The sequence below is a fragment of the Triticum aestivum genome, chromosome 6B (assembly GCF_018294505.1).
Source record: "Triticum aestivum cultivar Chinese Spring chromosome 6B, IWGSC CS RefSeq v2.1, whole genome shotgun sequence".
NCBI lineage: Eukaryota > Viridiplantae > Streptophyta > Magnoliopsida > Poales > Poaceae > Triticum > Triticum aestivum.
Genome location: NC_057810.1, coordinates 294,374,915 through 294,447,003, shown reverse-complemented (window position 1 = coordinate 294,447,003; position 72,089 = coordinate 294,374,915). Strand labels below are relative to the sequence as shown.

Genomic DNA, 72,089 nt, shown 5'->3' with positions numbered 1-72,089 from the left:
GGAGCGAGGAAGAAGGAGTGGAGCAAGAAGAGATGGACTGTGGGGGCTCACGCCTCTCCGTACTTATAGTCCAGAGGAGGCCAACCGTTCGCCTCCACTACCGTAGGTAATCATGATTCATTTTTGCATGCAGGGTCTCGTCAAATTGAGCAATTGCCGAGGCAGCGTGGGGAAGCGGAGAGGCCCACGTCCAATCAACCGCCACGCGACGACCAAGGCCGTAGGCTATTGGGGCCCGCGGCGCTCTGCACTTGCCCCTTCGCTTCGCTGCTAAGCCAAGTCCATGCGCGCCTTGGGCTCGGGGGCTACTGTCGGCGTTCTAGGAACGGGGGTCCCCAGACTTGCCTGCCTGTGGCCTGCGGCGTGGCTCAAGTGTTAGCCCAGTACGGCCCATCTTCATCAACTCAAGCTCAAGACCATCGTGAGGGGCCAAGCCTCACGGGGCGGACGATGCAAGGCTTCCTCAGGCACGGCCCCACCAGGCCGGCTCGTGAGGAGGCGGAGAGATCAAGGCAAGGGTACCTTGCGAGGTGCTCATGACGCAAGCCATGACGATCGAGGCCAGGCGGGCGCCAGGCGGGCGATGGCCTGCGCAGTGTCCTTGTTTCCTCTTTGGTGCAAAGGGGATAAGCGCAGGCGTGGAGTACCGAGGCATCAAGCAAAGGTTACCGTTTCAGTGCAACGAGACCAAGGCCAGCAGAGCGGCAGGGTGGAGGTCACCGTGGAGCCCAAGACGGCATCATCGCCAGTGCCTTTGGCAGCCGAAGTCCAAATTTAGTCAGAATAACTTGTACTAGATGTTCCCCTTCAAAATGGCCGTTGTTAGCGCCCTTCCCGCTCAATATTTGGGAAGAGGACCAGGGCCTTTATATATAAAGTTAGCCACCATAGTAGAGGGCATCGAGTTCTCATCAGATCCAGAGGCGATCGAACTCACCCAAGTAGTTCACCGCACCAGCCCAAGAACACCTCTCGCGAGGTTGTTCTTCCTTTGTACTGTTCATCATCAGCCCCTGAGGCAATCCACCACACCACACACTGGATTAGGGTATTACACCACAACGGTGGCCCGAACCATTATAAACCATGTGTCCCTTGTGTTGTTCATCGTTTAGCTTAGATTCTCAGCGAGGCGTTGGGACATGGATCGGTAGGGGGAAGATCTTTGCGTGCACCCCAGAGTTTGAACCTTAAGGGTTTTGCCGGAACCCGATATCCGACACATTCCCTAGAAGAGCCTTGATCTTGGCCAAAGTGGGGGCGAGTGATTTGCGTTCGGCGGCTGTAATCTTGTCAGGCAAATGATGGTTGGGCCCAAGACGAAGAGCAGGAAAGTGGGGCAGAGGGTTTTCACCAGCCAGAGAGGTGTCTTGGCAGTAAAACCACGTCATATTCCAATCTTTGGGGTGGCTCGGCAGTTTGGCGTAAGGAAATATCACATCCCTACGGCGCTGGATTGAGACGCCGCCAAGCTGTAAGCTCTGACCGCTGGCACACTCATTCTGGCGGTTCAAATAAAACAGTTCACTTAAGAGTAGCATATTGGGTTCTTCTCCAAGGTATACTTCACTGAATACTTGGAACTTGCAGATATTAGACACGGAATTGGGTCCAATGTCTTGTGGGTGAAGATCAAAGAAATGCAACACATCTCTGAAGAATTTCGATCCAGGTGGAGTGAAACCCCGGTTCATATGATCTGTGAAAACAACAACTTCTCCATCTTTGGGTTGAGAAAATTCCTCCTCCGGGTCAGGAGCATGATAAGGCATGACTTCTTTTTTCAGCAGATAGCCGGTCTTCACAAAGTCATCCAAAGTGCTGTCAGTGACAATGGATTTAACCCAGTTGCAGGAAGTAGGTGCCTTTGGTGCCATTCTGATTGAAAGCCTAAGACAAAGTAAAAGTGCCGGTTCAAATTTAAGCCGGGCAGGAAAAAATATTACTGTGCATATCCAAGATGGCGCGGCTTACGAAGGGGCCTAATGGTATAAGGATAATTATGTCATGGTTATTTAAGCCGCCATAGGTTCTGTAAGCCGTCAGGATTATTTAAAACCGCCATGGGTGATCAGAATTATCAATTGAGCATGGTCTCTTTAAAGTCGGTAATTAGAGTCGCCCTGGCTAGATGAATCTAACAGGTGCCGATTTTGCCTAAGTGTTTCTTAAACATGTTTCACAAACTGAAGCTATTATTTTGGATCAAACAGACGTTCAGAAAAAGGAAAAATTCTAGACCTAAAAATATGGTGCAGGGAAGTTCATGCATTCTAGTGAGGTTTCTTAGAAAGAAAGAAGATCTGCTAGTACTAAAAATGGATGCGGAGAAACTACCGCACGAGATCTACGCTATCATTGGATCAAACAAGCTACAACAGAAGCAAATGCGAAGAACTAGGATGAACGAGGAACTGTACAGAAGAACATACTAGCCCTAGCACGGATCTATGGCGCAGAAAGGGGAAAACTTATTGCGGAAGATCTGCAGTGGAGGGGCGCCGCCATTCTCTGGTCAAGTTCAGGTCAATGCATCGGCCAAGGTCGACGGAGACGAGATGCGCTGTGGCAGCGGTGGCGGAGCTCCAGTGACAGATGGGGGCGAGAAGAAGAAGATGCGGAACGGGAAGAATGAGGAAGACCTACTCGGGTCTATTTATAAGGAAGGGCCACTAAAAGAGCGCGAAAAATGAGGAGGCCGAAAATATAAGTTATCCAACTACAGGGCGCCTAGATTTTCGGGATGGTCATCGAGACAAAGATCCGTTGGGATACATTGAAGAAAATGTGCTTTTATGGCAGGTGACATCATGGCGGGTTATGAAAGTGCGTTATATCGACTAGTGGGGGGTGAAAAGGCGATTTAAATGAATTCTTCACTGAGGAATTTGCTGGTGAGGAAATTCCTTAGCGAAGAACTACTTGCAGCGGAATAAGTACTCAAAAGTAAACATAACAGAACACAAGCATAGTCATCATGATGAAATGAAGACAAGCACAGAGTACAGAAAGCGTAAACACAGGATAACACGGGATGAAGACGGACAGACTGAAGAAATTGAACTGAGGAAATTGAGAAAGTCTTCAGTCAAAGTCTTCAAACAGATATGAACAAGCACACAACAACTGAAATGAGGAAATGAAAGAGTTGAGGAAATAGAACCAGTAAGCTTGGTGAAGACAATGATTTGGTAGACCAGTTCCAACTGCTGTCTCAGTTGTACGTCTGGTTGGAGCGGCTAGGTATTTAAACCTGAGGACACACAGTCCTGGACACACAGTCCTCACCGTATTCTCCTTGAGCTAAGGTCACACAGACCTCGCCCAATCACTCATGGTAAGTCTTCAGGTGACTTCCAAACCTTCACAGACTAGGTCACTCGGCGATCCACAATTCCTCTTGGATGCTCTAGACCATGACGCCTAACCGTCTGGAAGAAGCACAATCTTCAAAGGTAACAAGCGTCGGATCCACGCAGGATCAATCTCTTCAGTGATGCTCAATCACTTTGGGTTTGTAGGTGTGTTGGGTTTGGGTTTTCCTCACTTGATGATTTTCGCTCAAAGTCCTCGGAGGATGGGATGCTCTCAAATGACAAGTGTCAGTTTCTCTCGGAGCAGCCAACCAGCTAGTGGTTGTAGGGGGCGGCTATTTATTGACTAGGGAGCAGCCCGACATGATAAGACATAAATGCCCTTCAATGATATGACCGTTAGGTGGGTAGATATTTTGGGACAGCTGGCGCATAGCACAACAACGGTCGGAATTTTGACTCTCAAATTCCTCAGGGCTATCATGTTCCTCACTGTGTAGGCAATCCGCACTGGCGAATTCCTAACTCCTCAGTTAGAACAAATTCCTCAGAGGTCATAAGAACTTCGTCTCTGTCACTGAAGAAATTGACTGAACTGTATGAGATTTCCAATGGCTTCACTCGAAGGGATTGGTAGGTGTAGGATTTTGAGTTGAGCATCACATGGAAATTTTTCCTTAGTATTTCCTCGACCCCCTTTAACAGTACGGTGTTTCCTATGACTCAAGAAAGAGAAAATGAAACTACGAAAACAAAAGTCTTCACGCTTCATGTTCCTCGAATGATTGCCAAGTCTTCAAGGTCACACCAATTTCTTCACTTTCAAAGTCTTCAGAAAGTCTTCAGAAATCCAAAGTCTTCAGTTGAAGAACTTCATTTTTAGGGGTCGACTTTCTCTGTAAATATCAAACTCCTCATAGACTTATAGACCTGTGTACACTCACAAACGCATCAGTCCTTAACCTATAAGTCTTCGTTCAATACACGAAAATCACTAAGGGGCACTAGATGCACTTACAATCTCCCCCTTTTTGGTGATTGATGACAATATAGGTTAAGTTTTCAACGGGGATAAACATATGAAGTGTAAATACTAATATTGAGGAATTTGTTTGCAAGATATAGAAGAACTCCCCCTGAAGATGTGCATAGTGAGGAATTTGCTTTTGAAGCAATGCACACTTGAAGAGTATAATCATGGAGATCTCCCCCTATATCTTGTAATTCATACACGCATTTGACATATAATATGAAGAATTTGAAATGCATGATGAAATATGGTGACTGATGTAATTCAGCATGCGTGCATTAACATTAATGAGGAATAAGCATGCAGAAGAACTCAGCAAAAGTATCAGGCCACCATAGAGTTTAAGATTACAACTCGATCCAGCAAAGTCATCAAAAGAACGAGAGTTGTAACTTAGCAAAAAAAACGCCCATATAAGATAGACCCGCTTGAAGACTAACTCAAATTTCTCCCCCTTTGTCATCGAATGACCAAAAGGGTTGAAAATGAGGACTAACGCCCCTGAAGAATATCATGATGATGGAGGAGCGCCAGCGTTGTTGGGGTCTTGAGTAGATGTAGGGCCTGCCGCAGTGTCGTCCAAGTCTTCATACTCGTCCGTGTCGCGTGATGAAGAAAATGAACTGGCCACCAAGGAAGGAACCTTGACCTTCTTGTATTTCTTCGGTGGAGGAGCAGACCAGTCAAAATCTTCCTTGAAACCCATTTTCTTCAGATCTTCTTCACCATAGAGATGTGACAGAATAGCCCAGGTGCGATCGAAGACTTCATGGAGGTAGTAATGGTTTTTCTTCACTGCATTATGTGTAGCAGTCATGTTGTGAAGAATAGAGCCAAACTGACGCTTAACCCATTTGTGGTTTCGATCCACCTTCTGGTGAAGACTAAGAAGCAGCTCACGGTCAGTCATCACACGAGGAGTAGTGGTTTGAGGATTTGGCTTGGATGCATTGGCAGCAGAATCATGAGTGGCAGAGTCATCATTGGTGGAATAAGATGCAGCTTTGCGGAACTGACCATCCAATGGACGAATACCTTCAACAATAACAGCTGGTGCCTTGCCCTTCTCATCAGCTGAGGAATATGTCCGCTTGAGGACTTCAATCAGGGGCAAGTAGCTGAGGTGATTCTGAAAATCAGCTTTGTAGTTCTGTGAAGACCTTGTTCTGAGGAATCTCATAATCCAAGGAGCATAATGCTTCAGCTCAAACGGAGAAAGTGCAACATTTGCCAGAGTCCTCGTGAAGAAATCATGATAATTGACAGGGATGCCATGCATGATGTTGAATAGCAGATTCTTCATGATGCCAACAATTTCCTCATCAGATGAGTCGTGGCCTTTGATAGGACTCATAGTCTTTGTCAGAATGCGATAGACAGTTCTTGGCACATACAAAAATTCCTTCACGAGGAATTTGGTCCTTGGGCCTTGACCGGGCTTCAGAGGCTTCATCAGCACTTGCATGTAATGAGCAGTGAGTTCAGGCTCTTGGTACAGACAACGAGCACCTTCAGGTGGAGGACTGATTGGCAGGGCATGAAGCAATTCAGAGGCCGGTGCCTTATAATGAGTGTTTTCGGTCATCCAGTCCAACACCCAAGTGTTGATATTATCAGCATCACCTGTGATGTGCAGCGTTGCGTAGAACTGAAGAATAAGCTCTTCATTCCAACCAACAATGTCAGAGCACAAATTGAACAATCCTGCATCATGAAGCACACTGATGACTTGAGCGAAGCAAGGCATTGATTCCATATCGACGTGAGGAATATGCTCATGGTCGAAGACTTTGCCTTATTGAAAAGCAGTGAAGAATAGAAATTGGCCTGGCTGGCAGTCCAGAAGCGCTTCCTTCTAAGTCGAGCATTGTCATAAGGACTGAATTCAGTGAAGAAAACATGCTCGCCAAAGAAGTCATCAGCCTTAAATTTCTACTTCTTCAAGAAGGGATCCTTTGGCTTGGGCTGAGGAGTGCCAGTCAATGGCATCACCACCTCAGGAATCACAATCTCAGGATCCATAGACTGAGGAATTGGAGGTTCTTCTTCAGCTGCAGCCCGTGTCTTCAATTCTTCATTTACATTTTCATCAGCACTAGTGTCTAGAATTTCTTCATGGATAGATGGGGTTGCATGAGGTTCTTCAGATCCCATTTGTACTTCAGTAGCAACAGGGGACTCAGGAATTGCTTGAAGTGGAGTGAACATTGGAGAGTTGGGGTGCTGACTTTCCCAAAAGTCATCATTCAGCACAGGTGTGGTACAGCCAATGTCCACATCCTCATCTTCCATTTCTTCAACGCTGGCCTCTTCAGAAGTGAACTGAGGCATAGGCGAGGAGACCACTGGTCTTGAAGGAAATATATCCACTTCAATTTCTTCATCCAACTGCTCTGACAAAGCAGCAGAAGGATTCTCTTCATCGGATTCACTTGGAATCACATAATCTTCACCAAAAGGAACAAGGTCCTTTGATGGCATGAATGAGACAGGAACAACATCAATTGGGTTGTCAATTGAGCTTGTCAAAGCCTTCATATTCTTTGGAGCTGAAGAATCTGATGAAGTTGATGCCTTCCTTTTCTTCACAGCTGCATGCTCTGCAGCCTTGGTCTTCTTCGCATCTGATGCAAATGGAAGGATCGGAGTTGGTGTAGGCGCAGGAGCAGCAGAGGAATTTGGTTTAGTTTCTTCAGGCACAACTGATGCAGTTGCCACAACTTCTTCATTTTCTTCAGGCGCGCCACTAGTGGATGCCCTGGCAATTTATTTAGCGGTTGGAATGTAGTCATCAGCCCTGGTACTTTCATTTTCTTCAGCAGCCTGATTGTCATCAGCGGTGCTCGCATGTTCTTCAATAGGCTGAGCTGATGCTTCAGCCTGAGGAATTTCTTGTTGCATTGGGGCTGCAACATTTGAAGTGATTTTGTCAGTAATCTTCACAAATCTGACTTTGGCTCCAAGCCAGTCATCATAGTAGCGATCAAATTCATCACTCAGTTGCTTGATCTCAGCTTGCAAGGCAATGAGTTGTTCAGGGGTAAGAGTGAGGACATTGTCCTTTAGGTAGCGCTGCTTCTTGTACTACGCTTTCTTCACTCTTTTTCCTTCTTCAAATTCCCACTTCTCTTCTTCAATGAAGGCAATCAAAACATGACTTTGACCAGGAGTGAGGTTCATCTCCGGCAAAGGCGTGTTTGGGTCCTTGTGCCATAGATGAATGAAATCTAGGATCAACTTTGGATCCAATAACAGTGGCACATTGCTGCCTTTGGCTCTAGCGGCCCTGGCCTGCCGGTCTCTGATGATTTCGGCAAGTTCTTCATCATCAGCCTCATCATCAGACGACACTTGAAAAGTGACCTGCTTCTTATGAGGACTTGGTCGAGAGCCTCATCCAGCTGTGGCCTTTTTATTCAACAGAGAGGGGCCAGTTGAGGAATTTGGTGCAGCTGAGGAACTCGTAGAAGCTCCTGAGGCAATTGAGATGCCTGTAGTCCTTTGGCACGTGGCGAGATGCACAGGTGCAGAGGATTTAGTGGGATAATTTGAGGAGTTTGTCGGAGGAGCTGATGACTTTGAAGGAGGAGCAGATTGAGGAATTGGCCGTGAGGTCTTTGAAGAATCTAGCCGTGAGGGCATTGAGGGAGAAGCACTTGGATTGTGCGCAGGCTTCTTAGGCAACGCCTTCTTCGGCTTGCTTGCAGAGGCCTCAGCAGTGGTAGCAGCAGTAGCAGAGTCTTCATTAAATTTCCTCACTGCTTCCTTCGCTTGTTTTGCCAGTTTGGCCTGGCGCTTTGCCCATTCATCAGGATAATCCTCACCGTGCTTGAGGCTGGCGGGATCTGCCAATTGGCCAGGTGCCAACGGAGGTCTTGGGCATGGAGGGTTGAGAGTGAATTTCTTCATATACTTGGGAGTAACATATATGTACTCCCTCCATTCCCATGCCCATCTGCTCTCAATCTTTTGAATGCGCACCTTGCACTGATTTCTATCCTCCTCAGGGGGTGTGCAATACCCAGCATAAATGTCATCAGGGATTTCAAAAGCAGTATTGACCTCAAGCCTCTTTCCACCCTTCTGTGGTTTCTTTCCATCAGCCATTTTCTTCAGATGAGGAATATGAACAACTGAAGTTTCTGAAGAGGTATGCAACTTTTCTTCGAGGAACGCTGCAAATGAGTTAAGTTGATGAGAACCTAGTGATTCAGCAGCGAACATGAGTACCTATGAACAGAGTATAGTTGCGAGGAATTTGGAGAGGTCATATGCATTCTCATAAGGTTTTTTAAAAAGAATAAGTTTGAGGAATTTGACCAGATGAGTCTTGAAGAATTTCACTAAGCGTTCTTTGTCTTAGGTTCCAGAGTTGTATAGGTTGAAAATCCACACAATTGAGGAATCTTGAAGAAAATCATTGCTTAGAGAAACGAATCAAGAGCAGATAACATGTGAGGTGTTCAGTGTGTGAAGATTTGAAGAATAAACACCTTTGAAGATTTTCAAGAAAACATTTGAATCAAAGAGGGCAATAGAAGTAACTTTTAATTACCCTTGATGAAGAACATGACGAACTGGGAAGTGTAGATGTGAAGTTCGTCAGTTCAGATCTTTCACACCCTAACTTGGCAGAGGAAGGCAGCTACGGCGGCGGCGAAGTGAAGAAATCCGCAACCGGCGCGAGTACGACGGCGACGAGGTCGATGCAGTGTATCTCTTCCTCACCGGCGACGATGAAGTAGCGGCGGTGCTAGGGTTTTGAGAAAAGCTCGAGCGGGAGTGAGAACGAGCGGAGTAAAAAACAAAGTGAGGAAGGGGAGGGGGTATTTATAGTCGGAGTGAAATAGCTGCACGCCCGAAGAAATTGGACGAACGCGCCCCTGACCCTTCTCACTCGCTTGGCATGTGTCACCCATGTACTGAGAGGTGGCGATCGTGTAATATCGTGGGTGAATAGATAAGTATTGACGTGGGATTTGGGGCTATTTGAGCGGCAAAGCCAAAAATTTAGATAAGATAAGTTAAAAGTTCCGTTCGCAATTTCTTCAGCTGACAAGGACACAATGAAGATTTCGAACGAGTTTCAAATAGAACGCACATGAAGAATTTGTGAACAGACTAGGTTGAGTTTAGCATAGAGGGGGAAGGGTCCGATCACATTCACTTAGCAGAAAAAACAACTTGAAGAATTAGCAATAAGTGAATGCTGTAGAGGACATAAACTCATATATATATATATATATATATATATATATATATATATATATATATATATATATATATATATATATATTCAATTGAAGAACAATGCCGGAAAGAGTGAAGACAATGCAAAGTTGAAGAATTTGAAAAAATGAGGAATTTCAAAAACGAAGAAAAAATCAAATTGAAGATTTTCAACTTTGGTTGGTGGCGCTAACCCACCGTATAAGAAGGCTGATTTCAGATACCGCGTACAATTGTCGTAGGGCTCTGAGAATCAATTTCTTCATTAATTTCTTCACACTTAGAGGGTTAGTGTTCATTGATTGAAGGAAAATGTTACTTTGTGTGTTGCGCATTTAAGTCATCAATTTTGCATTAGAGTTAGGATGTGTGTCCTTTTCAAAGAACATTCGAAGATTCTAGGATATTTAGCTCACATCGCAACTTGCTAAATCTCTTCTCATCCAAGGGCTTAGTGAAGATATAGGCCAGCTGGTCTTCAGTGCTTGCATGGTCGATGGAGATGTCTCCCTTCAACACATGATCATGAAGAAAATGATGACGAATCTGGATGTGCTTTGTCTTTGAGTGCTGAACTGGGTTATGAGCAATCTTGATAGCGCTCTCATTATCGCAGTAGAGAGGCACATTCTTCACGTTGATGCCATAGTCCTTGAGGGTTTGCTTCATGCATAGTAATTGAGCACAGCACGATCCAGCAGCAATGTACTCAGCTTCTGCAGTGGAGAGTGATACGCAGTTCTGTTTCTTCGAGGACCAACAGACCAAAGATCACCCGAGGAAATGGCATGTGCCTGACGTTGACTTGCGGTCCACACGATCACCAGCATAGTCAGAGTCTGAATATCCAATGAGATCAAATGAAGAGCCCTTGGGATACCATAATCCAAGTGTTGGTGTGTGAGCTAGATATCAAAGAATATGCTTCACAGCCTTCTAGTGTGATTCCTTCGGTGTTGCTAGAAATCGGGCACACATGCAAACACTAAGCATAATATCCGGCCTAGATGCACATAGGTACAATAAAGAGCCAATCATGGAGCAGTATACCTTTTGATCGAAGTCTTTACCATTTTCATCAGTGCATAGATGGCCATTTGTGGGCATTGGAATTTTGACCCCTTTGCAATTTTGCATGCCGGATTTCCTCAATACATCTTTGAGGTATTTCTCATGAGATATGAATATGCCATTGCGTTGTTGATGAATTTGAAGACCTAAAAAGAATTTCAATTCTCCCATCATAGACATTTGATATTCTTCACTCATCATATAGGTAAATTCATCACTGTAACGTTTGTCAGTACAGCCAAAAAAGATATCATCAACATAAATTTGGCACCCAAACAATTCACCATCATAAGATTTAGTGAAAAGAGTTGGGTCGAGTGAACCGGGTTTGAAGCCTTTCTTCATGAGGAATTCCTTCAAAGTATCATACCACGCCCAAGGGGCCTGCTTGAGGCCATACAGGGCCTTATTGAGTCTGAAGACTTTGTCAGGATGCTTTGGATCTTCAAAACCTGGGGGTTGAGCAACATATACTTCTTCCTCAAGCTTACCATTGAGGAATGCACTTTTCACATCCATTTGTTGTAAGATAATATCATGATGGTTAGCATAAGCAAGTAATATGCGAATAGCCTCAAGTCTAGCAACAGGTGCAAAAGTTTCATCGAAATCAATTCCTTCAACCTGTGTGTAGCCTTGAGCTACAAGCCGTGCCTTATTCCTCACCACAAGGCCATTTTCATCTTGCTTGTTGCGGTATATCCACTTTGTGACAATGATGTTGTGCTTGCAAGGATCTAGACATTTGACCAGTTCCTCACCACAAGGCCATTTTCATCTTGCTTGTTGCGGTATATCCACTTTGTGACAATGATGTTGTGCTTGCAAGGATCTAGACATTTGACCAGTTCCCAGATGTTGTTGAGCTCGAACTGATGTAATTCTTCTTGCATAGCTTGAATCCACTCAGGCTCCAGAAATGCTTCATCTACCTTAGTGGGCTCTGTGATAGAGACAAAAGCAAAGTGCCCACAAAGTTAGACAAATGTGAAGCTTTTGAGCGTGTGAGAGGACCTGGTTTCAATGTCATCGATGATCTTCTCGACTTGCACTTCGTTTGCAATGCAAGGATGAGCGGGTTGTCTTCGAGGAATTTGATCCGCATTTTCTCCAGGAGCATTTTCCTCAGCACCATTTTCTTCAGGTGCCCCAACTCGACGTTCTTCATGTTTTGGAATGAATTCTTTAGCAGATTCTTCGGTAGGAATGACACCCTCAGTAGCCTTGAACTTTATAGATTCCCTAGGTGCTGGTTCATCTAACACAGAAGGTAGGTGCTCTCTTTGCGAGCCATTAGTTTCATCAAACCGCACATCTACAGTTTCAACAACTTTGTGAAGAATGTTGTTGAAGACTCTATAGGTGTGCGAGTCCTTTCCGTAACCAAGCATAAAACTCTCATGTGCTTTCGGTGCGAATTTAGAATTGTGATGAGGATCTCTAATCCAACATTTAGCACCGAAGACTTTGAAGTAACTCACATTGGGTTTCTTGTCAGTGAGGAGTTCATAAGCAGTCTTCTTGAAGAATTTGTGAAGATATACTCTGTTGATGATGTGGCACGCAGTATCAATTGCCTCAATTCAGAAGTGATGAGGCATCTTGTATTCATCAAGCATAGTACGAGCCATCTCAACAAGAGTTCTGTTCTTGCGCTCCACGACACCATTCTGCTGAGGAGTATAAGGAGCAGATAACTCATGAGTAATACCAAGTTCATAAAGATAGTCATCAAGCCGGAATTCTTGAAGTCGGTCCCATTGTCACTTCTGATGTGCTTGATCTTCACACCAAAGTTGGTTGAAGCCCTCGAGGAAAATTGTTTGAAGACTTCCTGCACCTCATGTTTGTAAGTGATAATGTGCACCCATGTGTAACGAGAATAATCATCAACAATAACAAATCCATATAGAGATGCATCATTAGTAACTGCAGAATAATGATTAGGACCAAAGAGATCCATGTGAAGCAATTCAAATGGTCGAGTGGTAGTCATGATAGTCTTTGCTGGATGCTTGGCCTTTGCCATCTTTCCAGCTTCATAAGCTCCACATAAGTGATCCTTGAGGAATTTGACATTCTCAATGCCAATGGCATGCTTCTTCTTTGCAAGCGTGTGAAAATTCCTCATGCCAGCATGACCAAGTCATCGATGCCATAGCCAGCCTTCTGAAGCTTTTGCAAGTAGGCATACGGCCGGTTGTGGTCCTGTAGAGAAATCAACAATGTACAAGTCTCCTCTCCTAAAGCCTTCGAAGACTTTGGAATTGTCAGCTTCCATGATCACAACACAACGATTTTGCCAAAGACAACAACCATATCAAGATCACAAAGCATTGAGACATACATGAGGTTGTATCCTAAGGACTCGACAAGCATGACTTTGTCCATGTGTCGATCCTTTGAGATCGCAACCTTACCTAGACCCAATACCTGACTTTTGCCTTTGTCAGCGAAGATGATATGTTTCAGATGCGACGGTGATAAAGGAGGATCCATCAATAGATTCTTGTCACCAGTCATGTGATTCATACATCCACTATCGAGGACCCACTCATTGGCTTTGGGTTGATCATCCTGCAGATGAATTAGTGCAGCTTACGAACTCATATACTTCATTAGTGAAGAATATGACATCAATATCATCACATCAATTTCATCAAGCAAAAGAACAGATAAGGTAGTATGAGGACGTGAGAAATGAAAGTTCATTTCTTCATGATTAGCCTACGTCCTTTCAGGCAATGTTCAGCTCTCCAGCAAATTCTTCAGACATTTTGAGCACGTCTAAAGACCTGACCCTGCATAAGAGATTAGTTATTTTTCTTCACCACCCACATCTGAAGGGGTGGCAAAGAATTCATCACTCTGCGAGCACCATTTGAGAAAGGTGGCATAGAAGCCAGTCCACTTCGTTTCACATAAGAGGGGTTAGGATAAGCATATGAATAAGCAGAGAAATTCTTGGAGGACTTATGAACATCATGATTAGAAGAATAATGCTCATATTCATAGCCCTTAGCTCTACCCTGTGAGATAGAGGGGTTAGCACGATGATGATCATACGAGGACTTTGATCCTTTTGAGGAATTTTATCCATGTGAGGAATTTGGTCCGTATGAGGACTTGGATCCATATGAAGAATTTGGTCCATATGAAGAATTTGATCTGGAGTTCCTATTCTTCATAGGTGGTGTCATGAGGACATTCACCTGAAGACTTTCAAGGCAACTTTTGGGAACCTAGATTTTCTTCATAGGGGAACCGTTCCTGCAGTTAGTGCCAACATATCTAGCAAATACTTCACCATTCTGATTTTTGAACAGTTTATAGTTGGAGTCAAATGACTCATCAGAAGAATGAGGAGATTCACATGAAAAGCCAGATAAATTGGATGGATCAACAAGAGATCCCTTTGCAGCAACCCATGAGGTTTTGGGGTACTGCTCAGGCTTCCAATATGTTCCATCAGCATTGAGTTTCCTCTCAAAGGCAATACCCTCTTTCCTAGGGTTCCTGTTTAGGATCTGCTTTTTAAGCACATCACAAAGAGTCTGATGCCCTTTGAGGCTTTTGTACATGCCTGTCATGTACAATTTCTTCAGCCCTGCATCATGAGTGATACTAGCAATGTCCTTAGATGAGGAATTAGTGATAGCAGAGATATATGAAGAATTTGTAGCATTATAAGCATTTGAACATTCAGGTGATGAATTAGTAGTTTCACGTTCAATGCACTTCAAACATGGAGGAACAAATTCTTTCTGAGTAGCGCTGATTTGTTGAGCAAGTAATGAATCATGCTCCTTCTGAAGATCTTCATAACTCACTCTTAGCTTCTCAAGATCTTGCTTTCTTTGAAGAAATTCATAAGAAAGCTTCTCATGATCAGACAAGAGAGTGTTATGATGACCTTGAAGGTTGTCAAACTTGGACTGAAGTCTCTGAAGATTTTCAGTCAAGGTTTTAGTGCGATCCATTTCTTCACCCAACATATCATCACTTTTATCTAGCATTTTTTGAACCTTTTCAAAAGCCTTTTGCTGTTTTACAGCAATTTTAGCAAGTTTAGAGTAGCTGGGCTTGAGGTTTTCATCAGATTCATCCTCACTGGATTTAGAGGAGGCGTATTTAGTTACCTTGGCACCCTTTGCTGAAGCAATAGGTGGGAGCGTAGTCATCATTGTCTTCATCCGCCTTGTTGGTGATGCCATTTTCTTCAGAGTTGAAGATAGACTTGCTGATGAATGCAGTAGCGAGAGCTAGGCTCGCCACACCAGACTCGGACTCCTCAGATGCCTCCTCATCCTCATGTTCCTTAGATTCAGCCTCAGAGTCCATTTCCTTGCCAATGAATGCCCGAGCCTTCTTGGAGCTGCTCTTCTTGTGAGATGAAGAATTCGTGGATTTTGATGATGAAGACTTTGAAGATTTCGTATTCTTCTTTGCGTCATCAGAACTGTATTCCTTGTATTTCTTCTTCTTTGATTCCTTATCCCACTGAGGACAATCTTGAATGTAGTGACCAGGTTTCTTGCATTTGTGGCATAGCCTCTTCTTGTAGTCACTGGATGAGGAATCATTGCTCCTTGAGGATTTTCCAAAGCAACCACGTCTTGAGAACTTCTGAAATTTCTTCACGAGCAGTGCTAGTTCCTGGCTCAGTTCTTCAGGATCACCAAGGCTGCTATCAGAGTCTTCATCTTTAGACTCAGAGACTGCCTTGGCCTTCAGAGCATGTGATCTGCCATAGCTCGAACCATAGAGATCTCTCTTCTCATCAAGCTGGAACTCATGAGTATTTAGCCTCTTGAGGATATCAGCGGGATCAAGTGACTTGTAATCAGCACATTCTTGAATCATCGGTGCCAGAGTATCAAATGAAGAATCGAGCGATCTCAGCAATTTCTTCACCACCTCATGGTTGGTGATGTCATTGGCGCCAAGCGCTTGAAGCTCATTTGAGATGTCAGTGAGGCAATCGAAGGTTTGCTGAACATTTTCATTGTCGAGTCTTTTGAAGCAGTTGAAGAGATTGTGAAGAACATCAACACGAGAGTCACGTTGAGTTGAGACTCCTTCATTCACTTTGGACAGCCTATCCCAGATAAGCTTAGTAGTTTCCAAAACACTCACTCTTCCATATTACCCTTTGCTCAGATGGCAACATATGATATTCTTCGCTTGAGAATCGAGTTGCTTGAATCTCTTCACATCAGTAGCGTTTAGAGAAGGTGTGACTGAGGGAACAACATTTTCAAAAACATACCAGAGATCATTATCAATTGCCTCAAGATGCATTCGCATCTTATTCTTCCAGTAGGGGTAGTCCGTTCCATTGATGGTAGGACACCCAGCAGAGACCTTGATCATACATGCGGTCGACATAACTAAAACTCCATGCAGTTAAACCAAAATCACACAGAACAAGGGAGTACCTTGCTCTGATACCAATTGAAAGTGCGTTATATCGACTAGAGGGGGGTGAATAAGCGATTTTTATGAATTCTTCACTGAGGAATTTGCTGGTGAGGAAATTCCTTAGCGAAGAACTACTTGCAGCGGGATAAGTACTCAAAGGTAAATATAACAGAACACAAGCATACTCATCATGATGAGATGAAGACAAGCACAGAGTACAGAGAGCGTAAACACAGGATAACACAAGATGAAGACGGACAGACTGAAGAAATTGAACCGAGGAAATTGAGAAAGTCATCAGTCAAAGTCTTCAAACAGATATGAACAAGCACACAACAACTGAAATGAGGAAATGAAAGAGTTGAGGAAATAGAACCAGTAAGCTTGGTGAAGACAATGATTTGGTAGACCAGTTCCAACTGCTGTCTCAGTTGTATGTATAGTTGGAGCGGCTAGGTATTTAAACCTGAGGACACACAGTCCCGGACACACAGTCCTCACCGTATTCTCCTTGAGCTAAGGTCACACAGACCTCGCCCAAATCACTCGTGGTAAGTCTTCAGGTGACTTCCAAACCTTCACAGACTAGGTCACTCGGCGATCCACAATTCCTCTTGGATGCTCTAGACCATGACGCCTAACCGTCTGGAAGAAGCACAATCTTCAAAGGTAACAAGCGTCGGATCCATGCAGGATCGATCTCTTCAGTGATGCTCAATCACTTTAGGTTTGTAGGTGTGTTGGGTTTGGGTTTTCCTCACTTGATGATTTTTGCTCAAAGTCCTCAGAGGATGGGATGCTCTCAAATGACAAGTGTCAGTTTCTCTCGTACCAGCCAACCAGCTAGTGGTTATAGGGGGCAGCTATTTATAGCCTAGGGAGCAGCCTGACATGATAAGACATAAATGCCCTTCAATGATATGACCATTAGGTGGGTAGATATTTTGGGACAGGTGGCGCATAGCACAACAACGGTCGGAATTTTGACTCTCAAATTCCTCAGAGCTATCATGTTCCTCACTGTGTAGGCAATCCGCACTGGCGAATTCCTAACTCCTCAGTCAGAACAAATTCCTCAGAGACCAAAAGAACTTCTTCTCTGTCACTGAAGAATACGACTGAACTGTATGAGATTTCCAATGGCTTCACTCGAAGGGATTCATAGGTGTAGGATTTTGAGTTGAGCATCACATGGAAATTTTACCTTAGTATTTCCTCGACCCCCTTTAACAGTACGGTGTTTCCTATGACTCAAGAAAGAGAAAATGAAACTACGAAAACAAAAGTCTTCACACTTCATGTTTCTCGAATGATTGCCAAGTCTTCAAGGTCACACCAATTTCTTCACTTTCAAAGTCTTCAGAAAGTCTTCAGAAATCCAAAGTCTTCAGTTGAAGAACTTCATTTTTAGGGTCGACTTTCTTTGTAAATATCAAACTCCTCATAGACTTATAGACCTGTGTACACTCACAAACGCTTCAGTCTATTAACCTATAAGTCTTCAATACACCAAAATCAATAAGGGGCACTAGATGCACTTACAGGTTACCACAAATCTAGATGATGATGTGTAACGCCCGGATAATTAGGCTACAGTAAAACTCTTTTAATGATGCCATGTCATCCGTGTTACTGTTGCTAATCAAGTGGTAGTTCAAAATCATTGCAAATTCAAAATATGAATTAGTGACAAACACCCTAAGTTTTCAAAAGGCAAAGCGAAAATGTTCGGGGGTTGCCAAATATTGCACTGGTAATTATGGTGAAGCAAACACCATTTTATAAAATGCCTAAATGCCCTAAAACTAAATAAAACAGAAAGGGAAATAAATAAAAGAAAGAGATTACAAAAGAAAAAAAAACAAAAGGGGGGGGGGGAAGCCCCCTGGACCAGGCAGCCCAACCCACCCGCACGGCCACCGCCCAACCCCCTGGCCCGCAGTCAGCCTGGCCGGCCCAGCCGGCCCAGCCCCCGCACAGCGTCCCCTTCCCCTGTTCCCCCGACCCGGGTCGGAACAGGGCGCGTCCCAGCCGAACCCACCTCGCCGGCGACGAGGCGAGGGGATAAGGACGCCGACGCCGCGCCCCCTCGGTCTCCCTCCCACTCGCCCCCACGCTCGCCCTCGGCCCCCGCGCCTCTCCCTCTCCCCTCCAGATCCATCTCCCCCTCCTTCCCCCACCGCAACCGAGCGCCGCCATGGCCTCGCCGCCGTGAACCGCACGGCCACAGTCGCCGCCTCGCCGCGCCTGCGTGCCCGTCAACGCCTCCGTCACCTTCCTCGCCTACCGGAGGCCTCAGCTGGAGCTCGGAGGCGCTGCAGCATCGGATCCCCTTCGTCCCCTTCTCCGGCTGCCATCGATCTTCTTCGTCTCCGGCGCCGCCCCTGCAGCTCCTAAACCGCCACCGAGCCTTCTTGTGTGCTCCACGGTGAGCTCTCCTTCCTCTCCGCTCTCTTCTCCTCGCCCCAACGTGCTCGTAATCACCGCCTCGTACGTGCCCGAACCCATCCCCGCGGGAGCTCATCGCCGACGAGCTTCCGGCGACCAAATGGTCCCGCTCCAGTGCCCGTTTAGCTCGCCCGCGCACGTAGAGCCTGCCTAGCCTCTTCTTTTGCTCCGTAGCCCGCTGTTCCGCCGTCTCCGACATCCACCCGTACGAGTCGCCGCCTCCGCTGCTCGCCGGCGTGGTTCCGGTCATCCCCGAGACCAACCCGTAGCCCCATGCGACGCGCGACGTCGTTAGCTTTCGAACGGGAGTAGCCACGCCCGTTTTGGGCCACCGTGGCGGAATCCCGAAGCTCGCCGGCGTCCTCCGCCGTGTTTTGGCTGCCAAAGCCAACTCCGGCGCCGGCATCCGACGTGGCTGACCTGGGGCTACCACCAGGGTCACTGCCAACGGGTCCCACGGGCCCCAGTTGACTGGGTTGACCAGTCAACCCTGCTGACTTGGCAACCCCCAGCCACTGACCAGTGGGGCCCACCCCCCTAATTAACAGGAATTAATTAAATTAGTTTAGTTAACCTAAATTAGACAATGACAGGTGGGCCCAGTAGTTTAATAACTGAATTTAGATTAGTTTGAACCCTGTTTAACCCACTGTCTATGACAGGTGGGTCCCCCATGTCAATTTGACTAGTCAACCGAACTGCTGGCTGCTGACGTCACTCTTATGTCATGCTGACGTCATAAATTCATTTTCGAATTAAATAATTAATTAATTAAATTTCAGAAATTAATATAATCTTTAGAAAATCATATCTTTTAATCCGTAACTCGGATGAAAATACTTTCTACATGAAAGTTGCTCAGAACGACGTGACGATTCCGGATACGCAGTCCGTTCGTCCGCCACACACCCCTAACCTATCGAACTCGCAACTTTCCCCTCCGGTTCATCAGTCCGAAAACGCGAAACACCGGGAATACTTTCCCGGATGTTTCCCCCTTTCGTCGGTATCACCTACTACCGCGATTGGGCTCACCTAGCATCGTTACTTGTCATGTCATGCATCGATATGCATTTGTTTGCATGGTATTCATTGTTTCTTCCCCCTCTTCTCTCCGGTAGACTACGAGACCGACGCTGCTGCTGCCCAGTTCGACTACGGAGTTGACGACCCCTCTCTCTTGCCAGAGCAACCAGGCAAGCCCCCCCCTTGATCACCAGATATCGCCTATTCTACTCTATACTGCTTGCATTAGAGTAGTGTAGCATGTTACTGCTTTCCGTTAATCCTATTCTGATGCATAGCCTGACATTGTTGCTACACCTGTTGATACCTTACCTGCAATCCTAAATGCTTAGTATAGGATGCTAGTTTATCATCATTGGCCCTACATTCTTGTCAGTCTGCCTTGCTATACTATCGGGCCGTGATCACCTGGGAGGTGATCACGGGTATATACTATACATACATACATACTATACAGATGGTGACTAAAGTCGGGTCAGCTCGAAGAGTACCCGCGAGTGATTCACGGATTGGGGGCTGAAAGGACCTTTGTCCCGACGGCCCTCTGGGTGGATCTTTGTGGCGGAGCGACAGGGCAGGTTGAGACCGCCTAGGAGAGAGGTGGGCCTGGCCCTGTTCGGCGTTCGCGGATACTTAACACGCTTAACGAGATCTTGGTATTTGATCTGAGTCGGCTACGAGCCTATACGCACTAACCATCTACGCGGGAGTAGTTATGGGTATCCCGGCGTCGTGGTATCAGCCGAAGCACTTCAGACGTCAGCGACGGAGCGGCGCGCGCCGGATTGGAACGTAAGCCTGCTCTTGTATTAAGGGGGCTAGTTCTGCTTCCGGCCGCCCACGCAACGTGCAGGTGTGCTATGGGCGATGGGCCCAGACCCCTGTGCGCTTAGGTTTAGACCGGCGTGCTGGCCTCTCTGTTTGCCTAGGTGGGGCTGCGACGTGTTGATCTTCCGAGGCCGGGCATGACCCAGGAAAGTGTGTCCGGCCAAATGGGATCAAGCGTGTTGGGTTATGTGGTGCACCCCTGCAGGGAAGTTAATCTATTCGAATAGCCGTGATCTTCGGTAACAGGACGACTTGGAGTTGTACCTTGACCTTATGACAACTAGAACCGGATACTTAATAAAACACACCCTTCCAAGTGCCAGATACAACCGGTGGTCGCTCTACCTCAGGGATATGAGGAGGGGATCGCCGGGTAGGATTATGCTATGAGATGCTATTTGGAGATGCTACTTGGAGGATTTCAATCTACTCTCTTCTACTTGATGCAAGACGGTGGCTGCGAGAAGCGTAGTCTTCGACAGGATTAGCTATCCCCCTCTTATTCTGGCATTCTGCAGTTCAGTCCACTGATATGGCCTCCTTACACATATACCCATGCATATGTAGTGTAGTTCCTTGCTTGCGAGTACTTTGGATGAGTACTCACGGTTGCTTTCTCCCCCCTTTTCCCCTTTCCTTTCGTTCTGGTTGTCGCAACCAGATGCTGGAGTCCAGGAGCCAGACGCCACCGTCGACGACGACCCCTACTACACCGGAGGTGCCTACTACTACGTGCTGCCCGCTGACGACGACCTGGAGTAGTTAGGAGGATCCCAGGCAGGAGGCCTGCGCCTCTTTCGATCTGTATCCCAGTTTGTGCTAGCCTTCTTAAGGCAAACTTGTTTAACTTATGTCTGTACTCAGATATTGTTGCTTCCGCTGACTCGTCTATGATCGAGCACTTGTATTCGAGCCCTCGAGGCCCCTGGCTTGTATTATGATGCTTGTATGACTTATTTTATTTGTAGAGTTGTGTTGTGATATCTTCCCGTGAGTCCCTGATCTTGATCGTACACATTTGCGTGCATGATTAGTGTACGATTGAATCGGGGGCGTCACAAGTTGGTATCAGAGCCGACTGCCTGTAGGAATCCCCCTCCCACACTTCTTGGCCGAAGTCGAGTCTAGACATTACAAAAACTTTTACTAACTTGGCTGTGTGCCTTACGGGCCCACGTCGCCATCGGGTGGTACTAGGATCTTTTACTCCTCGACCTTTACTCTGGGACTCTGAACTCTTTTCTACTCGGGTTAAACGAATTTACTAACTCTGACATTAGGATCCCGTTACCACGTTCACCCCAAAGTTGGATAAGCCATAGTTATTCTGCAGGATAGCATTTTGAATAGTGCCCGTGTTGTCATTTGACTCCATTGAAACATCTTTGTTTTCAGATGGAACCCGCGAGGCAGGTCGTGCGCCACACTGCGGCCATTGGTGCCTCAGGATCACCTGCTGTGCTAGCTGATATGATGACCTATCTGGGTTATCGCTGGCACCCTGAGTACACCGTCTACGAGGAGTATCAGGACTTTAACCAGGAGCAGTACCGTGCCATCGTCCACCTCTACTCTCGGGAGTATGAGTCCACTACCGTGCTGCACACCGCTCATGGTGTTGGAGTGACCATCGAGATGGCAGTCCACGATGCGGCTCATGCTGCTCTGACACGTCTTCGTGGAGAGTATCAGGCATTGGACACTTCCCCTTTCAGGCACATTCCTATCGCATCTGACGTTGGTGCGGAGGGATACTACACTGCCGCCTACTCCACCGTCACCCGAGAGCCCTTCCACCATCAGCGCCTGGTTCTGCATGCTGATGGGCTGGACCGAGCTAACAGAGCTCTTCGCCACGAGTTGTACACCACTCGTCAGCACCTTTACAGGGCTCTGACGCGGTTGCACCCCTTTGTCCGGTCTGGACAGCTGCCGCGTTCTGCGATCTACCCAGCCAGGACCGTGATGCCCCACGGTGTCGGATGGCCAGAGGTGGGAGGCTACTCTCCCGCACTTGGTCCTCTTCTGCCACCTGAGCGTCGGGTTCTACACCAGAGTATCCGCGGCCCCCAGGCCACTGACGTGGAGGACTATCCGTTGCCTCACTACCAGCTGTCAGGTTACAGCTACCTTCACAGTACCTCCTGGGACTGATGTAGTCTTGTTCATTAGTCTTAGATGCACTCGCGAGCCTGCGTGCCGCCTATGATGACTTAATCTATGTACTGAACTCTGTGTACTGAACTCTATGTCCGACCCCTTTTGTAAGTTATGCCGACTATCTATGTGGTATCTGTCGTGCTCCTTTTATTATGCATGTTTCATCATGAATGACTCTTGTCTATGCAAATTCTCAATACTGAACTACCCCTGTTATATATTAACAGGATGGTTAGACCAGCTGGTCGTGGTCGTGGTGGCAACTTCCCACCACCGCCTGAGTACATGGCTGGTATGATCCAACAGCTTGAGATGAATCGCCAGTTCATGGAAAACGTGATGGCTCAGTTTCCTCGCCCCAATATGAACCAGCATCCAAACACAACAACTCTGCAGGATTTCATACGCCTCAACCCAAGTGTGTACCGCAGCTCAACCCAGCCGCTGGATGCTGATGACTGGCTCCGTGACATCACCTATGAGATGGAGTCTGCTGATGTAGCCCCTGCCAGCTATGTCACTTTTGCTTCCTTCTTCCTGAAGGGACCCGCAGCTCAATGGTGGGACAGCCACAGGCGTACTCTGCCAGTTGGAACAATCATCACCTGGCCAGACTTCCAGGCTGCTTTCCGTGCCCGCTTCATCCCACAAGGAGTCATGGACCGGAAGAAGCGTGAGTTTCGAAACCTCACCCAAGGCAACAAGACTGTTGAAGCTTATCAGCGAGAGTTTCTGGACTTGTCTCGCTATGCTGAAGAGGACATTGCAACTGATGCACGTAGACAGGAGAAGTTCCGTGAAGGCCTTCAAGCTGACATCAAGCTCGCACTTCTAGTGCATGACTTTGCCGATTTCGCCACCTTGGTGAACAAGGCCATCAATGTCGAGACGGGTCTGCAAGAACACCAGAGCTCTCAAAGGCGCAACCGTGACACGGGCTCATCTTCGGGCCCGCCCTCGCAGAAGCGTAAGATATGGATCCCGAACAGCATGTACCGTCCAAATGCACCAGCCCCAAGGCAGTCTTACGCTGCACCTCGTCTGCCTACTGCTCCAACTAGGCAGCCAAGGCTTCCAGCTCCGCCACCCCAAGCTCCTGTTCCCACTCCCAATAATGGCCTGTGCTACAAGTGTGGTCAACCAGGTCACCGTGCTAGGGATTGCTTTCAGAATCAGAAACAACTGGCCCTTCCAGCTACTGGCCGTGGAAACAACCAGGCCCGCAACAACAATGCCAAGTCTTATGGCCGTGTTCATGCCAACCACGTTGATCTGAATGAAGCTCAAGACCAGCCTGCTACTGTGATGGGTACACTCCTCGTAAATTCAGTACCTGCATCTGTTTTATTCGATACAGGTGCATCGCATTCATTCATGTCAGAAGATTTTGCATGCTTGCACGACATTAAATGTGAGGACATGAATGCTTCACTATTAGTACACACTCCTGCGGGCCAATGTCGAACCTCCATGATTTGCAACGACGTCCCTGTAGAAATCGAAGGACTGGAATTCCTTGTCTCTCCCATCGTACTGAAGTCCTGTAGCATTGACCTCATTCTGGGAATGAATTGGTTAAAGGCGCATACTGCTTCTATCGTTTGCGCCACCAAGACCGTCCATCTGCTACACCCTTCTGATGAGATAATAAGCTACAATGCCCATCTGGTTAAGAATGCCGAAGTAAGGCTCTATGCATTGAATGCATTGAACGCCGCACCACTCGAGGGCATTGAAAACATCCCCGTCGTGCGTGACTTCCTCGACGTCTTTCCAGAAGAACTCCCAGGGATTCCCCCCGCTAGAGCTGTCGAATTCGTCATCGACTTGAAACCAGGCACTACTCCTATAGCCAAGCGACCCTACAAGATGCCGCCGCATGAACTCCTTGAGCTTAAGGAGGAAATCGATAAATCTCTTCGAAGCGGTTTCATTCGCCCAAGTTGCTCTCCTTGGGGAGCACCTTCTCTCTTTGTCAAGAAGAAAGATGGGACAAACCGATTGGTCCAAGACTACCGTCCTATAAATCAAGCTACCATTCAGAATAAGTATCCTCTTCCTCGGATCAATGATCTGTATGATCAATTGGCTGGTTCATCAGTGTTCTCTAAACTCGACTTGAGGTTGGGTTACCACCAGATCCGTGTTCGTGAGGAGGATATCCCCAAGACCGCATTTGTGACTCGTTATGGTTCATACGAGTACACCGTCATGTCTTTCGGCTTAACCAATGCTCCAGCCACCTTCTCTCGCCTGATGAATTATATATTCATGGATTACCTCGACAAGTTCGTCGTGGTTTATCTGGATGATATCCTGATATTTTCCAAGAATGAAGAAGAACATGCTGAACATCTTCGCCTCGTGCTGGAAAAGCTACGAGAGCATCAACTTTATGCCAAGTTCTCCAAATGTGAATTCTGGCTTCCCGAAGTAACCTATCTCGGGCATGTCATCTCTAAGGATGGTATTGCCGTCAACCCTGAACGAGTTCAGGCTATTCTCGATTGGACTCCTCCGAAGAACGTTAAGCAAGTCAGAAGTTTTCTCGGTCTCGCCAGCTACTGCCGTCGATTCGTCGAGAACTTCTCCAAGATTGCCAGGCCTCTGACTAACCTATTGCATAAGGGCGTCAAGTTCCAGTGGACAGACAAATGTCAGGAAAGCTTCCAGGCACTCAAAGACAAGTTGACTTCTGCCCCAGTACTAGCTCCTCCTGATACTAAGAAGGACTTCGTCATTTACTGCGACGCTTCCCGTCAAGGACTAGGTTGTGTCCTAATGCAAGAGCGCAAAGTGGTTGCTTATGCCTCTCGGCAATTGCGCCCTCACGAAGAGAACTACCCAGTTCACGACCTCGAACTTGCTGCTGTCATTCATGCGCTAAAACAGTGGCGACATTACCTGCTCGGTAATCGCTGCGAGATCTTCACTGACCACCAAAGTCTGAAGTATCTGTTTACTCAGCCAGACCTGAACCTCCGTCAGCAGAGATGGATGGAGACTGTTGCAGACTTTGATTTGGGTATTTCCTATACACCAGGCAAGGCTAATGTAATGGCTGATGCCTTGAGCCGCAAGTCTTACTGCAACCACCTCCAGGTTCACAAAGTCCAGCCCTCACTTGTTGAAGAATTCAGAAAGCTGAACCTCCATATTGTTCCTCCGGGTGCACTCGCTCCCCCTCCTCCGGAGTTCCGCAAGATGAATCTCCGTGTTGTTTCCCAGGGTTCCCTCTATACCCTGGCTGTTGAACCCGATCTCGTGGGCACCATAAAGACAATGCAGGGATTTGACTCTGAAGTCTACAAGATTAAGCAAGACCTCAAAGAAGGAAGTCCCTCATCCTTCACTATTGCTGATGATGGCGCCTTGTACTTCAAAGGCCGCCTAGTGGTGCCGTGTAAGAAGGAAAACCTGAATATGACTCAGGAGGTTATGAAAGAAGCTCATGATACGCCTCTATGTATCCATCCTGGTAGTACGAAGATGTATCAAGACATTCGTCAGAGATTCTGGTGGTCTAACATGAAGCAAGACATTGCTCGTTATGTTGCTGAATGTGACGTTTGCCGTCGTATCAAAGCAGAACATCAAAGGCCTGCTGGAACTCTGCAACCTATATCTATTCCTGAATGGAAATGGGACCATGTCGAGATGGACTTCGTTACTGGATTTCCCAAATCGCAAAAGGGTAATGATGCTATTCTTGTCGTCATTGACCGACTTTCTAAAGTTGCACATTTTCTGGCTGTCAAGGAAACGATCACTGCTAGTCAGCTGGCAAACCTCTACATGACCAGAATTGTCTCGCTTCACGGTATTCCATTGGTAATCAGTTCAGACCGTGGCAGCTTATTCACTTCAAGATTCTGGGCAAGTTTCCAAGAAGCTATGGGCACTCATCTGTCTTTCAGCACTGCTTTTCATCCTCAGTCACAAGGGCAAGTTGAACGTGTCAACCAAGTTCTCGAAGACATGCTTCGAGCTTGTGTTATTTCCTTCGGCAAGAAATGGGAGGAATCTCTTCCGTATGCTGAGTTCTCTTATAATAATAGCTATCAGGCTAGTCTGAAGATGGCCCCCTTCGAAGTGTTATATGGACGAAAGTGCCGAACCCCTCTGAACTGGTCAGAAACTGGGGAACGTCCACTTTTTGGTCCGGATATTATCCAACATGCCGAAGAGCAAGTCCGCATTATTCGCGAGAATCTCAAGACTGCTCAGTCACGCCAAAAGAGTAATTATGACCGTCATCATAAAGACATGGTCTATCAACCTGGCGAAAAGGCCTATCTTCGAGTTACACCAATGAAGGGTGCTCACCGCTTCGGGATCAAGGGCAAGCTAGCTCCTCGCTATATTGGCCCATTCACTATTCTCGAGAGGCGTGGAAAAGTGGCATATCAACTGGAGCTTCCGCCGAACCTTTCTCAGGTTCACGATGTGTTCCATGTATCACAGCTCCGCCGCTGCTTCAAGGACCCAATCCGAGCAGTGGATCATGAAGTGCTCGAATTGCAACAGGACCTCTCCTATAAAGAGCATCCGGTCCGCATTCTCGACCAAGCTGAACGCCGCACCCGCCAGAAGGCGATCAAGTTCCTCAAAGTCCAGTGGTCGCACCATTCTGAAGATGAAGCCACTTGGGAACGTGAGGATCGCCTGCGTGATGAATACCCCGCACTGTTTCCTTCTACCTCCTAAATCTCGGGACGAGATTTCTTGTAGTGGAGGAGATTTGTAACGCCCGGATAATTAGGCTACAGTAAAACTCTTTTAATGATGCCATGTCATCCGTGTTACTGTTGCTAATCAAGTGGTAGTTCAAAATCATTGCAAATTCAAAATATGAATTAGTGACAAACACCCTAAGTTTTCAAAAGGCAAAGCGAAAATGTTCGGGGGTTGCCAAATATTGCACTGGTAATTATGGTGAAGCAAACACCATTTTATAAAATGCCTAAATGCCCTAAAACTAAATAAAACAGAAAGGGAAATAAATAAAAGAAAGAGATTACAAAAGAAAAAAAAACAAAAGGGGGGGGGAAGCCCCCTGGACCAGGCAGCCCAACCCACCCGCACGGCCACCGCCCAACCCCCTGGCCCGCAGTCAGCCTGGCCGGCCCAGCCGGCCCAGCCCCCGCACAGCGTCCCCTTCCCCTGTTCCCCCGACCCGGGTCGGAACAGGGCGCGTCCCAGCCGAACCCACCTCGCCGGCGACGAGGCGAGGGGATAAGGACGCCGACGCCGCGCCCCCTCGGTCTCCCCTCCCACTCGCCCCCACGCTCGCCCTCGGCCCCGCGCCTCTCCCTCTCCCCTCCAGATCCATCTCCCCCTCCTTCCCCCACCGCAACCGAGCGCCGCCATGGCCTCGCCGCCGTGAACCGCACGGCCACAGTCGCCGCCTCGCCGCGCCTGCGTGCCCGTCAACGCCTCCGTCACCTTCCTCGCCTACCGGAGGCCTCAGCTGGAGCTCGGAGGCGCTGCAGCATCGGATCCCCTTCGTCCCCTTCTCCGGCTGCCATCGATCTTCTTCGTCTCCGGCGCCGCCCCTGCAGCTCCTAAACCGCCACCGAGCCTTCTTGTGTGCTCCACGGTGAGCTCTCCTTCCTCTCCGCTCTCTTCTCCTCGCCCCAACGTGCTCGTAATCACCGCCTCGTACGTGCCCGAACCCATCCCCGCGGGAGCTCATCGCCGACGAGCTTCCGGCGACCAAATGGTCCCGCTCCAGTGCCCGTTTAGCTCGCCCGCGCACGTAGAGCCTGCCTAGCCTCTTCTTTTGCTCCGTAGCCCGCTGTTCCGCCGTCTCCGACATCCACCCGTACGAGTCGCCGCCTCCGCTGCTCGCCGGCGTGGTTCCGGTCATCCCCGAGACCAACCCGTAGCCCCATGCGACGCGCGACGTCGTTAGCTTTCGAACGGGAGTAGCCACGCCCGTTTTGGGCCACCGTGGCGGAATCCCGAAGCTCGCCGGCGTCCTCCGCCGTGTTTTGGCTGCCAAAGCCAACTCCGGCGCCGGCATCCGACGTGGCTGACCTGGGGCTACCACCAGGGTCACTGCCAACGGGTCCCACGGGCCCCAGTTGACTGGGTTGACCAGTCAACCCTGCTGACTTGGCAACCCCCAGCCACTGACCAGTGGGGCCCACCCCCCTAATTAACAGGAATTAATTAAATTAGTTTAGTTAACCTAAATTAGACAATGACAGGTGGGCCCAGTAGTTTAATAACTGAATTTAGATTAGTTTGAACCCTGTTTAACCCACTGTCTATGACAGGTGGGTCCCCCATGTCAATTTGACTAGTCAACCGAACTGCTGGCTGCTGACGTCACTCTTATGTCATGCTGACGTCATAAATTCATTTTCGAATTAAATAATTAATTAATTAAATTTCAGAAATTAATATAATCTTTAGAAAATCATATCTTTTAATCCGTAACTCGGATGAAAATACTTTCTACATGAAAGTTGCTCAGAACGACGTGACGATTCCGGATACGCAGTCCGTTCGTCCGCCACACACCCCTAACCTATCGAACTCGCAACTTTCCCCTCCGGTTCATCAGTCCGAAAACGCGAAACACCGGGAATACTTTCCCGGATGTTTCCCCCTTTCGTCGGTATCACCTACTACCGCGATTGGGCTCACCTAGCATCGTTACTTGTCATGTCATGCATCGATATGCATTTGTTTGCATGGTATTCATTGTTTCTTCCCCCTCTTCTCTCCGGTAGACTACGAGACCGACGCTGCTGCTGCCCAGTTCGACTACGGAGTTGACGACCCCTCTCTCTTGCCAGAGCAACCAGGCAAGCCCCCCCCTTGATCACCAGATATCGCCTATTCTACTCTATACTGCTTGCATTAGAGTAGTGTAGCATGTTACTGCTTTCCGTTAATCCTATTCTGATGCATAGCCTGACATTGTTGCTACACCTGTTGATACCTTACCTGCAATCCTAAATGCTTAGTATAGGATGCTAGTTTATCATCATTGGCCCTACATTCTTGGCAGTCTGCCTTGCTATACTATCGGGCCGTGATCACCTGGGAGGTGATCACGGGTATATACTATACATACATACATACTATACAGATGGTGACTAAAGTCGGGTCAGCTCGAAGAGTACCCGCGAGTGATTCACGGATTGGGGGCTGAAAGGACCTTTGTCCCGACGGCCCTCTGGGTGGATCTTTGTGGCGGAGCGACAGGGCAGGTTGAGACCGCCTAGGAGAGAGGTGGGCCTGGCCCTGTTCGGCGTTCGCGGATACTTAACACGCTTAACGAGATCTTGGTATTTGATCTGAGTCGGCTACGAGCCTATACGCACTAACCATCTACGCGGGAGTAGTTATGGGTATCCCGGCGTCGTGGTATCAGCCGAAGCACTTCAGACGTCAGCGACGGAGCGGCGCGCGCCGGGTTGGAACGTAAGCCTGCTCTTGTATTAAGGGGGCTAGTTCTGCTTCCGGCCGCCCACGCAACGTGCAGGTGTGCTATGGGCGATGGGCCCAGACCCCTGTGCGCTTAGGTTTAGACCGGCGTGCTGGCCTCTCTGCTTTGCCTAGGTGGGGCTGCGACGTGTTGATCTTCCGAGGCCGGGCATGACCCAGGAAAGTGTGTCCGGCCAAATGGGATCAAGCGTGTTGGGTTATGTGGTGCACCCCTGCAGGGAAGTTAATCTATTCGAATAGCCGTGATCTTCGGTAACAGGACGACTTGGAGTTGTACCTTGACCTTATGACAACTAGAACCGGATACTTAATAAAACACACCCTTCCAAGTGCCAGATACAACCGGTGGTCGCTCTACCTCAGGGATATGAGGAGGGGATCGCCGGGTAGGATTATGCTATGAGATGCTATTTGGAGATGCTACTTGGAGGATTTCAATCTACTCTCTTCTACTTGATGCAAGACGGTGGCTGCGAGAAGCGTAGTCTTCGACAGGATTAGCTATCCCCCTCTTATTCTGGCATTCTGCAGTTCAGTCCACTGATATGGCCTCCTTACACATATACCCATGCATATGTAGTGTAGTTCCTTGCTTGCGAGTACTTTGGATGAGTACTCACGGTTGCTTTCTCCCCCCTTTTCCCCTTTCCTTTCGTTCTGGTTGTCGCAACCAGATGCTGGAGTCCAGGAGCCAGACGCCACCGTCGACGACGACCCCTACTACACCGGAGGTGCCTACTACTACGTGCTGCCCGTTGACGACGACCTGGAGTAGTTAGGAGGATCCCAGGCAGGAGGCCTGCGCCTCCTTCGATCTGTATCCCAGTTTGTGCTAGCCTTCTTAAGGCAAACTTGTTTAACTTATGTCTGTACTCAGATATTGTTGCTTCCGCTGACTCATCTATGATCGAGCACTTGTATTCGAGCCCTCGAGGCCCCTGGCTTGTATTATGATGCTTGTATGACTTATTTTATTTGTAGAGTTGTGTTGTGATATCTTCCCGTGAGTCCCTGATCTTGATCGTACACATTTGCGTGCGATTGAATCGGGGGCGTCACATGATGTCATGGCGAGTTACAAATTTTTTTATAAGAGCAAAAGATTGTTCTGAAGTGTCGAAGATTGACATGAACCAGTTCAAATCAATCTAGGGCCTAATGTTGGGGATATAACTATTGGTATGACCCGCCCAGGAGGGGCCGGGTTATACTTACAAATATTATTGAAGCCCAAAACCCAGGATAGAGATGGCAGTTCAGTTAAGGGCCCAAAGCCCAGAGGCGACTTAATGCCCGTAGTGATAAACCGCCATGTATACGTGACTTGTATTGTAAGGCAAGAATAGTTAAGAGACCAAGCTGGACACTATTTATGAGCCGGCCGGGACTCTGTAGAGCCACTAGGCGTCGACCTCTGTATATAAAGGGACGACCCAATGGTGGTTCAGGGAAAGTAACATCAACTTGAGAGCTAGGCCAAGCGATTCGTTCCCTGGTTATCGAGATATCAGCAATCCCACTCAAACTGGATCGTAGGCTTTTACCTTCATCGTAAGGGGCTGAACCAGTATAAATCTCGTGTCCTTTGTCCCGATTAACCCCTTTAAGCTTCCTAGTTGCGATGGCTCCTCGACTAAGTCCTTTCACTAGGACATCTGACGTGACAATTCCACGACACTCATGTTTAGTGAGGTTTGCCATTCGGAAATAAGAGAAGAAATTAAACATATTCTGGGGTGGTCACTGAATCCTTTGAAAGCAAGTATCTTGGACTGCCTACTCCCGAGGGGAGAATGAAAGATGAGCAATTCCAACCAATTATGGACAGATTTGGTAAGAGATGTAGTGACTGGTCAGAGAAGTTTATGTCGTTTGCAGCAAAGGAAGTTCATGTGAAATCGGTTGTCTAGGCCCTCCCAACTTTCACCATGAGCGTCTTTATGCTCTCCAGAGGTTTCTGTGACAAATATGAGAAAATGAGTTGGAACTTTTGGTGGGGTGACGATGAGGGGCATAGGAAGGTGCATTGGATGGCGTGGGATCGCATGATCAAGCTAAAGAGGGAGGGGGCATTGGATTTAGAGACATGCATTTGTTTAAGCAAGCGCTCCTGGCCAAGCAGGGATGGAGGCTCATTCAAAATCCAGATATCCTGTGTGCAAGAGTACTCAAGTCAAAGTACTACCCAAATGGGAACCTGCTGGACACAGTGTTTACAAACGATGCGTCTCCGGTCTAGAGAGCCATTGAGTTTGGTTTGGAACTTCTGAAAAAAGGGTCTTATGACTGCTGTGTCCAGAGAGATCAATGGATCCCAAGGAAAGAGGGCCTTATGACTGCTGCCTTCATTAGGAGATCCCGGATTAGATGGGTCAACCAACTTATGTTGTCCGATAATAAGGAATGGAATGTGCCTCTCATCAGGCAAATATTCTATCCCTTTGACGCTGATGAGATCTGCAAGCTAAATATCCCTTCTTCGGAGGTGGGCGACTGTATTGCTTGGCATTATGAGAAGAATGACATTTTCTCAGTCAAGAGTGCATATAGACTTGCGGCTACTAACCTAGAGCAAGTGTCTCACACCCCGTCGAGCTCCACTAGGGACCCAAATGATCGTAGCATCTGGGATCTCATTTGGAAAACAAAAGTCCCCAGGAAGATCTGCATCTTTGCTGGGAGGGTTGCAACTAATACCCTGGCCACCAAGAAAACAAATGGAAGAGAACGTTGGAAGTTGATGCCACCTGCAGCTTATGTGGCAATGGTGTCGAGGACGAACACCACGCGGTTATAGCATGTACTAAAAGCAGGGCCCTGAGGGCAGTAATGAGAGAAGTATGGAGGCTACCTACTGAGAACAAGCTAAGATTCACCGGAGATGATTGGCTGCAAGTTGTACTGGACACTGAAAATGAGGAGATGCACGCCAAACTGCTGCTACTCCTGTGGCGCTGCTCGCACTTCAGGGAGGACTGCATGCGTAATAATGGGAGAGAATTTATCAGGGCTTCAGTGCAGTTTTTAAAGCAGTACGAGGAAGATCTGAAAAGAACCGATGCGATCAACGATAGGCAGAAAGGGCACAAGGATTTGGGTGAGAGAGAGAGAAAGAACCGGCTGCTTCCCGCCACCCAGGGGGACAAGTGGAGAGTGCCGGTACGTGGGACTGCTAAAATTAACTCCGACACAGCGTTCTGTGTAGCTACCGGGGAGAGTGCGGCGGGGTTGGTAGCCCGGGACCACAGAGGCCTGGTTTTCTTATATGTCTGCAAAAAGCTCCTGTTATGCAGCAGTGTTGAGGAAGCCGAGGCGCGTGCGGCCCTTATCGGCCTTTAGACAATGAGTAGATATTTCAATGGTGAGGTGGAGCTTGAGATGGATAACCGAAACATCACAACGGACCTAACCTCTCAGCAACCGTCCTGGACCACCTGCTATGGCCTAATAATGGATATGAAAGAGGCGATGAAGGGTTTTGCTGCATGCAGCGTCCAGTACGGGAGTCGGCAGAACAACAAACTGGCGCATGGATTGGCGGCGCTGAACAGGAGTATGGTGACAAAGTGTTGATTGCAGACGTCCCACAGAGTCTCCAATCGCTGATGTTGTCCGAGTTTAGTGCTCCCGAGGAGTAGTTTATCTACTCTGTCCTCAAAATAATAACAATAATAATAATAATTCATTATAGGTATAACCAAATTAATTCATGATACAGGAGACATGCATTAACCAGTATATTTTTCAACATTTGTTATATCCATCTAAATTGTAAAAACGCACTTGATATATCACATCTCCAGATCAAACATTGATAGATCTTGTCCCCACCTTATCAAAACATGGAGCTAGACACATGTCATCAGGTAAGGCATGCGGCCCAGATGAACAGAATGGAGATGTGAGAGGTTTGAGGTGGCGCGATGCTCCTGGACCGTGGAGTAACTAGCGATATAGAATTCGTTGTGGTTTTAATGGAGGCATTGGTGTTGTGGCCCATGGAACACAATCTGATCTTAATTGATCTATAGCTGAGTCTTTGGTATTCCGAATGAGAAATGTTCGGTTGAAGAGGGTACCCGAGAGCATCTACAATCAGGATTGGCTAATTTGATCCTCAAACATGCCCGGTCAGTGATTGGGCGCGTCCGTTTTAAGCCTCCATTTATGCATGCGTACAATCATGTCCCCTATATCCTCCTCAAATTGTCCGGTCAAATACATGTGATTGGTGAGGATGAAGAGAGAAAGAGAAAAGAAATAATAAAAAAAGAAAAAGTGGTCCATTGATGGGCTGCATCCTATGTGGAGGGCTTCCTGGACATCCCCATATCCTCCCCATATCTGGTGTGGATATGAAGATTTGCGGACAGCTTGGTCGTATGAAGACAAAGTTCAGGGGTCTAACTAGTTTTTTCCCTTCTTTCTTCTGCTCGGACCTCGAACAGTGACCGAGCTGTCCGCATGAACATTTGAGAGGTCCGGTTATAGATGCTGTGAGCTCCCACCTTTCCACGTGATATTTACTTTGCCAACATTATTCCTCCTAGGGCGTCTTTTCCCTGGAGATTTCTCCATTCGCGTCCAAACATGCTCTCATTGTCGTTTGGTGCACCATGCATAGCGATTTATTGTTAGCCTTTGAGGTGCTAATGTGTCAAGCTTTGTAAGAAATCTTAGCATCCACCTTTTTTATGCTATAATTTCTCAGTCAAATGTTTCCGGATGAAGGAAGTATTATGGAGTGATGTGCTAAGAAAAAATGGCTAGAACCAGGTTCTAAAAGAGAGTTGACTATATGTGGGGCCTAAGGTGGCCTAAATTGTGAGAGAAATGAGATGACAAAGAAATATAATATTACGGCATGTGGCCCAAAAGTATGTGCTAAGAGAAAATTAACATTGGGGCAAATATAAAATCAAGTTCTAACAATTTTATTAGAACTAACTACACTACTCATGTTCTAAGAGCATCTACAATTGGGCATCCCAAACCCATCTCAAACGCCCGGGCTAACAACCCGGCAGTGACCGGTCACAAAAAGGCGACCCAGAGGGGAGCCTCAAACATCCGGGCTGACTGGCATCCCTCATATCCAGCCCAAATGTAGGGCGGATATGGGAGAGCCTAGGCGCGTCCGCCACGTCGGAATCAACACCCTGCCCCACCATAAATTGCACCAAATCCACCAAACCCTTCCCTCCTCCCTCCTACCTCCAACCTTTCCCGCGATTAAACCCTTGTTGTCCGCCACCCTTGCTCCCCATCCTCACCGTCGGTCCCGATCCGCCGCCCTAGATGTGGTCCAGCCCGTCCTTTACCAATGCTTAGTCCTAGATCGCTTGATTGATATATTTGTTATTCATTAGATTTTACAATCCATAAGTGATAAAGCTGTTGCATGGAGCTTCAACCAGTATAGAAATAAAAGCATGCAAAGTGCTTTTGTAGGCTAGTGGTTTTGTCCTTTTCCCCCTGTTATTAAACAACCTGAATTAACAGTTGGCTTGTTCAACATTCAACATGTTTGATAGGCTTATAATTTTTCTATAAATACATGTCTATTGATATAAGAAATAATTTATTATCGGTATAACCAAATTAATTCATGATAGAGGAGACATGCATTAACAAGTATAATTTTCAGTATTTGTTATATCCATCTAAATTGTAAAAACGCACTTGATATATCACATCTCCAGATCAAACATTGATAGATCTTGTCCCCACCTAATCAAAACATGGAGCTAGACACATGTCATCAAGTGAGACATGCCTCCCAGATGAACAGGATGGAGATGTGAGGGGTTTGAGGCGGCGCGGTGCTCCCGGACCGTGGAGTAACTAGCGCATGAAGAGTTCGTTGTGCTTTTAATGGAGGCATTGGTGTTGTGGCCCATGGAACGCAATCTGATCTTAATTGATCTATAGCTGAGTCTTTGGTGTTCTGAATGAGAAATGTTTGGTTGAAGAGGGTATCCGAGAGCATCTACGATCATGATTGGCTAATTTTGATCCTCAAACGTGTCCGGTCAGTGATTGGGCGCGTCCGTTTTAAGCCTCTATTTATGCATGCGTACAATCATGTCCCCTATATCCTCCTCAAATGGTCCGGTCAAATACATGTGATTGGTGAGGATGAAGAGAGAAAGAGAAAAGAAAGAATAAAAAAAGAGAATAAGTGGTCCAGGATGGGCTGCATCCTACATGGAGGGCTGCCCGGATATCCCCATATCCTCCCCATATCTGGTGTGGATTTGGAGATTTGTGGACTGCTCGGTCTTATGAAGACAAAGTTCAAGGGTCTGACTGGTTTTTTTTCTTCTTTCTTCTGTTCAGATAGTGACCGAGCTGTCCGAATGAACATTTGATAGGTCCAATTATAGATGCTGTGAGCTCCCACCTTTCCACGTGATATTTACTTTGCCAACATTATTCCACCTAGGGCGTCTAATCCCTGGAGATTTCTCCATTCACGTCCAAACATGCTCTCATTGTCATTTGGTGCGCCATGCATAGCTATTTATTGTCAGCTTTTGAGGTGCTAATGTGTCAAGCTTTGTAAGAAATCTTAGCATCCACCTTTTTATGCTAATGTCCGACAAATGTTTCCGGGGGAAGGAAGTATTATGGAGTGATGTGCTAAGAAAAAATGGCTAGAACCAGGTTCTAAAAGAGAGTTGACTATATGTGGGGCCTAAGGTGGCCTAAATTGTGACATAAATGAGATGACAAAGAAATATAATATTACGGCATGTGGCCCAAAAGTAGGTGCTAAGAGAAATTAACATTGGGGTAAATATAAAATCAAGTTCTAACAATTTTATTAGAACGAACTACACTACTCATGTTCTAAGAGCATCTACAACCGGGCATCCCAAACCCATCTCAAACGCCCGGGCGAACAGCCCGATAGTGACCCGTCGCAAAAAGGCTACCCAGAGGGAAGCCTCAAACATCCGGGTTGGCTGGCATCCCTCATATCCAGCCGAAATGTAGGGCGGATATGTGAGAGCCTAGGCGCGTCCGCCACGTCGGGACCGACACCCTACCCCACCATAAACTGCACCAAATCCACCAAACCCTTCCCCTCCTCCCTCCTACCTCCAACCTTTCCGGTGTCTAAACCCTTGCCATCTGCCACCCTTGCTTCCCATCCTCACCGTTGGTCCCGATCCGCCGCCCTAGATTTGTTCTAGCCCGTCCCTGACCGCTGTGACATAGCACTACAAAAAAAATACATTTCCGTGATGATACATGTTTGTCACAGTAGGTCACGTTTTCTGTCATGCATGTACATCCATGACGATTTTATGACAGAATCAAGATAGTCATACCTGTGCTGTCGTAGAAGTGTTCAATGACATTACCAAAATTATCATCATGGAAGTGTCCACTTCCATGACGATAAATTGCGTGTCATAGAAGTGCTTTCGTCAATGGTGAGCGACATGTGGCATCCACCGTAATGGCTCGCCATTAAGCTATCGGGTCCGGTTTTGGATCCGATAACCCATTAATAGCCCCGACCAATGGGGATTTTCCACGTGTAAAATCATCATTGGCTGGAGGAAACACATGTCAGCTCACTGTTGGGACAAATGTCATCCACTCATTGGACCGAAGGTGCCTATGATACGTCGATACGTGGCACGGCCCAACAGAGGCCCATTCATGTGAAAAGGCCGGCCCGTTTGACTTGGTCAAAAGGTGGCGGGCCGCCCCACGGAAAGCATGTTAACGACCTGTTCGCATATAGCCCATTTACAGCCCGCTAACCCAGGGCCCATTACGACCTATCCGTATTAGGCCTAGTAGCGTCATTTGGGCCATCCAATATGATTCCAGTCCGTTTTAATTTCTGGCCCATGTATGGCCCATGACGTCTTTCGGCCCATATGAGGCCCTTTGTAACTCATGGCCCATTAACGGCCTGTGGTGAAACTGGCCCGTAATGAACAGTGTATCACTTTATACCCATTAACGACCCATTATTCCATTGGGTCGTTTCCAGCCCATGTTATCTTTCGGCCTTCTCAGGGCCCATTTATTCTTGGGCTCATTTCCAGCATTTGGTTACTCACGGCCCATTACTATCATTTCCTGCTTGTGGGCCAAATTCAGCTCGTGGTTACAGTCGGCCTATTTTGGCCCGTTAATATGTTGGGCCTTGTTCATAGCGTCATCAAATATAGTCGATTAACAACGATCCGTTATGGTCTGCCCATGAACGGACGATTCCAACTCTAGCCTGTTTATGGCCATAATGCGGTCTGTTACTGGCTCATGTTTGGCCAATCGATCATACAGCCCGTATAAGGCCCATTGATGATACGGCCCGTAGAAGGCCCATTGTGTCTATGACCCGTAGAAGGCCCATTGTTTCTACGGCCCATAGAAGACCCATTGTTTCTACGACCTGTAGGAGGCCCAGTGTCACTACAGTAAATATGTAGCCCATGGTTATTGTGGCTTAGTTTTAAAAAATAGGTTACTGCGGCCACTAGCAAACCGCAAAAATAGAACTGCACTCACTATAAGCAAACATATAAACAATACAACAAAGAAATAAATAAGCAAGCAACTTACGCTAGCTATCATGGCTATTACACATTACATCCACTAGGCATCAAAGTTCGCCACCAGTGCAAATATAGGGAACAAAGCAGCATATCACATAAACTGGTTGTCAAATTTGGCGACCAGTGCAAATAAACGCCGCAGCAAAACAAGTCCAGAACTAAAACCACTTCAGAAGGCTCAAGAAACAATATCCTAGGTACCCATAATGCTGACAAGATGCTTAGCAAGCTTATTAACTTTCTCTTCTTTGGCCCTTAAATCCTCCAGCGCTTACTAATAATAACCGATGTATAACGTAAGCAAACACGAAAGATTGTGACCTCTCTTCCGGAACCGTGTAGTGCTCAAGTCCATCTGCTCAGTCGATGATGGTAATGCAGTTGGCATGGAGGCAATGGGGAAGATGATCTAAGGCGGCAAAAGAAAGTCTGCAGGGGGATCTCTACTGTAGTGAACACTTCTGTCGATGGTGCACCTCAGGTGGGGTGGATGATGGCACGACAGGAGCAGGACATCACACACAGAGTTTTCTTTGACGCGTATCTGAAAATGAAGTAAATCTGTAAGGGCTCCTTAGAATTGGAGGATTCTATAAACGCAGGGGGCAGGAAAAATACAGGAATAGGATAGGAATGCACGTGCAAAACAGAGCATTTGGAAACATAGGATTTCAGTCAACCTGGGTGTTTGGCTCACATGAATTGGAAGGACACAGGAATGGAGAAACAAAGTGATGCGACAAGTGTACAACCTCTTTGGCATAGCCTTGTGGACCTCAGCATCATTGGGTTGGACATGGAGGATGGTGATGATGCTGGCGTGACTGTTGGAGGCGGGGAAGAAGATCCGAGGCCTCTGGAAATGGCGCCGAGGGTACTGCTCCGCTGTGATGGACGGTTCCGTCGTTGGAGCAGCTCCGCTAAGGTGTACGGCGACGAGGATGAAGCATGATAAGACAGACAACGTTAATTTGAAGTGGGACCCTAATATCATCTTCAATAGATGATGTAAAATACATCACCAAAAAGTGCTAGATGTAAAACGCATCAGCCGCGCCACGGCCGCTCCGACAGATGCTATAAGTACTGTTCACTCTGAACTTAACTGAAGAAAATGAACTTTACATTTGAAACTGAATTTTACTGTCAAAACTGATTGAACTAGTAACAGAGCATTGCAATAGATGTTTAGGGCGTTCGAGCACTAGTAGCAGAGAAGCAGTGATCTAAATCAGCAGACGCTCGAGCAGGGAACACACTAGCAGAGAGCAAGTCGTACAGTAGCACCGCGAGCGAGTGCTAAAGCAGCCACTCCTATAGCTGTCGGAGGTCATGCAGCAACAGCAGCAGCGCGAGCAAGAGCAAGAGCAGAGCAGCAGCATAAACGAGAGCAAGAGTGGAGCAGCAGCGCGACTAACAACAATAGCAGAGCAGAGCAGCAGCACGAACGAAAGCAAGAGCAGTGCAGCAGCGCGACCGACAGCAAGAACAGAGCCATAGCACGAGCGAGAGCCGGAGCAGCAGCAGCAGCAGCGCGAGCGATAGCTAGGGCAGCAGTAGCTAGTGCCGGTGTGGAAGTCGCAGCCAAGGAAGCAATGACATGGGGGTCAGATGCCGTGGATGAAGTGACCGGCGATGGTGCCGTCGATGGAGACCCGCCATGGCTACTCGGTATCGAGCACCGGCAGCCCCGTGAGATCGAATAAAAGATAAAATGCAACAGTGAGTGCAATCTCCTTAGTGGCGCCGAGTTGGCCTCGGCTTCATCGGAGGAATTGGTGAGGGTGCTGCGGTTCTGCTGGGGCAGGTCAAGACGACGCTGTGGGGATGGAGGTGGCGCGATAGAAGAGGCGAACGTCAGGGCAGCTCCTTGGAGGTGGAGGACGGGGCGGCTGATCTAGCAGGACGACAAGATCAACGACAGATCCTCATCCTGTGCAGTGGATGAGGGACGGCGAGCTATAGCGGTGGACGACATCGTCAGGGAAGAGCCTTCGACAGGGCGGCGGTCGAGAGGCCGACGGAGGAGCATGGGGTTTTGCGGGTTTTGGCGGCGTTGCTGTATGAATGGGGGGAATGAATGGAAAGGTAGGGCGGAGCCATGGCTTAGGCACGTGCTTGTCCGAAATGTACGGTAAGTTACCAGCGTACCCCCACCATTTTTGACACCGCAATGTCGAGCCAGCATTTCCGGCTGAGGGGTAGAAGGGGGATTTCGCGTGTGTGAGCTGCGGGACCGATTTTGGATAAGGAGGGAGTTTTCGCGCGTGTCGAAATTTCGGGATAACAAGGCGCGACGCGGGTTGAAGAGGCGGGAGTTTCAAAGCAAGTGAGACAAAAGATACTCGAACTTGAAAAATTCAGGATAACAAGGTGTGGATTCCTTGTTCGGCAGAACAAACTTAACATGTACAAAAAACAATTCATACAAGACACAAGAGAGTCATGTCCCCTTTTACTATATTGCTATAAATGAAATTGAAAAAACTACAAGAAAAATGCAAAAAAATCGGGAGAACAAGATTACCCTGTACAGTACCAAATCGATTCGCACTTCCCTCAACAACAACAAAAAACAAATCAATTCCCACCAAAATAAAGAGTAATGTCCCTTTTTATATGATTACAAATGCCAGGATCTCGAATTTCAATTTTTGAATCCATGTTATGTTGAATTGGAATATATCGTTAGGTGACCTTGCGGTTTATAATTGATGTAGTTGTACATTTTTATCTTCCATCATATATGAACATTTTACTCCACCCTATGAGCATATATATTGTCGTCTACCATATGGACTAAATTTGAATCAATTTTCCTTATTTGAATATGATTGTTGTCAAGTTATACAATCATTTAAATATTATCTTGATAACAAAAAAAACATGCGTATAGCAGTAATCATATTTCACTATATGAACTACATGTACCATACGATCTCCAATTCAAATATTTGTATCCATTTTATGTTGAATTCAAATCATAGTACATTAGTCTATGTAGCGAGATGTTCGGGATAATCTAAACCCTATTTTCATATGTATAATTTTTGGCTGAATTGGGACAAGTTTTGGTATAAGCTTCTTGCAAAACCAGAGATTCTCTCAACAAGCCTCGTGGTTCTGAGAGTGAACTTGTCACCTTTGTTTGCAAAACAATATATGTTGCCACCCCCCTGATTTTTTACAGAGGCAACATAGAACTATAAGAGTGCCCTGTTAAATTTTGGAATTATTCCGGGTTTGTTTGGCCTTTTTATACATTAATTGAGTTTCTGGACATTTAATGTGCATAATCCATATTTGAACTGCAAGCACATCCTCCGGTGCACCAAAGCTGGTTGAAAAATTACATGTGTGTCCTTGGTTGAATTTCTAGGTCCCATGCAAGAAATGAGAATGAAATTCAAACATCTGAGCATCGTGACTCGGCCGAGAACATCAAGACACTTGGGTTTTAAATTCATGTAAATCCAAAACTCGCCTGTAAATCATGAAACTTGGCATGGTTTCATGTCATGGCACTAACATGCTGTGGTAAAAAATTGGGCCGATTTGGAACAAGTTTTGGTATAAGCTTCTTGCAAACCGGAGCTTCTCTCAAGAAGGCTCGTGGTTCTAAGAGGGAACCTCCCACCTTTGAGTGCGAAACGATATACGCTGCCCCCCTTGAGTTTCTTTACAGAGGCACCATAGAACTACATGAGTGCCCTTTTAAATTTTGGAATTATTCCGGGTTCGTTTGGCCTTTTTATGCATTAATTGAGTTTCTGGTCATTTAATGTGCATAATTCAAATTTGAACTACAAGCACATGCTCCCGTGCACCAAAGTTCGTTGAAAAATCACATGTGTGTCCTCGGGTGAATTTCTAGGTCCCATGCAAGAAATGGGAATGAAATTCAAACATCTGGGCATCATGGCTCGGCCGAGAACATTGAGAAACTTGGTTTTAAAATTCTTGTAAATCCAAAACACGCCTGAAAATCATGAAACTTGGCATGGTGTCATGTCATGGTACTACCATGTTGTGGTAAAAAAATTGGCCGAATAGGGACAAATTTTGGTATAAGCTTCTTGCAAACCAGAGCTTCTCTCAAGAAGGCTCGTGGTTCTGAGAGGGAACGTGTCACCTTCGTGTGCATAATTCAAATTTGAAATACAAGCACATGCTCCAGTGCACCAAAGTTGGTTGAAAAATCACATGTGTGTCCCTGGGTAAATTTCTAGGTCCCATGCAAGAAATGGGAATGAAATTCAAAATTCTGGGCGTCGTGGCTCGGCTGGAAACATTGAGAAACTTGTTTTTTTTAATTCCTGTAAATCCAAAACATGCATGAAAATCATGAAACTTGGCTTGGTGCCATGACATGGCACCAACATCCAGTGGTAATTTTGCTATCCGATTTGCGAAGGCGCACACATTAACAATCAACAAAGTCATTTCGGAACAAGTGTTGTCACATTGCAATCGAAAACACAAGTATTATTGAAACCGTGGGCGTTCTATTTACCATTTACGTGCCGCCTTTACGTGGCTAGGAGGCGCCATGCAGGGTAGCTATTTGACTACGAGAGGCGTGCAATCAGACCCCTGCGCGTGCTTATAGGGAGGAGAGCCCTTTGACCTCGATCTACCGTCCACCTCTCTCCCAAGGTCTCCATTAATGGCATCCGAGCCTCTGTTTAATGGCATGGCTATGTCTCACTCGACTGAGATTTATGAGAGAAAAAAGAAAATATGAAAAGAAAATTTTGCACGGATCTTGACGTAAGATCCGACAGACACATATAGCATCTACTGCGACTTATAGAAAGACTGATGAATATATAAGGACGACGATAGTGTATAATAATTGTCTTAGATAATTAACAAGATAATTAAAAAAGCCACATGTGGCTACACCCAAAATACACAAGGGTAAAAGAAGAAGGAACACAACGATCTGGCTCGCCGATCTGTACTTTCTTGATGCGTTGCTGCAGACCGTGGGAACTAGTCTCCGCGGCGAGCAGCGATGAGCTCTTTCGTGTCCTCAAGACGCTCGATGCGGAGCATGTCATTCTCGTCCATAAGTTTCTTGACGATGACGTCGGTCCTCTTCAACAAGGCACTGGTCTCCACCTGCTGGTCTGCACTTCGGACGATCTTCGCCCTCAGCAGGTCGCGCTCGGCCCGGAGCCTCTCATTGCCCTCCCTTAGTTGCCGGATGACACCGGTAGCCTGTTCAAACGAGGCTTTCATGTCATCCTGCAACCTGTCCCAGCCGGGGATTTGATCCATCTAGCTATGGACGATCGCATGCATGTGCCTGTAAGAGTCGTCGCGTGCCCGCGAGATATTTTCCCAGGCCGCCGCGGTGCGGCGGGACATCTCTGATTTATTCACGGCACGGAGGGACATCTCTGCTGCTTCTGCGGCGCGGCCGGACCAGTCTACGGCATCGACGGTGCGGCGGGACCTCTGTGCTGCATCAGCGGCGCGGCAGGACCTTTGTGCTACTACTTCCGCACGGTGGGACATGTCAGCTGCTTTCGCGGCGAGGCGGGACATCTATCGTGCTTCCGCTTCCATGCTCGCCTCTCGCTGGTGGTAATCTCTCGACCTAGAACTCACGCTGGCCATGGCAGACGCAAGGGAAGGATGCTGAATGACTTGTTTGTTTTTGTGGATGAGTTGAGGAGGAATGTGCAGTCATCTTGGCATAGTAGTATTTATAACCGAGTACTAATACGCTCCTAAGTTGGAATCCGTTTAGGTTGTGATCGGTGTGAACAGGTTTGCAATTAAATATAGCATGGTAGTACTAGTAATTTGGAATGTGAGAAGACGCAAGCTCAAAATTTATTGACGTTAGTTTCGAAGTGCGGCACTATTCCTCGATGGTGTAACGTGGGCACGTGTTCTCGGCCGTGGTGTAGCATATGCCATGGTAGTTCTTTTGCTACTGCTGTGTACGTGCAATAACTGGCACAGTCAGATACATATCTTACAGTTATTAGGGCGTTCGATAGGAATAACCTCGTGGCGAGCTATAGACTAGTCTTTTTTCAGAGGCACCATCTCTAGCTCCCCAGGTCGATGCCACCCACATACACTTGTACTCTGAGTTTAGTACATTATACAGGAAGAGAAGAGGTGCACGCACGCACTCGTCCTCTCTCAGACACACATCTATAGCTACGAATTGTAGTGTTCTCAACCATCCGATTGGCTCTATCATAGGTTTCACGTTGCTCCTTGGCCTTGAGATTGAGAAGTTTAAAACGCGGAGGCTAAGATGGAGGCGCGAGGTTTTGGTTAATGTGCGGGCCGCACACGGCACCAACACGACACGAGCTTCGTCTGCCTGGTGCGCAGTCGGGTGAGTTATCCAACACAACCAGGCCCTACTTGGTATCTGTGCCTCGACTTATGCACAGAGAATTTAGGATCGAAGGGAGTACTACTAGTAGTAGTACTACTTTGATGTGTCGCGTCAACTCACACAAGTATGAAACACTTTGTGAACAAACAAACATATAAGCTCCCTCCGTCCGAAAATACTTGTCATCAAAATTGATAAAAAGGGATGTATCTAGAACTAAAATACGTCTCGATACACCTCCTTTTATCCATTTTGATGACAAGTAGTACTTCTTACCCAAAGGAACTTTATATCCAACAGACACAAAATATCCGTTCGACTGTTGGGAATTACTGATCTGATGTCGAAGTAATTGCTGCATCACCACCAAAACCCACCATCTCTTAAGCTAAAGTAGACCGAGAAAATCCATATATTAGCATATTACTAAGATAAAACAGAAGGCACTGTAGAAACATTTAGGATGTGAGCTTGTCAATCTGAATGTGGAGGGGCACCAGCTTAGCCCCGGCCAGCAGCTTGGGCGGAACTGTGAAGAAGGTCAGCTCCTGCACGACAACGTCGTCGGGATCCTTGCTGCTTGTCACCTCCATTTCCACCTTGACGGCGTCGGTCCTGCCTTTGGGCTCCCCCGGCGGGCCATTCGCCCACAGCTTGGCCACGTAGTGCGGTAGTGGGGACACCCCCGGTCTGATGCAGACGACTGTTAGGCGCGCCGATGTCGAGGACGCCGCCGACCCAGAAAAATGTGTGGCCGTCCTCCTCTGTGAACAGCAAGAGTCGTGGCTCTGACAGTGGCACTTGCAGTTGGAGCACCTTGCTGTACTAGATCCTATGCATGGGCATGGGATACGCGGTGCTGGTGTGGTGGGAGAGCGCCAGCGGCAGGCCTTCGTAGCCGCAGACAGGCATGGGGCATTTGCAGGGTGCGAGCGGACGCACGCTCTGGTGATCCGCGAGCTTGTGGTAAGTGATGTAGAGCCCACAACCTTCATGCGGGCACTCCACCCTCACCGATGGGAGGACGGCATCCACTGCCGTGTTCTGCACGTCGAAGCCACCGCCACGCTTGCACTTCTGGCACCGCCGTTGGTTCCCAGGGCGCTCGACGCGGCAGTCCGTGCAGGTCAGGTGCCCTCCCTTGCACTGCAAAAATCAATCGAACAACACACCAATCAAGAAACATGCACCTTGCTTGATCAGCCGAACGGATGAGGTGTATTCAAACCTCATACACTAGAGGATTCAAGAGGTGGAGGCACAAGGGGCAGTGGAGCAAGGTGAGGTCCATCGAGACCATAGAGAGCTCCATTGTTTGGTCCTGTTCCGTCTGCGTGATCTCGCTCTCCTCATGCACAACCATCTCTCGCTTTAGGGCCGGGGCATTACAAAGCTTTAGCGTCACATATTCATACTACTTCAAGGTGCATTAAATCAACACATGGAAGTATCAAAGGGAGAGTCACGGCATGCATGCATGCGTTGTAATTAATGCATCGGTAAACGCAAATTATTAAAATATGTCAAGTGCAATGCTTTGATGTGTCACGTCAACTCGTACAAGAACGAGAAGTTTGATTATCCTCTCCCTCACGGACTGAGCTCCGGTGCCTTAACTGCACCTGCCTTTGGTTGTATGACAAGTGCGTCACCCACCTATTAGGCCCACCTGTCATACACGCAAAGGCAGGAGCAGTAAGTCAATGAAGCTGCGTCCCTCCCTTGCCCATGAGCGTGGTGGCTGGCAGGACTAGGAGAAGCTTTTGCTACACACTCTCCCTCCCGCACGCGGTGGACATGTAGCAGTTCAATCGATGTCAGATGGCCATAAGCATGCTGTAGTACTCTTCCACCGCAGTAGTACTCCATCATTGTTCGACTTCCCGAAGACGCGAAGAGCCAAGCGCAACCCGGACGCTCGTGTGGCAGTTTCATGTGTAGAGTAGTCTAGGATAGCGTGCCTATAAGCTTAAAATCGTTGGGGTCGGCTCCATGCTATGTGGCCGTCTTGAAGCTTTTTTGATTAAAATAATCTTCTGGCCCTACCTTTCATCCTAGCAATTGTAGTTTGCACACTTATCTGGTCAAGACATGAATATATATTTTAATTTGTGGTGGGTAAATGTTAGAGGTTGCAGCAAATATATTGTACACTGCGGGTCTTTCAGCCAAGTTTAGAGGCAAGCATGTGGGGCCAGTGCTATGATGTGTCGCGTCAACTCGTACAACAAGGAGAAGCTTGATTTTACTACTACACACCCTCTCCCTCGCTCATGCGCGCGGTGGCTCGCAGACGAGGACATGCTTTTGCTTATAGTAGTACAACAAGCTATCCCTCCCACTCGCGATGGACGGACATGCAGCAGTGGATTCGATACTGTAGAAGCAGTAGTAGTAACATCATTGTTCGTCTTCTCGAAGAGGCGAAGAGCCAAGCACAACCCGAACGTGGCAGTTGCGGACCTTGGAGCATGCATATAGCCAGGCTCTTGCATGAGACAAAATTGCTAGTGAGCACAGCATTGTAGTACTTGCTAGTATAGACCTATAAACCAGAAAGGCATACTTTCCTTTCTAGAGATTTCAACAAGTGCCTAGACTACACCGAGACGGAGTACATATGGAGCAAAATGAGTGAATCTGCACCATAAATAAATACGTAGTTCTCTCGTTTTCCTCTCCGCCTTTGTCGTGGTCCACAATATTGAGTATACTGACTAGTCTCTTTTTGACACACATTTACATTTTTTTAATACAGTACAGACGCAAGCGCTCATATACACGCGCATACGCTCACCCCTATGAATGCACACATGCACACCCTACCCCTATGAGCACCTCCGAAAGACTCAGCCGGCACTATCATCTTGAAATTTACGAAGTCACCATAGGCACCTCGTCGTCAACGGGAACGTCTCCTGACACGCAATAGACGCGAGCGGCAGTCACCTCCATAGGTGCTTGAATTCCAAGGAGGGAGAGGGTAGTGGTTCCTGAGACATTGAATGGTCAATGATGCATCATCAATTACATGCAGAGGGAATTAATTGGAGAAGCAGAATAGAGCCAGCACGATGTGAATGCAACAAGGTTTGGACTCTCATATAAAGGCGCCCCACCACTCCAATCCATCTACTCCTAGTCTCTGCGCAACACTGCTCACTCCAATCGAAGACCAAGTGACTAGAAGCCACAAGCATCTATGGAGGCGATGGACGCGAGCGGCAGTCGACTGTGCCAAATCATCCAAGGCGCTGGCCTGCGGCCCCGCAACATGCAGTGTTTCCAGGTGGTGCTGGCGACCGCCGGTGTCGTAGCCCTCGCCGACGCTGGCTTCGCCTCTCACATGGACGACATGATGGTCAACTCCATCCGCAAGTTCACCGCCATCAAGAAGCGCGCAGACGACCTTGCCATACTGCTCCAGCCCGCGCGCCCAGGCTCCTCATTGCCTGCCACCCTCATCGGTCTCCATGGTGACGAACTCTTTCAAGCCCTGGTGGCCCTGCAGGTGCCGGAGGTCGCGACAAAGAATGTGCACCTTGAGGGCGCGCTCGCCGCGCAACGCCTCGCCATGCAAGAAGCTGTCGACCTGCACATCCACGTCTACGAGGAAATCTTCTACATAGACCACTACAAGGCAAGCGAGGACAAAAAGGCGTTGGCCTTCTTCCAGCGGCTGGAATCTTTGGACGCCATTGTTCAGAAGCACGTCGACCTGTCCACGAATGCCGCTGCTACTTAGCCGCCGTTTGGTGGGCCGACGCCCTAAGTCGAGGAGGTGGACATCGTCGATGGATGCATCTCTTCTTCTTGCCTCCTGTAACCAGCACTGCATCGCCTCATGGCCTTAATATTTTATTAGTATAGTACTCCCTCCGTTCCCAAATATAAGTCTTTCTAGAGATTCCAGCAAGTGACTACATACGGAGAAAAATGAGTGAATCTACACTCTAAAATATGTCCACATACATCTGTATGTTGTATCCCATTTGAAATAGTATCTAAAAAGGTTTATATTTAGGAACGGAGGGAGTATATGGCATTTTTATTCCAGTCGTAATGTTTTCACTATGAGGTGGGGCCGTAGTTGAGCAAACCGACAATCGGCAAATCCCCACCCCGCCCACCGGGCGTCGGTTGAGTTTAGAATTAGAACAGAGAAACGAGGGAGAAGAGCTCGCTGTAGCACAGATGCTGTTGTCAGATGGGACTCGTGTTGATAGAATAGGAGTACTGAGCACTCGTACCTCTTTTTTTAGGGGAAAAATAGTTATGTGTCTAGTACCACTAGTTGGGTGTGTGTGACCTATAGTTGTCATCACTTTAGGTCTCCTTTTCGAACCGTAGCTACGCTTCATGGTGCATATTTTTTCACGCATTTATCCTCCTATATGTACTCCTAGGCTATTTCCACGTTCTCCCTTTCGCCGACATGTGGGACATAGAGCATCTGGGTCGTACTGCATGCACGACTCGGAGAATATGCCAGGGTACTTTACATTTCAGACCTCACGAATTACATGCAACCCCCCCCATAGAAGAATAAATAAATAAATGAATTACTACATGAAACCGGATTATTTTCGTAGAAACCGGAGCACGTTCATTCAATTTTGGACATAACACGTTTATAAAAAATGGCCGGACCTAAACCAGTCTAAGGGCCTCTTTGATTTTTCCCGCAAAAAAAGGCCTCTTTGATTCGTAGGATACTGGAAACACAGGAATGGGGAAAGTATGATGGCGATGAACCAAGAAGAGGAGAGCTCTAACTCAGTTAGAGGTTAGAGTTAGATTCTAACCCTGAATTAACCCTGAACTAACTCTAAACCAAAGAGGTGTATGGATGGCAGGGTTAGCTTAACAATAAATGCTCTTTCTCAATCATTTGACTACTTTGGACCCTATTTCCTGCGGGATTTGGTGTGGCCGGGTCTTGTGTGGCCTCCTCCCACTCACAATTGACATAAACGAACCATCATTACAAATCAAGCATGCAAAACATGATAAATTTTACTTTTTCCATACAAATGAGATATCCCACTTAAACATACAAGTCGTCAATCAAGATTCACAAAATAATACACTGCATGAAACAAAGCATGAGCTAACTCATCACAGAAGTCATTCACAATAGGGGGGAGAGCCCGGAGCGCCTCACGCACCCAGGGAGGAGCTCGTCATCGTCGCTCTAGAGGAAGGCTCTGTAGAGCCCAAGCCCCAGGAACACCTCCGACGCCGGCGCTTGCCAGTTGAGGTCGACACCGGCATGGGTAGCAGGCCCGCTTGCCGACGATTGCGAACGTAATTGATCAATTGTAATATAGCGGGCGTTTTACACCCCAAACTACGAATGTCGTGTTCTCCATAGGGACTAGGCAAACAGCGACGACACTCGACTAAAGCTAGGTGACAATTCAGAAGATGATCGCAAGAAAATAAAATCTAAACTAACAAGGTTGCTCTGGAAGATCGTTGACAAAAGAAAATGCAAAATAGCAGAGGGAGGGTCAGATTTCACTTCACTTATTTTTGGTATTTTTGTTTTACTTGAGACGCTAAAACACTAACATAGAGGAAAGCAACAAGACATGAACACATATATTACTATCATAAATGTAACAAAAGGGAAGGAACAATACTATGAAAGGGACAGAAATATATCACAACACAAACATATATATTTATTCACACAAACATCGTTAACACGGAGACTGGAAATTAAATGTTCATACATCTCACTTCTACAGAGAGTAACATCGATAGAAAATTCACAAGAAACAATATGAATTATTAAAATCTACTAGCTGACAATTAGTCACACACACAAATCATATATGGTTTGGATTACACAAGACACAGTACTAGCACTAAAATGATCAACATAACAGCAATACGAAACCACATGAAACATATATCACGAACATATATGTCACGAGTACTAGAGCTAAAACAGGTACTGAAAACTAAACTCTATTCAGCAAGTACAATATATAAATGACAGGTTTGGCTAGATCTCATACATAGAAATAGAAGGTCATAAGCAACAATACCAATTCTCACTGATCAACAAAATTATAAGAACAACTACATGTCCCTGGAATTAACACATCTCTTCATTACACACTATCAATACTTATGAAGTACAAACACACACAATCTCACACACACGAACACACACACACACACAAAGAGAGCAGCGGGTGAAGGAAAGGAACCGCTACAGGGAAGCGGCAAGATAGAAGCAACACTAGGAGGAGAAGAGGTTCAGAGGAGCAGCAGCAAGTTGGAGATGCAGAAGGGCAATTGCAAGATTGGGAAAGAAGCAGCAGCATGGGCATAGAGAGAAGGAGCAGCAGCAACGTGGGGATGGAAAAGAAGCAGAGCAGCAGCAAGGTAGGGGTAGAAGGGGCAACAGCAGGGGCGCAAGGAGAGAGGAGCAGCAGGAGGTTGAGGGCATCGACATCAACAAGTTTGAGAGAGACGAAGAGAGCTGCGGGCAGTAGCAAAGATGAACAGCGGCGAGATTGGGATGAACAGCAGCAAGAAGGAAGAAGAGATTCAGATTGGTGGCGTGAGGTGCAGCAAGGGACTCGTGGTAGTTATGGTGGATGGGTCACGGTGCAGCGAATGGATGGATGGAGTGCGGAGGTGCGGCGGCGAAGTGGAGCTGGTGGCGCGCCCCACGCCAGCCTGGCCGTGGCGGCGGCCTGTGCTGGAGAAGGAGGCAGGGGAAAGAGAAGGAGATGTGGCCAGGCCCGAAGGGGATCGATGGTTGCCGCTAGGGATTTGATCCTCCTCCTCTGATCTGCCACTTTTGCTCTTTTGCCCTTCCACTTCTCTTCTTTCTTCACAAGATGATCCCTCCAACTTTAGCTTGGCCCCTATGGTTACTTCTTTTCTTCACGGCCGGGTCCCTCCGTGAATTAGAGCAACCACAGTTTCTTGACACTCTCTCCATTATAGAAGGATTTTGGGCCTTTTCACCCTTTTCTGCAAAACATGGAGGAGTGTTGTAAATGTAGCATAATGGGGGTATTGGAGTATTTCTTAAGTAAATAATGTGAAAATATGATTACAATAGGATGCAAAAAGGCTAAAAAGATTATATGAAGAAATGCTCTATCAAGTTCCCCCACACATAAATCTTTGCTTGTCCTCAAGCAAAGGCATACGACAAGAGCTAGATAGTGAACAGTGAGCTGACTAGAGAATGTCCAAGTGAAGTAGATCTCCAAACAATGCATGCTTTGGACTTGGCTAGTGAAAATTAATGGTTAAGAGTGCTACATATCAATAGGACACTATTAAACTCGGCCATTTTAAACTTTTGCAATGATAAACGAAGATTAGCAAGTTCAAATGATGACTGCGCCAAATGGTTCCTAAAGAGAGCATGATCCCGAGAACAAAAAGAACTGGAATTAAATCTCTTATTTGCAGAAATATAACTTTGTGGTTGAACCACTTATTAAATTTGAAGTAAGTAATGATAATATTTTATCAGTCTCACCAAAGGAACATACCACCGATCCCGAGAACATGGTATACACCTGGCTCAACCAATTATTAGTTTTTTTAGTTTGTTTGTCTCCCCAAAGGAACATACCACCGATCCCGAGAACATGGTATACACCTGGTTCGACAATTACATTTTTTATTATTAATTACTGCCCAAGCTAACCCGATTTCACATGCCACCGATCCCGGGAACATGACATGCTACTGTAGGTAGTCAGACTTATTTATTCATTATTACTTATCTTAAATGAACAACGCTTAAGCACAAAAATAGGAATCATCACTTCTCCATGTCTGGTTCACATGCTACCGATCCAGGGAACATAGCATGCTAATCCATAGTGGTTAGGTGATTGCTCTCAATGGGAACACATTAGGCACAAACTCAGCATCTGACACTTAATGATCTAGGTGTATCGAGGTAAAAGTAGAAAATGATTAAGTTTTCTAGTGCACTAGGGATTTGAGCACTCAAAACTAATAGCTTTCACTAATTTCAGCAAAGCAAGCATTATGTAGATCACTAGGTTACGAGGCATTCAACACTCACTTCACATATTCACATCAAGCATCATATGTCAAAGGTAAAATTCAGTGGGACGACATTTAAGAAATGGCTCAAGCAACCCAAATATCAAATGATTTCAGCATGTATCAATGGATGATATATTAAGATTCGGGTCATGAAACAGCTCACCGGGTTTTTATAGGAAGTAGCACTCGCTCGACACTCTCTAAACTACAACTCTTCTCCTTTGCTTCCTCATGCATTGTGACTCCTCTCCTTTTGCTTCCCTATCCTCATGCCTGCTCCAGCTTCTCCATTCCTCGTGTGTGCCCCCTTGCTTCTCCTCATCCCCATGCTCTGAGTCCACCAGGGTCCCAAGGAATGTCACCTCGAACCTGGTCAACATGTAATGGATCGTGCACAAGCAAAAACCTGAAAGCACTCTCAACAAAAGAGACAATGCAAGTGGTAGGGATAATACCCTCCAAGTCATCAATCGAATATCCAATTACATAAGCATAGCTATAAAGCACATGTTTAGGATGGTAGAAATCAGCAAGGTCGACACTAACATGAGGATGAAATTTATCATTAAGCTCAAGACTAGCGTGGGAATAATATGTTTCATTAAGCATAGGACTAGCATAAGGAAAATAAGTGTCATCATCAGGAATGAGAGCAATGCCACCAACAATGTATGTATGATCATGTCCAAGCAAATAATTTTTCAAGTCTAGCTTAATTGATGGTATAACACAATGTAAAGTAGCGGCAAAGATCTCATAAGGAAGCATGTCATCAAGAGGATTGGATAAACCTGCTAAATCACGCTCCTGTATGACGATGGGAAAATGCGTTTCTGGTTCTTCATCTTCAATCACATCAACTTCTTTTGCTTCTTCAAGAGTAATAGATGATGAGTCTTCAACTTGATCACTTTGTTATTCGAGCTCTGGATCATCTTGTGCTTTGGCTTCGAGAATTTCTTCTTGGATCTGAAGTATCTCTTCCTATGGACTCTCGCTATCTTGCTCAGCTAAATGTGAAGGTGTTGGAACCTCACACACCTCAAGGGATATCCCGGCAACACTCAGCTCAAGGAGGGAAGAGATAGTACTGACAGCGTTGATGTTCTTCTCAATCTTCCTTACTTCTTCCACTAGCTCCTTTCCACTCTTAATCTTCTTCATTTCCTCTAGTATCACCGGCCTAATTGGATCATCTTCGGCACTCGAAGTGAACTCGAGACCAAGCAATGTGAGCTTGTCTATATCATCAAAGTCATCTTGTGTGGGCACTTGTGTTGAAGATGTTGGTTGACCAAATGGAGGACCATTTAACTCCATTGGCAACATGTCCTGATGTTGAGGTATATGAGTAGGAGCTGAATAAATCTGTTGTGGAGCATAGTTGTGGCTCTCCTCTTCATACCTAAATCCCTGCATTGGATAACTAGAGGCAAACGATGAGATCTCAGGGTTATTGCTCCTATATGACATATTCTGGTTTTCAGGCCACCCATGTGTGTAATTGTTTTGGTATGAGCTAGGCTGTGGGGCGAAGCTCATGCCATAACAATCGGGAGGGTGAGAGTAACCACGCTGACATTCAGCGGGTGAATGGCCCTGAGATCCACAAATATGGCATGTAGGAGCAACATAAGGATTACCTCTAGAATAAGGAGCATAAGAGCTAGGCCTATCCTCAAAAACTACCTCTCGCTGCCGAGCTAAATCATCTAATTGATGGGAAATCTTACTTATCAGTTCTTGAATACTTTCTGTGTTGTTTGTAGTGTTGCTCGCATAAGCATGATGATCTGAATAGAATGCCATTTCCGAGAGGATAATCCAACCTGCAAAAAGGAAAAGAAGACAAAAAGATAATAACTAGAACAGGGGTTAGTGGCTAGAGATATATCACAAATATATGGCACAAGATGAAAACAAGAAAAACCTAGTCTATAGCCTAGCACAATCGCTCGACGCTAGTCCCGACAACGGCGCCAAAATGATCAATTGTAATATAGCGGGGGTTTTACGCCCCAAACTACGAATGTCGTGTTCTCCACAGGGACTAGGCAAACAGCGACGGCACTCGACTAAAGCTAGGTGACAATTCAGAAGATGATTGCAAGAAAATAAAATCTAAACTAACAAGGTTGTTCCGGAAGATCGTTGACAAAAGAAAATGCAAAATAGCAGAGGGAGGTTCAGATTTCACTTCACTTATTTTTGGTATTTTTGTTTTAATTGAGACGCTAAAACACTAACATAGAGGGAAGCAACAAGACATGAACACATATATTACTATCATACATGTAACAAAAGGGAAGGAACAATACTGTGAAAGGGACAGAAATATATCACAACACAAACATATATATTTATTCACACAAACATCGTTAACACGGAGACAGGAAATTAAATGTTCATACATCTCACTTCTACAGAGAGTAACATCGATAGAAAATTCACAAGAAACAATATGAATTATTAAAAGCTACTAGCTGACAATTAGTCACACACACAAATCATATATGGTTTGGATTACACAAGACACAGTACTAGCACTAAAATGATCAACATAACAGCAATACGAAACCACATGAAACATATATCATGAACATATATGTCACGGGTACTAGAGCTAAAACAGGGACTGAAAACTGAACACTATTCAGCAAGTACAATATATAAATGACAGGTTTGGCTAGATCTCATACATAGAAATAGAAGGTCATAAGCATCAGTACCAATTCTCACTGATCAACAAAATTATAAGAACAACTACATGTCCCTAGAATTAACATATCTCTTCATTACACACTATCAATACTTATGAAGTACAAACATACACAATCTCACACACACACACAAAGAGAGCAGCGGGTGAAGGAAAGGAACCGCTACAGGGAAGCGGCAAGATAGAAGCAACACTAGGAGGAGAAGAGGTTCAGAGGAGCAGCAGCAAGTTGGAGATGCAGAAGGGCAGTTGCAAGATTGGGAAAGAAGCAGCAGCAGGGGCGTAGAGAGAAGGAGCAGCAGCAGCGAGGTAGGGGTAAAAGGGGCAACAGCAAGGGCGCAAGGAGAGAGCAGCAGCAGGAGGTTGAGGGCATCGACATCAACAAGTTTGAGAGAGACGAAGAGAGCTGCGGGCAGTAGCAAAGATGAACAGCGGCGAGATTGGGATGAACAGCATCAAGAAGGAAGTAGAGATTCAGATTGGTGGCGTGAGGTGCAGCAAGGGACCCGTGGTAGTTATGGTGGATGGGTCACGGTGCAGCGAATGGATGGATGGAGTGCGGAGGTGCGGCGGCGAAGTGGAGGTGGTGGCGCGCCCCACGCCGGCCTAGCCGTGGCGGCGGCCTGTGCTGGAGAAGGAGGCAGGGGAAAGAGAGGGAGATGTGGCTAGGCCCGAAGGGGATCAATGGTTGCCGCTAGGGATTTGATCCCCCTCCTCTGATCTGCCACTTTTGCTCTTTTGCCCTTCCACTTATCTTCTTTCTTCACAAGATGATCCCTCCAGCTTTAGCTTGGCCCCTCTGGTTACCTCTTTTCTTCACGGTCGGGTCCCTCCGTAAATTATAGCAACCACAGTTTCTTGACACTCTCTCCATTATAGAAGGATTTTGGGCCTTTTCACCCTTTTCTGCAAAACATGGAGGAGTGTTGTAAATGTAGCATAATGGGTGTATTGGAGTATTTCTTAAGTAAATAATGTGAAAATATGATTAAATAGGATGCAAAAAGGCTAAAAAGATTATATGAAGAAATGCTCTATCAGTAATCTTTGGGCCTCTAGAAATAATGCAAGCCTGAAACTGAAATACCTAGAAAGGTGAACTGAATCTTTGGGCCTCTAGAAATAATGCAAGCCTGAAACTGAAATACCTAGAATGGTGAACTGAATCTTTGGGCCTCTAGAAATAATGCAAGCCTGAAACTGAAATACATAGAAAGGTGAACTGAATCTTTGGCCCTCTAGAAATAATGCAAGCTTGAAACTGAAATACCTAGAAAGGTGAACTAAATATATTTGGGCCTCTAGAAAGAATTATTACCTCCTCAAGTAGCATCAAGCAATTCCATGCGTGCACCACAAATCTATACCAAGTTTGATCAGGATCTACTTTTCCAAATCAGAATTAGCGCTAGAGCGAGCAAGATCAATGATATGGCTGTGAGACAGAGAAGGAATGGACAAACTCACCCCTATCGTGACCTCCCTGGTAGATGCGCCGCCGCCGCGCACGACAGAACGAGAAAAATGACCAATGAAGGGGGAGCGGGGCGACCTTCGAAGGTCGGAGGGAGAGGGCGGCCGGAGGAGGGCGGTGGAGGCTGGAGGGAGAGGGCGGCCGGAGGAGAGAGAGGGCGAGTGGCAGAGCGGCACTTGGGTGGGCGGCCCGATGGGAAATAGAGAGGAGTCATGCGAGGTGGGGGAGGGGGGCGGAGGGAGCGATCTGGTGCGGGGAGGGGAGATTTTTTTAGTTATCTTTTAGTGCACCCGAGGATAACTAACCCAGTTAGAACCTCTTCACCGAGCTAGTTTTTTTAGCTGGGTTAGAGCAAACTAGCTCAAACTAACCCCTCATGTTTTGATAATTTGAGGCTATTTCAACCCAAACTAGCTCTAACTCAGGGATCCAAACAAAGAGGAGTAGTACTGCACATGCTACAGTCTGGACCGTAGCACATTGTTTTTATGGCCATATCAGCACATTGTTTTCTACTGCTGGTTCACTGGGCTGTCGTGGTTCGCACTGCTGGTTCACTAGGCTGCTGTGGTTCACATTTCCTCGACGTGAGTAGTAGTAGTAGTACATACCGCATGATTCTTTGCTCCTTCTTACTAAGTACTTCGCCACATGTGGGAGAGTCAGCATCCGGGTCGACGTGTCATGCACCAGATTAGAGTGCGGAACAGAAGGGGGGCATCACCCCGGTCGTACCACCAGTAATTCAGGACTATAGTGCGTAGTCATATCACAAGTCTTTCCAGTAGTAACGCGCCGTCAAATCGCACAGCCCGACCTTTCCAGCAGTAAGTAAGTTGAATCCTCTACTCCCTCACCCTCCCCGCCTCTCTGTCAAACCGCCTATGCGAAAACTGCCACGCGTACTGCCCGGGAAAAGCCCCGCCCTCAACTTTTAACTACGCAAAAATAGTTCGAGCTTGTTCGTTCTATATAAATACTAGTACTGTATGTTTATTCACCCGTGGGGTTGTTCAATGAATGGAGGGTCGGGGAGCACAAGTGAACAATACTAGTACTACTAGTAGTAAGTAGGAGTTGTACAGTTAGTCACCTTAAATAGAGAGTTTCTTTTCTTTAATGCCACATACACAAATTGAAACGCTTGTTGTGGAGAGAAAAAGATAATCACTCCACTATATATCTACGCAGGGGCCTAAGCGCTTGCTTTACTAGGGTTGCTCTCTTCATTCTCTCATCCTCTTTAGATCTAAACAAGGTATCGGTAGCGGCATTTTCTCTCTGCTCATCGCTGGTCACAGATCCGGCCGAATCCCTACGGTTGGTGTGTGTAGAGGACTAAAAGGTGCATCGTTCATGCGGTCATCGCTGCCGAGGGAGGAAACCCATAGCTGTCGGTGGGGCCCGATCCTCTGCCCGTGCCGTTCTCTCTGAGACAGCGCCGGCTCGGGAGGTCCTCCTACCCTTCTTCCTCCCTGCCGTATTGTGCGCAGATCGGACCTGCCACCGCCGACATCCGACGAACCTCAGGTACAAGTTCCTCGAAAGCGGCCTTGCTCTACTGCCCCAACTCCCTACGTGTCTGCATGTGCATCTTTTTCTACTTCCATTAGCTCTTCCAAATCCACCTAAATTTTTAGTATTATTAGAGGTGAAGCTACTTCATGCATTCGAATCTAGGACTTAGTTCAAACAACGAAGAAAGGGGGGAAAGTCGTAGCATGAATCTAGGACTTGATTCAAAGAGGAAATAATAGGGGGAAAGTAGTACAGACCAGATACCAAACCGGTCTCTTGGTTGAAAAGGGAAATATTGGGAAAACTCAGTACAAACTGGATAAGGAATAGATCTATTATTGGCTGAAAAAGAGATAGAAAGTGGCGGCTGGTAGACAAGTCAACAGAGTATGTCCAGGATTAGATTTGCTGCCCTCACATAGTAAAAGGTCTCCAGGATTAGATTTGCCGCCCTCACATAGTTAAAGGTCTCCAGGATTAGATTTGCTGCCCTCACATAGTAAAAGTTCTCTAGGATTAGATTTGCTGCCCTCACAGAGCATGAACAAACTCGACATCACCACTTTATGCCTCCTTGTAGGTACACTGTGCTGATGCGTCCACTGTCGCATGTCCTTATACCAACCTTTTGCTGTTGTTAATGTAAGGGCGCATGTAAAATGAAGCGATCACACTATTGCCTTAAGGACATGTCTAACCAGTGTTATTGTTAATCTAATGCCTCCAGTGACATGATGCAATTAAACTGTGTTAACAAATGGTACTCCTGTTGTTTTCCCAAGTATGATAAGTGAGTTGCTTCTTTACGCTGCTGAGTGACCTGGTGTCCCCACGGTCCCATGCCCTTAAACCAACTCTTTAGTTGCTGTTGATTTACTATATCTGGTAAACAAGCAATGCCACCATTAAAGTAATCCCATATTTGATGAATGTCATAGTTTATCGTAATGCTTCCGGTAACATGAAGCATTGCTAATGTTTTAAAATTTCTACTGTCCTTGCGTGATTACCATGAACATAATTAAGACTCTTTTTTCATTTGTGTATGTTTCATATATTCTTATTGACCAGCAACTGTTTACTTTCTATCTTTTTTGTAGATAGGGATATCCATTTCACCTTGTTGCTATTGTGACCTTTTGGTGAACTGCACAAAACACTTCTTTTGGAATGAGTGTCTTGTGCAGTTCAACTAAGATGTCACATGGGCAACATCTCTCAATTTTGGTGGAACTGCACAAAATGGTGACTGATGTTTCCAAAATCTCCGTCAAATTCTGTTGGTAATCTCGTGCAACATTTTATTAGCCTTTGCAAGATGAGTTGTCACTGTCACCACAATGGCACTTTATTTTAGTGGAACTGCACAAAAGGATAAGCAAATTATAGTTGCACCTTACATGAGCAGGACAACAAACCTTAATGTGGCTCAATTTTAGTGCAACTACTAAAGAAGAACCTGCCAGCTCACAAGAGCAAGTACTTCTTGCTAGCTCAATGATGCAATGTTTGCTTCATTTCAGGTGAACTGCAGAAAAAGGCGCATGAATTGAATCATGGAGCTGCAGGTTGACCTCATCCGAGTGGAATTGCAGCTTCACCAGATCTTGTCGTGGCGGCATAGGGCCCGTCACACCGGTCAGTACAGTCCTTTATCAACATGATTGTGCTTTATCATGCTTTGCCAATGTTATATTTTTTAAATAAAGCTATTCTATCGCAATCTTTTCTCGTTTTGGAAATAAAGTTTTCTTCAACTAGTGCCACCATTATAGTAATTTCATGCGTCAAAGATTGACGCATTAGGAACATAGATAGAATTGGTGGCCAAAAGAAAAGGCTAATGTTTGTACAACCATCTCCATGGCTGCTAGAGTCCTAAATCCATGCTCTTTCTTATTTATGCAAATAGGAATACTCTACTACAGATGTTGTGATGGTCAAGAGCATTCGCCAAGTTCTTGGGTTGTATGACACGGCTAGCCAAGATGGATTTAATCCTGATATTCACTTTATCAAAAGGCTCTAATGGGTTGTGTTGGGGATATAACTATTAGGTATGACCCGCCCAGGAGACCGGGTTATACCTGTGAAGATTCTTAACATGAAGCCCACGTGGATGACAAAGATGGCGGTTCACAAGCAAGGGCCCAAGGCCCAAAGGTGACTTAAGGCCCGTAGGGGTAAATCGCCATATATATATGTAAAGACTTGTATTGTAAGGCATGTAAAGATAGTCACACCATGAGCTGTTGGGCATCAAACTATGTAAATAAAGGGACAACCCGACGGTGGTTCAGGACAACAAACAACAGATCGAAAGCTAGGTCAAGCGGATTCGCTCCCTGGTAATCGGGACATAAGCAATACCACCTCAAATTGGATTAGGCCTTTACCTTCACCGCAAGGGGCCGAACCAGTATAAACTCCCGTGTCCTTTGTCCCATTAACCCCTTTAAGCTACCTAGTTGTGATGGCTCCACGACTAAGTCCTTTTGCTAGGACATCTGCCGTGACTATTCCACGATAGTTGGCGCCCACCGTGGGGCGAGGGTACGGTGGTTTCGAGTTCTTGAAGGGCAGCTTCGAAGTGCTCAAGGGACACACTGTGGGACGGATGACCAAGAGTCGTCGCGGTAAGCTCTACATCGACGATGCAGGCGAGGGCCCCGACGCCAGCTCAATTGAGTATGGGTACCGGGTCCCCTTCGGCGGAATCCACGTCTTCATCGGCAAGATCAGCGAGCTGGGCCCTGAGCCGGACATCTGCACCGACATCATCGAGACGGCTCAGCGTGCAAGACCTGCCCGAGCTTAGCCTGCCGTTGAAACATGCCTTCGTGGGATGCATCCGTGGAGCGGAATTCGATGAAGGATCTATGTCTGGCGGTGAGACGCCCATCTACTCTGATGATGAGTCGTCCACAGGAGAGACTACTTCATTGTATCAGCTGCAAGATGGCGGGCTTGGGGGCTATCCTAATGGCGACAGTATTCCAAACCCCTATGAGCCGCCAAACAGAGTTGGGATCTTCATGGCTGGTACACATCCTGGGCAAAATTCTTCAACTGTAGCAGCGATGACTTCTGGGTCAGCAGCGGTGATGGCAGCAGGGGCAGGAGCCCCTGTGCACCCGCTGGCTCAGGTTTTGATGGATTTAATGGATAAATTGACAGATCTGTTGACAGCAATGGTCAACCCGGCGAATCAAGCTCAACATGATGCGGAGGTGGAAAAGTTACGTGATGAGGTAGCACTAGCCAAGGAAGACATGGCAGCAGACGACGTCAGGATAGCCGCAGAACGGGCTGCTCTAGATGCTCAAGCCCAACGGATTCAGTCAGAGGCTTTCCAGCTTACGATGGATCAAAACGCTTCAGATGAGATCATTAGGAGGAGGCACCAGTCTCGTTTACCTCCGGTTTATGAGGCTAGAAACCTCATCCGCACGCCTGGAGCGGGGACCAGTAACCCGCCAGAGATAAACCGGGCTGTGGCACATGGAGTCGGAATGCCGGTGAGCTACGCATGACGGAACCCCCTCATTTAAACAACGCTCCACCTCAACATGTCCCAACACCATCGGGTCATTATTCCAATCCCTTAGAAAACATGATTGATGCGGCAGCCCGATTGGCGGCTCTCCTAGTGGATGGCGACTCTCCAGCAGCGGTTGAAACACGAAAGGCTAGAGAGCTTCTTCAGACAGCATTGGTGCAGCAAGAGGCATATTCTTACAGTCGAGGTAGGATTCACTCAACCCCTCGCCCAAGCCGGAGTTATAGCAGGCGCATGGACTCACTGGCCGTTTCAAGCAATGCCCAGCACCGTGACCAGCCCACGTGGGCATGACCTGACACGGGATGGAGCTCATAACTTGGCCGATCAGGATAGAGTACGTCAAGAGGCTGAGCAAGCGGCTCAGCGGGCGGCTCAACAGCCCCTTCCGGTTTATCCAACGACTTCGGTCGAGGCAGGTGTGACCTCTAGATCTACAGGTGTACCCTGTTTGGTGCCGGCTCTGCATAATGAGCATTTACCCAAGGATTTCAAATGACCTCGAAAGGTGCCTAACTACACAACCGACTTACCCCTTGAGGCATGGATTGAGAGTTATGAGATGGCCATGGAACTGTTGGAGGTCAGTGATGCCGCATGCGCTAAGTATTTCACCATGATGATGGATGGAACAGCCCATACTTGGTTAAAAGGGTTGCCGGCTAATTCCATCGGGTCATGGGCTGAGCTAAAGGCCCGGTTTATTCATAACTTTAAAGACACATGCAAACAGCCCATGTCGATTGTGGACTTGGCTACTTGCGCCCAAGAGGAGGGTGAATCAACAACCCATTGGGTGCGCTGGGTCAAAGCTATCATACATTCATCCGATAACATGAATGCCGGCTCTGCAGTCTTAATGCTAGAGAAAAGTTGCCATTTTTTGCCTCTTAAGCAAAAGCTGGGGCGGCTCAAGCGCGATTGTAATGATATGGGGCAGGTGATGGCGGCTCTAATCAAATATGCCGACTCTGATAGTACCAAGGACCCCGAGTCTGATGATGACAAGCCGGGAAAGGGAAAGAAGAATTGCAATGCCAAGGATCAGCAGCATAACCCGGCAAATCAGGGGGACAACGGTAAATGCAAGGCTGATGGTAGCTCAGAGTTTGTGGCTAATACTAATGCACAGGGCAATAATCAGTGTTGTAAGGGGAGGCCGCCTCCTCGAACTAGTGGATCAGGTCCTACTCTTGAGCAATTGCTGAACGAGCCCTGTCCAAAGCACGACACGCAGGAGAAACCATCTACTCACCTTTGGAAAGTCTGTTCCATTATGAGGGCTTCCAAAAATTCTGACTCGTTTCACAACAATCATGAGCCGGGCGGCGGCTCAGGCGGCGGCGGTTCTCATGGCCCGGGTTATGGAGGTGGCGGTTCTAATTCTGGCTTCCAGGGCCACCAAGGTAATCATGGTGGTTATAACCAAGGTAATCAGTGCGGTTATAATCAAGGTAATCAAGGTGGTTACAATCAATAATCCGGCCAGGGGGGTCAGCAGCAACAGCAATCCGAACATCAAAGTAACCCGAAGCAGTTCAATAGTGGGCAGTATCATGTGTTCACCACAAGTTTGTGCAAGAGGGACCAGAAGCTTCATAAGAGGGCTGTGAACGCCATTGAGCCGGCTGTTCCTCATTACTTGCGATGGTCTTAGCAGCCCATTATGTCGAGTCAAGCGGATCACCCGCCTGGGTTGATAACCTGGGTCATTTGGCTTTGGTGGTGGTGCCTCAGGTTGGTGGATATAAGTTCACTAAGGTACTCATGGACGGGGGAAGAAGCATCAATATTCTATATTATGAGACCTTCCGTCACATGGGGTTAACCGATGAGAATCTTAAGCCGTCTAATACTGTTTTCCTTGGAGTGGTGCCCGGTAAGTTGGCATATCCTGTAGGCAAGATCAAGCTAGAAGTGGCCCTCGGTGATGAGCATGGTTCCAAGGCTGAGAAGTTAACCTTTGAAGTGGTCAAAATCAGGAGCCCGTACCACGCTCTATTTGGACGGTTGGCTTATGCCAAGTTCATGGCACGACCGTGTTATGTTTATCTACAGCTCAAAATGCCGGGTTACAAAGGGACCATCACAGTGCATGGGAGTCGGAAGATAGCCCTGGAGTGTGAAGAAGGTGATGCTGCTTATGCTGAGTCTATCTGTGCAACAAAAGAATTGAAGTTTTACAAAGATAATGTTGACCCGGTGGATACGACATCTTTGAAAAATCCAACTACAGAGCATGATCCGGTTTTGAAGTTTAATTCGGCGGATGATACTAAGCTCGTTGACTTTGTTCCTGGCGATTCATCCAAGCAGTTTAGTATCAGTGCTAATCTGGATCCTAAATAGGAAAGCGCGCTCATCGAGTTCATCCGTGAGAACCGGGACATCTTTGCATGGAAACCTTCTGACATGCCGGGTGTACCGAGGGAACTCGCTGAGCACACTCTCAATATTGACACAAAATTTAAGCCGGTCAAGCAATTTCTTCGTCGCTTCAATGAGGAGAGGCGTAAGGCCATTGGTGAAGAGGTGGCCTGGCTCTTGGTAGTTGGGTTCATTGTTGAAGTCTTTCATCCAGAGTGGTTGGCTAATCAGGTGCTAGTGCTTAAGAAGAATGGCACTTGGCATATGTGTGTGGACTACACGGACTTAAACAAAGCTTGTCCGGCTGATCCTTTTGCTCTCCCTCATATTGATCAAATCATTGATGCTACGGCGGGTTGCGAGCGTTTGAGTTTTTCGGATGCTTATTCTGGTTATCATCAGATCAAGATGGCAGTTAAGGACCAGGAGAAGACAACTTTCATTACTCCCTTTGGAGCCTTCTGCTATGTGTCTCTGCCCATTAGGCTTAAGAGCGCCCATGCGACTTATCAACTGTGTGTGCAGACCTGTCTCCACAGTCAGATTGGGTGCAAAGTTCATGCTTATGTGGACGATATTGTGGTAAAATCTAGAGAGAAGGAAACTTTAATAAATGACTTAAGGGAGACCTTTGACAATCTCCGGGTCTACAAGATGATGCTTAACCTGGCCAAGTGCGTTTTTGGTGTGCCAGTAGGCAAGCTTTTGGGTTTTCTAGTTTCTAACAGAGGCATTGAGGCTAACCCAGAGAAGATCAAGGCCACTACCTCCCTAGCAAAGCCAGAGTGTATCAATGATGTTCAGCGTCTCGCGGGTCGTATTGCTACTTTGAGCCGGTTCATAAGCCGGTTGGGTGAGAAGGCCATACCACTGTATCAGATGATGAAGAAAAAAGATCACTTCATTTGGAGTGATGCTTTGAATGGTGTGTTTGAAGACATGAAGAGGCATCTAGCTGAGACGCCAGTCCTCGCTGCTCCCATTGATAAGGAGCCATTATTGTTATATGTGGCCGCTAACACCCGGGCTGTCAGTGGAGCCATTGTGGTGGAATGGAAGGAGGCCGGCAAAGAATATCCGGTTCAACGGTCGGTTTACCATATCAGTGAGGTGCTTATTGAGTCCAAGCAGAGGTATCCACATTGGCAGAAGCTTGTTTATGGGGTGTTCATGGCCAGCCGGAAGCTTAAGCAATATTTTCTGGGTCATCCCATCACCGTGGTCATTTCTACTCCCTTAGGGGATATTATTCAAAACAGAGAAGCCACAGGGCGGGTAGCCAAGTGGGCCATTGAGCTTGGCCTCGTGGTTTAAAGTATATGCCTCGCACTGCTATCAAGTCTCAAGCACTGGTGGATTTCATCAATGACTGGACAGAGCCAGATGCCTGAAGAGAAGCCAGATAACACATATTAGACAATTCACTTTGATGGGTCCAAGCAATTGGAGGGCTCGGGGGCTGGAGTTGTCTTAGCTTCCCCTCGAGGTGACAAGTTTTGTTATGTTCTAAGGTTAATGTTTCCCTGTGCTAACAATGCAGCTGAGTATGAAGCCTTGCTCCATGGTCTTCGGATGGCTAAGGAGATGAACTTAAGCCAGGTGTGATGTTCTGGCGACTCGGACTTGGTGGCTCAACAAGTTTCAGGCACATGGGATTCTAAGGATCCACTCATGGCGGCTTATCGCCGTGAAGTTGATACTATTGCTAGTCAATTCAAGGGTTATCAAGTGGAACACATCGATCGCAGGAAAAATGAGGCGGCTGATTCCTTAAGCCGGTTGGGGTCTCAACATAAGCCGGTGCCACCTAACACTTTCTTGGATGTTTTGCACAACCCTTCTGTCAAATTGCCTACAGAGCAAGATCTTCACGCTATCCCAGATTGGACAGTGCCATATTTGGCTTATGTGACCCGGTGCGAGTTACCTGAGGATGAAACTTTGGCCAGGCAGATAACCTGGCGGTCTAACTCAATGAAAATTGCCAATGGCGAGTTGCACCATCGCAGTGTCATTGGGGCGTTTCAACGTTGCATCTCTCCTGAGGAAGGCCGTGAGATTCTTCATGAGATTCATGAGGGAGATTGTGGTCATCATGCCGGTTCGAAGTCCCTTGTGGCCAAAGCTTTTCGTCATGGATTTTATTAGCTAACGGCTCATATTGATGCAGAGGATTTGGTCAGTAAATGTGATGGTTGTCAGAAATTTTCACGGCGAGCTCACGGGCCGGCTCAAGAATTGAGGATGATTCCAATTACTTGGTCCTTTGCAGTCTGGGGGCTTGATAAGGTTGGGCCTTTCAAAAGGTCCAAAGATAAAAAGACCCACCTTTTGGTGGCGGTTGACAAATTCACAAAGTGGGTTGAAGCAAAGCCGGTCAGTAAGTGTGATGCAGCAATGGCGGTTCAACTCATCAAAAAGGTGATCTTTCGCTTTGGTTTTCCCCACAGCATTATAACTGATAATGGCACTAATCTGTCCAAGGGTGTTATGAAAGAGTTTTGTCAACGTGAGCATATTCGACTTGACGTTTCGTCAGTGGCTCACCCTCAATCCAATGGTCAAGCCGAAAGAGCCAATGAAGAAATCTTGAGAGGCATCAAACCCCGGCTTATGGTTCCTTTGCAGAGGATGCCGGGTTGTTGGGTGGAAGAGTTACCTTCCATGCTATGGAGTATCAATACTACCCCCAACAGATCTACGGGTTACACGCCTTTCTTCATGGTTTACAAAGTAGAGGCGGTTCTTCCTAGTGAAATCCGTCATGACTCGCCCCGTGTGGCGGCTTACATTGAGGCTGATAATGAACAAGCACATCAGGATGCACTTCACCTGTTTGATGAGGAGCGTGACCATGCGGCAGCTCGCTCGGTGATTTACCAACAAGATATGCGATGTTACCACAGCCGCCGGGTTAAATCCAGAACCTTTCAGGAGGGTGATTTGGTGCTCCGGCTCATCAAGGATCAAACGGATATGCAAAAGTTATTCCCACCTAGGGAAGGGCCCTTTGTGGTCAGCAAGAATTTGAACAACGGGTCGTACTACCTTACCGATATTCGAGAGCACAAAGACTCACGTAAGTAGGAGGAGAAGACCCACCGGCCGTGGAATATTGCTCATCCTCGGCCTTACTACACTTGAGCCACCGGCTCTTATGATGTACATATTTTTGATGATGTATATATTATAATGATTATAATAAAGCAGGGTCTCTGTTGTTTCATCTTCAACAATCATGCGTTTTCATCATCATAATTTCAAAGACCAAATTGGGGCTTGATCTTATTCGAATCATAGCTATTAACCCCTTTTGGCTGGCTTCCTAGTCGTATTCGAACCATAGCCGTTAAACATTTTGATCATTTGGGGGCTTGATCATATTCGAATCACAGCTATTAACCCCTTTTGGTTCGGCTTATTGATTGTATTCGAATCATAGCCGTTAAACACTTTGATCACTTGGGGGCTTGATCATATTCGAATCATGGTTGTTAACCCTTTGGCCGGGCTTCCTGGTCGTATTCGAACCATAGCCATTAAACACTTAGATCACTTAGGGGCTGGATCGTATTCGAATCACAGCCATTAACCCTCTTGGTCCGACTTACTGATCGTATTCGAATCATAGCCATTAAATACTTTGGTCACTGGGGGGCTTCCTGATCGTATTCGAATCATAGCTGTCAGTACCCCTTTGGTCGGTGCAATGCCAAAAACCATTCGAGGGCTTCATGATCGTGTTCGAATCATAGCTATTAACCCTTATGGTCCGGCTTCCTGCTCGTATTCGAATAATAGCTATTAACCCTTATAGTCCGGCTTCCTGCTCGTATTCGAAGCATAGCCTCGCTTTCTGACATTTGGCTTGATTTTTTGAAAAAAATCCGGTTCTTCTTGATACTATCTTAACTGTCGCTTAAAGTGATTTCGGCCATGTAGCCTTCAATCTTACAGCTCATATTTGAAGCTTACCCGTAGTTTCTATTACCCGGCTTAATGAGAGGCAACAAGCGCCCATACATGATGATATCCAACACTTGGAAATATTGGCTTCTAAAGCTTTGGGTGCTCACCCTTACTATACAGGTATCGTAAACCTGCAGTACAATTGAATATCACAGGTATGATATTGTTATTTGTCGGATTTTGGGTTCCGGCAGACCCTTGAGTGGGTGCGCACGAAGATCTTTCCCCTACTAGCTCGCGTCTCGAAGTCTCGCAAAGGAACTAGGCTAGAAAGAAGAACACACAAGGGACACGAGGTTTATACTGGTTCAAGCCACCATTGTGGTGTAATACCCTACTCCAGTGTGTGGTGTGGTGGATTGCCTCAGGGGCTGATGATGAACAGTACAAAGGGGGAACAGCCTTGCGAGGGGCTGTTCATGAGCTGGTGTGATGAACTGCTTGGATTAGTTCGGTCGCCTCTCTCTAGTCTATGCGTGATCTGGATCCGATCCCCTTGCCCTGTGGTGGCTAGTCCTATTTATAGAGGGAGGCCCTGGGCCTCTTCCCAAATAATGAGCGGGAAGGGCGCCAACAATTGGCCATTTTGAAGGGGAACATCTAGTACACTTATCCTGACTAAAGTTGGTCTTCGGCTGCCAAAGGCTCTGACGATGACATCGTCCAGGGATCCACGATGACCTCTGTCCTGCCGTTCTGCTGGTCTTGATCTTGTTCCAACGAAACGGTAACCTTTGCATGGTGCCTTGGCCTATGCTTGCCCCCTTTGCACTGAAGGGGAAACAAGGACACTATGCAGGCCGGCGCCCGTCTGGCGCCCGCCTGGTCTCGATCGTCATGGCTTGCGTCACGGGCTCCTCGCGAGGCACCCTGCCTTGATATCTCCGCCTTCTCGTGAGCCTGCCTGATGAGGCCACTCCTGAGGAAGCTTCCTGTCGTCTGCCCCGCGAGGCTTGGCCCCTCGCGAGGGTCTTGAGCTTGAGCTGATGAAGCTGGGCTGCACTGGGCCCCCACTTGAGCCACACCATAGGCCGCAGGCAGGCAAGTCTGGGGACCCTCGTTCCCAGAATGCCGATGGTAGCCCCCGGGCCCAAGGCGCGCATGGACTTGGCTTAGCAGAGAAGCGAAGGGGCAAGTACGAAGAGCCGCGGGCCCCAATAGCCTACGGCCTTGGGAGCCACGTGGCGGTTGATTGGGCGTGGGCGTCTCCGCTTCCCCATGACGCCTCGGCAACCGCATGACTTGACAAGTCCGTGCATGCAGAAATGGGTCATGATTACCTGCGATCGTGGAGGCCGACGGTTGGCCTTCTCCGGCTATAAGTACGGAACGGCGCGAGCCCTTCGAGTCCATCCCTTCCTGCTACTCCCTTTCTTCTTCTTCCTTGCCCTTGCTCCACATTATGCCAATGGCACCTATGCATCGGTTTTCTGCAGAAGAGAAGGGAAAGGCCCCCCGAGAGGGTCCCGACCTGCTTCCACCGAAGAAGTGGCTAGTCCTCTGCCGCCGAGATGAGGGTACTCAGCAAGAGGCATCGAGGCCCTGGTACGAGCGGCCGCCGCCTGGGTTCCCGCTACCCTTGTACGCCTGCATCGAGGGCCCTGGAGAAGAAGGCGCCGAGTGACACCGACAGTGCCGCTGTCGACGCCGGCGGGTTATGGCGGTGCGTGTCGTTCCTCCTGGAGTCCATGCCGAGGGCTTCTCTCGCGAGCTTGTGCTCCACGCCGCCATGCCTCCTCGATCTTGGATTCGCCTTCCTCCCTCCATCGCCTTCGAGATCCCGCCGAGGGGGCCTCTTGAGCTCTGGCTGCAGCACGCTGACTGCAGTACCCCTACGACCGGAGCGGAGGTTGAGGTCGTCGCTCCGGGCAAGGTCAACATGACCCGTGGCTGGGGCGAGATCGCCCGGGTTTGCCGGACAGGGGGCGCCCTCGTCCACCTCGAATACGATGACACCTCCTTGATGTTCTTCAAGGTCTTTGACATAGAAGGACGCCGGCTGGAATGCTGCCCCGAGAAAGGTGACCAGGGCATCGTCGTGGCGAGGACCAGGCCCACCAACCGCTTCCCCAACGGCTCCTCAGGCAGCAGCGGAGGTGCTGGAGGGTCCAGCGACTCCGCTGAGCTTTACGCGACCCCGAAGACGAGCAACGACGGCTACGAGCCCCCTAGCTCGCGTCGCACTCACAGCAGGGCGGGTGCTTCAGGCCATCGGCGCTGCTGATCTGGATGGGGTTGGCACCGGCGCCTGATGGCCCACTGTTGACGATGGCGTCTCCTGCGGAGGCGCGCGTAGTTAGGTTCCTTAGGATTAGCACCTTTTGTTCCCTGCGAGGAATCAAAGTGACACCCCACGGGGGTTTGTAAGGCGCCTGCCATTTCTTTTGTGAATATTATATCCTTATTATGAATCGCTGCGAGATGCGTGTTCTGCCCCAGCTCAGCTCCCCCTTTCTTTCCTCACGAGGGCTCGATGCTCTACGCTGACAGGTCCTGGTCCCCAGGCAGGCTTCCGCCGTCGCTGGTATGTCAGGTCATGATGCCATGGTCAAGGCCAGGAGGTGAGCGGCCCAAGGTCCAGTAAGAGCCCCTGAGTCGCGATGCTCAGGAGGTCCCCTTTAGTGCTCAAGCAGCCTCCGTTGGGCAAGAAAGGTAGGCAATGTTGCCGTGACAGAGCTGCACTAGGCGAGGGTTTAGCGCTGAGTCGAATCTGTTTTCGCGTGACTTATCTCGTAGGTTTGGCTTAGTTTTCGTCGAGGTGCCCGGCCTGTGCGGCGGCGGCTAAGGTGTTGCTGGGTTAGGTCCTCGTGAGCTTCTTCCCTCTCCCCCGCACTTTCCTTCGTGCTCTACGTCCTCAGGTCCAGGCCCTCGAGCGAGCTCAGCTGCCGCTAGTATGACAGGTTGTGATGCCCTGGGGTGAGGGCTGGAGAGCCAGTAAGAGCCCATGAGTCGCGATGCTCAGGCGCCCCCCTTTTAATGTGTAAGCGCTTCGTGCCGGAGAGAAGGAGAGAAAGCTCGCGACATCGCCATCATTGCCTCTGGAGTGGGTCCTACGTACCAATCACGAGGGGAAACAAGGTCTGTTGTTACGGTTGCCAGCCAACCATTGGCCGCTCCAAGGGAGTGATTGGGGCACTGAGGGCCTAGTGAGGTGGCACCTTACAGGGCTGCCGCGGCTAGAGCTCGACCACTCAGATTTTATCGGCATTGCAGGGACGGACCCGTATGCAAGTGCCGTGCCAGAGCGAGCGGCTCCAAAGGTAGGTGTCAATCGAGCAGGCGATTAAGTCAAGCAGGTTAAGCATGAAGAAGCAAATCCATTTAGATAGATGCGGGAAAACCAAATGCCACTGGATCAGGCCCGAGCAGCTTGGGGATAATGCAGCCCGAGGGGCGCCCCCAACAAGGTAGGTAAAGAGCATAAGCAAAATGGATACATGCCGCAGGGATGGACCCACGCGACCTGGGAATGATGCAGCCCTGTGGGC

At 47.4% G+C, this 72,089-nt stretch overlaps 1 long non-coding RNA gene across 1 annotated transcript; it reads right to left on the bottom strand.

Moving 5' to 3' along the window:
* Positions 1-50,603: 50,603 nt before the first annotated feature.
* LOC123136980 (uncharacterized) lies at positions 50,604-56,403 on the bottom strand. The gene is made up of 2 exons (XR_006467556.1): positions 53,159-56,403; positions 50,604-51,933 (listed from the first exon to the last, which is right to left on the bottom strand). It is a non-coding gene; the product is annotated as an uncharacterized lncRNA (long non-coding RNA).
* Between the last annotated feature and the right edge of the window lie 15,686 nt (positions 56,404-72,089).